This window comes from Protomyctophum parallelum (genome assembly GCF_964188405.1).
Source record: "Protomyctophum parallelum genome assembly, chromosome: 1".
Classification (NCBI taxonomy): domain Eukaryota; kingdom Metazoa; phylum Chordata; class Actinopteri; order Myctophiformes; family Myctophidae; genus Protomyctophum; species Protomyctophum parallelum.
Genome location: NC_139697.1, coordinates 44,106,620 through 44,178,708, shown reverse-complemented (window position 1 = coordinate 44,178,708; position 72,089 = coordinate 44,106,620). Strand labels below are relative to the sequence as shown.

The following is a 72,089-nucleotide window of genomic DNA, read 5'->3' as shown; positions in this document are numbered from 1 at the left end:
TTCTTCATATATTTTTTTTCTGCTCTCGTTGCAAAAGATAAGTCCAGTGGAACACTTCTTTTTAGTAATGTATGGCTTCCGTAGTGTCGCGGTCTATGCTGTCGCCTCTCAATTTTTTTTGGCTGGGGAAGTTAGTTCGAATCACGCGCGCGGCAGACAAAAATTATTATATTTAAAAAAATTGCCGTATGGAATTAATACATTATTTGATAGGCAGGCAGGCTGTCTGTCTGTCTGTCTGTCTGCCTGTCTGTCTGTCTGTCTGTCTGTCTGTCTGTCTGTCTGTCTGTCTGTCTGTCTGTCTGTCTGTCTGTCTGTCTGTCTGTCTGTCTGTCTGTCTGTCTGTCTGTCTGTCTGGCAGGCAGGCAGGCAGGCAGGCAGGCTGTCTGTCTGTCTTATTAATTATTTGATAGGCAGGCAGGCAGGCTGGCTGGCTGGCTGGCTGGCTGGCTGGCTGGCTGGCTGGCTGGCTGGCTGGCTGTCTGTCTGTCTGTCTGTCTGTCTGTCTAAAATATAATAATTTTTGTCTGCCGCGTGATTCGAACTAACTTCCCCAGCCAAAAAAAATTCAGAGGCAACAGCATAGACCGCAACACTACGGAAGCCATAGGTTACTAAAAAGAAGTGTTCCACTGGACTTATCTTGCCTAAATATTGTAAACCACATTTGTTACATGTGATTAAGTAAATGCAGTTGCTGGTTCTGGTTGTTATTCGTTGTTTAATCTCTAACACGCGTTTTGTAGTTCTATTTTTGACTAATTGTTTGGGTTTGAAGTATTCTGGTCCCTCGCTTGCTGGTGTGTTGATTTCTTTTAGCTTGCTGTGTACTAGATAATCTTTAAGGTTTTTGTTTTTTCTGTATGCCGATATAATTTTATAATCTTTTAGAAGATCATCCGTTCGGTTCTCAAAATTCCTTTTTATTCTGTTGTTGGCTAGTGTGCTCTGTGTTGAATAACTGGTTATCAGGGCCAATTTAGGGCCTGGATCTCGCACTCTTATTTCTAAGAAGGTACTTTGAGCTTTCCGGAGGAATGTCCTAGTGTATCCCCTTAGTCTGAGTGCCTTAAATAGTGTTTTACAAGCTATTTTGAAATCACTACTTTGCGTGCAAATCCTATGGAATCTTAGTAGTTGTGATTTGACTATCCCTGTGTAAGAGTGTGTCGGGTGGAATGACGTTTTGTGTAATAGGGCGTGGGTGTCTGTTTCTTTAAAGAATACTTTTAAGTCTAGTTTCCCATTTGTGTTAAAGTTTGGGCCCTTGAAGATTGTTACATCAAGAAAGTCAATCCTTTCAGTGTGTGTCACAAATTTTATCGTTATGGATCTATGATGGCTATTAAGAACATCAATAAATTCCTGGAATTCTTCCTTGCTATGTTCCCATATTCCAAAAATATCATCCAGAAACCTATAATAATGTGTTGGTTGAAGTCTGCATTTTTCTAGTGCTGTCTGCTCCCATAATGCTCATGTAAATGTTTGCATAAGATGGTGCAAATCGCTTTCCCATGGCCGTCCCTTTGATTTGTAAATAAAATTTGTTGTTAAAGGAAAAATCATTCTGGGTTAGATTTAAGTCTAGTAATTTGAGTAATTCCTCCTCTGGTCGATTTGTGTCCGGGTACTTATTAAATACTTCTTTAACTGCTAGTAGGCCTGCTTCTGTCTCAATGTTTGTGTAGAGGCTGTCTATATCTATCGAAAACAACAAGGCCTCCTTTCCTACTATAATAGCTTTAATTTTGTCCACAAAATCGTAAGTGTCTTTTATAAAACTGACCGGCCGACCCATCGCACCGGCCGGCCGACGTGAAATACGTCGGCCGCTAAAATTGCATTCGGAACCGACCGGCCGACCTATAAAAGCCCGGCCGACGGTGCGTAACGACAGACCGTCGGTCGCAAGAAATGGATTCAGCCCTCCCTCAGGCTAGGAGCTCCAAGAAGCTCCAGTGCGTATAATGGTAGTATGAGGATGCTGCCAGGAGTCCTATAGCAGCATCCTCATTATACGCCACCTTGAGTTTGCTCATGCTCTCTTTCTTATACCGACACCACAAGTCAACGTGGCTCTGATTGGGCTGAAACCTTACTCATATAGATGAATGACGACACCACCTGGTCACATAAAGTCAGAGATCCAGAATTCCCGCTTCCGAATTAACTTGCAGTATACGGTCACAAGAAACGGTGAGCTGGTGAGCGAGTCAGGACGCGACGTGTCAGACGGACGGCCATGCAAGTATAACGGGCGGTCTGTTTAAGCAGCTAAACTCTCTCCTGCTGCCTTAGTTACCGTGTGGGGGTCCCCAGGGGTCTCTGTACTGTACTGTACTGTACTGTACTGTACTGTACTGTACTGTACTGTACTGTACTGTACTGTACTGTACTGTACTGTACTGTACTGTACTGTCACATCCGAAAATCATCATATATACAGTTAATATGTGTGTGTGTGTGTGTGTGTGTGTGTGTGTGTGTGTGTGTGTGTGTGTGTGTGTGTGTGTGTGTGTGTGTGTGTGTGTGTGTGTGTGTGTGTGTTAGGCTGCGCAACAGTAATACTTTGTTGTGAAAACCAACCAAACTCTATTTTCGTGCTCGGACAGACCCAGCCAGCCACCCAGCCACCCACGGACACACAAAGTGGTTGCACCACTTAAAAACTGTTCAGTTAAAAACAAACATAAGAAAAATCTGCCAAGTAAAAGAAAGCCAACAACACACAACTGTGTGAAAACGACCCTCCTGCTCTTATGTCTGCCGCCTGCCGCACCTCTCGGCGTCAGCGAGTAAAAACAGAGCCATTAACACTTACATTAAATGCATCTCGTGTGAATCCAATAACATGTTTCGCCTCAATCAGTGAAGTGGCACTTCATGCAGACGCCGCACGGCTGTGCCTTCACAATTTGGCCACCACTCCTGAAAGGGGTTTCTATACGGCACCAAATGCCCAATCTAAATGTCGTCTTGGCTTGAGTTAGCATGCAGTCGCGTATCCTAATTATAACATAAGAGTAGGCCGGGGTACATTTCTGGCCTGGATTCAAAGCCCTGCATCTCTGCAGTTCCACACCACAAATGTTTTTACGACAGCCTGTAAAAAGAGAAGCGAGCAAAGAGAGAGACGGAGGCTGGTGCTTCTCAAAGTTGGGTGCAAGAACCCTTCGGGTTCGCTGAGGGGTCTCTAACTCTGAGAGTGTATACGAATGGAACCAAATGGACCCTTGCCGGTCAATTTGGTTCCATTTGTACACTCAGAGTTATGGGGGGGGGGGGGGGGGGGGCAGTTGAAATGTAAACGTTTGAGAACCACAACTACTGTAGGATGTGTCCGGCCTGAAGGCACCGTTATACATGTCACACTTTTGATGATTTAGATGTCAGTGACAGTATTACGTTACTGTCGCGCACTGGGACTCTGCGGGAGCTGCAGAGTCCCCGCCGTCCATTGGCTTAACAGTGTCCTTTAATGATTTACGATCGGAGAGAGTCCGTCGAGTCCCTGGAGCCCCCCCCCCCACCCCCCCCCCCCCCACCACCCTCTCCGGAGCAGAGTGGCCGGTTTTTATGGCAGGGCTGGGAATCAATTATGCTAACGGTGGCTAATGAATGCACTTGAGGGAGCCGCGCTCCGCCGCTCGAGGGCCGTTTCTGCCATTTGCATATTGATGGCATAAGGACAGTGTCCCCCCCCCCCCCCCCCCCCGCTTTCATCCCCGTATAAACCGTGATGGAGTAGGCTGGGGGAAATGGACCCCGTTGCAGTTCTGATGTAGCCCCGAGTTCTGCTATAGGCCGAATCATCATGGCGTTTACCACCACGGCCAAAAAATGTATTTCTGGGTAGATAGACAGCAGCGTCACATAATATGTGATGCTGCATGTCTATCTACCCGGAAATACATTTTCATTCATTAACATATATGTGGCATGAAAACATATTGTGTTATCATGCCACATATATGTTAATGAATTGAGTACAATTGGAATCAAGTCCCCAGGACGTTTTGTGTTATCCTCTTAGCTTTCATTTCTTATACTGCATGTATCACATGCTGATAACCAATAAAGTATTCAATCAATCAATTAATTATACTTTTTTTGGAAAAACAGGACACTATTATAAATCTAATAATTATATAACATGACCAATCTACAAGCTCACAACAGGTCAGTGACACATTGTGAGCTATGTCCGCTCTGCTATGCTGACCGGACATAGCTGAACTAATGTGGTATGCTTTTGGAAACTTGGCTTCTGTTCATAAATGATCAATGGTTATTTTTACAACCCATAAAGTTTATGTCCGTCGTCTTCTCCTGACTGAGAGAGGTAATTGCAACAATGTTCAAACTACATTAAAGATGGCAGTTCATTATGCCATTGACAGCCACTATAGGTGTTCAGGGTCTAGATGTAATATATAGTATAGGGAGACCACCTCAATCCACTGCACATGCTATATTGTATTTACATACTGCACTATACAGATACATTAAAGATGCAGTGCCCCCCCCCCCCCCATTTTTATGTATTAATGAATTAATAAACAACAAAAATGTATTATACTACTTTTTTTTAAAGTGTGCAGAAAGTGTTAAAATGATGTTTTATGTGGCCACACCCACCAGTTCATTACGGGGTTTTCACCTTGGCACCGCCCACCTGAACTTTAGCCTCGCCCACAGCTGTTGTTAATGAGGGAGGGGTTAGGGTTAATGAGGGAGGGTTAGGGTTATGATGTCACAATATGTGGTGTATTTCGATTGGGCCTTTTGACCCAAAGGCTTTCAGCTTTCAGGAAGAAACAAACAAAAATACACCGGGAAGACATTTGAATATTATAACCACATGTGGGGGTCTATAGAGTAATGTTAACTCCATAATTATAGACACATACAAAATACATCTTTAAAACTCAATCGAATTAGCCCCAAATCATAGCTTTACATGTTGTGTCGTCCGTCCAATGTGCAACACACACACACACACACACACACACACACACACACACACACACACACACACACACACACACACACACACACACACACACACACACACATTTGAATTATTTTATTTGGATCTGCACAAGAGGCGTAATACAATAGACCCAAACACTGATCAGAATTAGGTTATACATTATATGGTCCAACCAGATATAGCTGCTGCACATGCTTAACACACAGAGGGAAAAGAAGAGAAAAAAAATAATATATATAGCACATTGTTTACATACTATTACTTGACACTACTAGACAGGATTTTTTTTTGTTTTTTGTTTTTTTTAAGCCACCTAGGGGTAAATGAAACAACGCCTTCTCCAGACAGACAGACTGCCCATAGTAGCTGAGACAGAACAGTATTTAGCCAGCTTTTTTGCATTTGTTTTTAACAATCCACCCAATTGCAGACCCCTGAGCACAAGTTTATGGACATGGCCCAGACTTCCAAATACAAGGACAATAAGTTGACAGTTATATCCCAAGGCCATAATACGTTCCACCAGAAGCTGATATTTCATAAGTTTGGATGTAAAGCAAGTGTCCATATACAAATCAAATGGGCAGCCTATTTCAAATATAGTGACGTTTTTTCTAATTTCATTGATGAACACAATATCTGGGGTATTTGGAATATTTTGTAGTGAATTGGCATGCGTGTCATTGTGATCAAACCAGTCTATTTTTACAGTGCTGTGTTTATACATTCTTGTTGTCCTGTCCTGTACTCCTCTGATCTTGTCTGAGACCAGGTCCACCAGACGGTCATGTCTGGCAATGTAGCCTACAGTCCTTTATAGGGTTAGGGTTATGATGTCACAATATGTGGTGTATTTCGATTGGGCCTTTTGACCCAAAGGCTTTCAGCTTTCAGGAAGAAACAAACAAAAATACACCGGGAAGACATTTGAATATTATAACCACATGTGGGGGTCTATAGAGTAATGTTAACTCCATAATTATAGACACATACAAAATACATCTTTAAAACGCAATCGAATTAGCCCCAAATCATAGCTTTACATGTTGTGTCCGTCCAATGTGCAACACACACACACACACACACACACACACACACACACACACACACACACACACACACACACACACACACACACACACACACACTTTGAATTAGAGGTTCTATTATGGTTGAGATATGATGCATACTGATCCCATTCCAGCTCTGCCAAGTGGTCCGTGGCAGTCTCATAAGCTTATGCTTAACCCATTCTGAACGGGCACCCATTTTGGTGTTAGCATCATGTTATGCTTTATCTATTGAAAAATAGCAGATCTACAAGCTCATATCGCGCCACCGAGTGGCGCGATACGAGCTTGTAGGTCTGCTATTTTTGAAAAATCGAAGAGCGACTGACATTTTTAGAATCTGATCTCAGGTCAGAATGGGTTAATCAGACCAGTGTGTGTCCAGTGGAAACCTCGTATGAATCTGATCTCAGGTCAGAATGGGTTAATTCATACGTGGCTATACGGACAAAATAGATCTACAAAGAGATCTTCGCAGCGCTTACACGGGCATATACGGCAAAGTATAAATCAGCTATTCAAGGAGAGGAAGGGCCAGGATTGCTATCACCGCCAAGGTTAACGCACATTAAGTCAGCTGTTTGGCATCTCCACTCACTCTCTCTCCATTCCGAAAGGCATTCATGTAAATAACGTCATCGCCGCTGGGAGATTGCGTTATGCCCCATGCGTCTCAGTGAAGTAGATATGGCTATGAATATGAAATGTGTTATGAATGCGTTAGAAAGACTGGGGTATTATTGCCTATCGCTCCCTACAAGCTACGACGTAATGATACTGCAAGACATGTTGCGTTAACCACTAAACCCTGCACAATTTGTTGACCGGTGGTCTATACCTCCTTTTTTTTCCCTCTACACCAAATGTGTTATTTGTTTTAGGAGATTCTGAAAATGTGGGGATGTGGTTAAAGCTATATTCAGTGATTTCACTTAATTCAAATATCACTTCTTTTTTTGTTTTGTTGTGATAATCCTCCCTACTATAGAGTGTGCTGGCCATATAAGGAGTTCCTCCCTGTCCCCAGTTAACCCCTGGGGGTCAAAAAACCTTAGGTTTCGTTTTTGACTCTCTATCCTGATTGGACGAAAGGCTGGGTCCCACAGCCAAAATCGAAACCTAAGGTTTTTTGAGTGAAATCACTGAATATACCTTTAACTAACTTCATGATATTATCCAACATAAATATAAAAATAAAAACACAGTCTACATTTTCCAAAAGGAAATGCATGTAATTAATTCAGTCTTATACCAGAAGCAGGGATAAAACATTGTAATGTGTACGGTAATTTAACTTTAGACGGTTAATCTCATTGAGACCCGAGGGATCATTCTCAAGAGAGACCTGGTCACACAGCAGCAATGATCACACAACGATTAAAGACAAACAATCATTCAGAGACAAGACAAAAACTGTTTCAATCCCCACCAGCCATAAAAACTAATGACCAGAGAGAGGATATCAAAAGCAGAGGTATATGGATCCCCAAACAACCCTGCACATAAACACATTTTCTCCAGTTTGTGTCATGGTCTGTCTCCCTACAGACCATGTTTTCCTTGTCAGCCACTCCCACTCTCCATTCCCTCTCTCAGTCATTGTCACACACCTGTTTCCACCCCCTCTTCAGCCCTACAGTGCCATGCCCATTCCACACCTGTGAACACTCCTGCAATTACCCTGCTCCCTATAAGACTGGACTCATTCCACAAACACACTGTCAGATCATACTTCCTTGTCCCCGAGCTGTCCTGAGTTCCAAGTGTCTTTGTATTCCTGAGAGGTTCTGCTTATTTGGACGTTTTCCGAATTGTTCTTCGAAAGGTTTGCTTTTCTGTTCCCTGTGTTGTGCCCCTTTAGGAAGAGTTTTTGCTTTTTGGATTGTCCTGACTTTTGTTTGTAAGCTGAACTGCCTTCTGCTTAATAAATCATTTATTTTGAACATTCCTGCTCTTGTCCTGCATTTGGGTCCTACCCTCCCTGCCTATCGTAACAGTTTGTTAATGCTGCAATCCATAACTTTTTAGTTAATAAAATGTAGTATTAACCTGCTTGTATGGTAATACAATATAAGTAACACAACTATGGTGGTTTTATTTGGTTTACACAAATTTAGACAGTCTTGCCTAAACATGCATCATGGCATGGTTACATTTTACATTTATTTTCTCCAGGGGCTATTGGTGCTGATTTTCACATTAATATGTGCTTTAAAATGTAACAAAAAACAAATCCACCATATTGGATACCTTACTGAAAATGAATAGAATCCAATGAAAATCAAAACATGGTATGCTTTGGAAACGCGATCGAGGGGCGCTCACACACACATTGCTCAGCCAATCAAATCATTGCTATGGCGTACACGCACATTGCTCAGCCAATCAAATCATCGCTATGGGGTACACACATTGCTCAGCCAATCAAATCATTTCTATGGGGTACACATGGCTCAGCCAATCAAATCAGCGCTATGGGGTACACACAAAGCTGGGCATAGGAGGGGCTAGCTCACCTAAAAGAAAACCTGCATGAAACCTATTCTGGGCATGTCATAATATTCTGCAAACATAGGCACAGTCTACGAAAATAGCCGATTTACATGCAACACATTGTGAGGGGCACTCTTATCATCATACATCATCATACATACATCATCTAATTCTCCAATCACAATTTGCGTCCTCACTTTTGTCTTCAATGTTTGTGTTAACGCAATGTTTGTTTACACAAACACTCAAAGCGTGGCCATTCATTATCAATGGCATTCAATGTTTGTTAACACAATGTTTGTGTTTACACAAACACTCAAAGCGTGGCCATTCATTATCAATGGCATTCAATGTTTGTGTTAACACAATGTTTGTGTGTGCACAAACCCTCAAAAGATGGACATAGGAGGGGCTAGCCCCTCAAAAAGAGAAGGCCAAGTACAGGTCCCTGGATGACTCTGCAGTCAACGAAGACTCTAGGGTTCAACTGTATTTCAGTGATACTCTCCAAAGGCTCAAATGTTGTTTTTTTAGAAGTGTGGAAATGTGACATCGAGGCTATACCACTACCTGGGGAAGATAAAGTTCCAACACAAGTGACAAACTCTGGAGAAACGTCCGTGAGTGGCGCTATCACTCACCGGGAACAGACAGAGGCAGACAGGCGGTGTTCCCAGACTCTCACTGGTGACATTTCCTTCCCCAATGCCTCTGGGGAAAAGGAGCAGAGATAGAAAGAAAGAGAGAGAGAGTTTGGAGGGGACATACTAATGAAGCCAGACAACAAGAACCTTAACCTGAGCTCCACGGCCCCCCGGAGACACAGAGAGGTTTGTCTTTGGGTCAATAACCCATTCTGGGCGAGAACCCATTTTGGTGTCAGCATCATGTTATGCTTTAGCTATTTAAAAATAGCAGATCTACAAGCTCATATCGCGCCACCGAGTGGCGCGATACGAGCTTGTAGGTCTGCTATTTTTGAAAAAATCGAAGAACGACTGACATTTCCAGAATCTGATCTCAGGTCAGAATGGGTTCATCAGACCAGTGTGTGTCCGGCGGAAACCTCGTATGAATCTGATCTCAGGTCAGAATGGGATAAAATCACCGGACCGTGGCCAACTGTGATTCGGCCGGCCCTTCATACGCCTGTTTCACTGCAGAGGGGACTTTTGTTCAAGGTTGCTGCAAATTAAAGAGGAGCGTCGCTGCCTTTTTCATCAATTGAAACCCGAGCAAAAAGGAGGGTTTGTGAGTCCTTGTTAAGATGCAATGTTAAACCAACGTATACACCTCATCAGAGATAATTACCGTGGAATGGAAGGGAAAGGTTACGGGCATGCTCTTTTTCTGACAAGCACTGCAATTATAAATCGCAATCTGAATACCTTACCTTTACGCACCAACGTGCAGATCCAAGGGCCTGGTGGGCGGCTCGATCACATTAGACATAATGCAGTGATATAAAAAAAGACAGGATGAAAGGTACAATATTATTAAAAGTAGAAAATGGACAAACAAATTATTAAATAAGAAGAGAAGCCCTGAATGGAAATCGCCGGAAATTGGTCTGCAAGAATATAAGTGAAGTTTGCATAAACCTTGCATGGTATATGGAAAGTGTTTTCCTTAAGTAGAATTATCAATATTGCAATATAGAAAGTCTGTAAAAAGCCCCAAATTCAAAATGTACTTGAGTAAAAGTACAAAAGTATTGATTGGCTATTTTCAAATGACTGAAATATATATGGGGCTGAAGTGGTTAATGTTAGCAACTAACTAGTAACAAAAGTTTTCAAATATAAATGTAGTGGAATACAAATGTATTAATTATTTGGATCCGATATGTAGCGGAGTAGAAGTAAAAGTAGAAATTGCAACTACAAATACCTCAAAATTGTACTTAAGTAGGCCTACAGTACTTGAGTAAATGTACTTAGTTACCACCGATGGGTAGTATAATACACTTGAGGTTGCAAGGAGCAATGCACCCATTTTCAACGTCATCATATAATTGGTCCTCACTAATGCTCATTATAACTTAAGATACGTTTGTGTCTGTCAGTCAGTCTTACCGAGAATGCTGCTGTTGGTTATGTTTATGGAGGTGTGTGTGTGTTCTGTCCGAAAAGCCGAAGTTGTGGCTGACAATCGGGCGTAGTTCTAGTGGTGTGTCCCGCTACCATTGGCGGTGCTCGGCCACTCGCCTCACCGAGAATGTTCAATCGGCAGCGATGGGAGTCGATGAGGAGAGACCTCTCTGATTGACAATGACACGTAGAAAAGAGGACACACGCAGACGACTCATATACCCCTGTAGTAGACACAACACAACAAACGAATCGTTTATTTCGGTGCTTTACAGTAACATATGGTAAAATACTTCATTGGTATTTAGATAATCAGAGTTGGCACCGAAAAGCTGAAGCTGAGGCTTATTATACCGTATTTTAGTTATGACAAAGACAAGCGAACTGATCAGTCAGCCTATAGGGCCTTAAAGCTGGATTGCCGTGATGTTTGTACTTTTTCTGTTCTGTGAGTTAACGTTACTCTGATAGACCCCCAGGTGTGGTTATAAATTCAAATATGTCTTCCCTGTGTATTTTTGGTTTCTTCCTGAAAGCGGAAAGCCTTTGAATCAAAAGGCCCAATCGAAATACACCACTTTAGTGACATCATAACCCTAACCCCTCCCCCAGTATCATACAGGCTTACGTTCAGGGCGGTGCTCAGGTGGAAACCAGGTATATTTAATAAACTGGTGGGTGTGGCCACATCAAAATGTAATTTTAACACTTTGTGTACACTTTTTTGAAAAATATCTTCCTCCTAGTATAATCATAGTGCCTGATGATCATGTTTTAGGTGGTTCATCTTTAGAGCTGCACTGATTATGTAACCTTCTATACTTTGAACCTGGTTTACTGCAAAGTGCTGAAATATTTACCATTGAGTTAATAGAGCCTTTCTTGACTTTCTTTCTTGATTCGTGCCAGATCCTGTGTCTAGGTGAGACATGACCTTCTGGGTGCAAGGGGCGTCATTCTAGGGTTTAGCCTATAGGAGGGCCTCCAGATCCCTAAATCCGCCATTGACTTAAGTAAACGTATCAATCTGCAATGTAGAAAATACTGTTACAAGTCCCATATTCAAAGAGTGTATTTGAGTAAAAATACAAAAGTATTGGCACATCAAAATGTATACGGGTTGACGTGGTTAAGAGAGCGTTCGTCTCTGCCCTTGCGACTCACAGCAGAGCTGAACGTCCAGACGGTGGGGTTAGCCAAAATCAGCATGATGAGATATCGACTGCCGACTTGTAATTTAAAATGTTATGCACCAAGTGGCAGACAAGATATCACACTGCTCATAATCCCCCGGACCCCTACGTGCAGACTGTACACGAGTGCACGCACGCACGCAAACACACACACAACTCCCACAGACCTGCTCCTTGTGGTTATTGATAAGGGATTAAGTGGGCTTCGTGCATCTGCGTGTGCGGCTGTCGACGCAGCCCCTTTCCAACGGGGACGCACACCTGAGGGGTGGGGGGGGGGGGGTGACGACGTGGAAGGGCCGAGGGGACTGGGGGAGGCCACCACACACATGCGCTCACACGGTGCGGTTGGCCCCACTATAAGGCCCCCTGAGTCTGACATATGCCACTCCCAATCTGTTTGCTTCCGACGCCACGCATGCCGCTGTGGCACGGAGAGACGCAGAGGCGCAGAGAGAAAGGGAGAGAGAGAGTCAAAGGAGAGGGGGAGAGTGCAGAGTTTAGCTTGGTTTGGTTGCTGTACCCTCCTTGCTAATTGGTATTTTCATAACAATACCATCTGTGCTTTAAAGGAATCAGACACAGCCCAGACTCCAAATAAATAAATAAATACATAAATAAGAAGTGCGGCTCCATTATACATTTAATACCAGCCAAGGCAAACAAGTCATCAGCCTCAGGCTTCTTTCAACAAGAGCATACTTCCTATTGGACACCCACTGCCGTACACAGGCATCTGCTATAGGCTTCTCCTCATAGCCTACTGTTTGGGGATGTTGGAAGCAGTGATGGAATAAGTACTCATATGTTTTACTTACGTCAGGGGCGGTCTTTTACTATAGGCAAGGTTAGGCGACTGTTTCTCATGGGCCTTTTAATAAATGCCCCTTTGCACGTGCAAAGGGGGCAAGGGGCCTCATTCTAGGGTTTGCCTAGGGCCAGATCCCTAAAGGGGCCTCATTCTAGGGTTTGCCTATAAGGACCAGATCCCTAAAGGGGCCTCATTCTAGGGTTTGCCTATAAGGGCCAGATCCCTAAAGGGGCCTCATTCTAGGGTTTGCCTATAAGGGCCAGATCCCTAAAGGGGCCTCATTCTAGGGTTTGCCTATAAGGGCCAGATCCCTAAAGGGGCCTCATTCTAGTGTTTGCCTATAAGGGCCAGATCCCTAAAGGGGCCTCATTCTAGGGTTTGCCTATAAGGACCAGATCCCTAAAGGGGCCTCATTCTAGGGTTTGCCTATAAGGGCCAGATCCCTAAAGGGGCCTCATTCTAGTGTTTGCCTATAAGGGCCAGATCCCTAAAGGGGCCTCATTCTAGGGTTTGCCTATAAGGACCAGATCCCTAAAGGGGCCTCATTCTAGGGTTTGCCTATAAGGGCCAGATCCCTAAAGGGGCCTCATTCTAGGGTTTGCCTATAAAAGGGCCAGATCCCTAAAGGGGCCTCATTCTAGGGTTTGCCTATAAGGGCCAGATCCCTAAAGGGGCCTCATTCTAGGGTTTGCCTAGGGCCAGATCCCTAAAGGGGCCTCATTCTAGGGTTTGCCTATAAGGGCCAGATCCCTAAAGGGGCCTCATTCTAGGGTTTGCCTATAAGGGCCAGATCCCTAAATCTGCCATTAACTCAAGTAAACGTATCAATCCTGCAATGTAGAATATACTGTTACAGTATTCAAAAAGAGTACTAGTAGTAAAAAATACAAAAGTATTGGAACATCAAAATGTACTTGTACCAAATGTATAGCAGATCTACAAGTTCACAATGTGACACATTGTACATTTGTGAGCTTGTAGATTTGCTATGTTCAAATGGCTGAAATGTATACAGAGCTGAAGTGGTTAATGTATGTTTTGTAATAATGATCAAAATCTCCACTACAAATAATTGCAGTCCCTGCCCTCATTATGTGATGTCCTCCTATTGTACTTGAACATCATATAGCCTATCCCTTTAAGTATAGGCCTATACATTGAGTACATACTTACTTTCCACCACTGGTTGGAATCCACACTTGGGTTATTGCCAGTGTGTGCTGAAGTAAGTAAACAGATGCATTGTTTTGAACTCCAGATGACTGCAAGGAAAACAATACCAGACTTCTGTCTCACTTTTCTCCCTGCCCTCTCTTCTATAAATAGCCTAGCTTTGCATTGTTTTTGAGAGCCACACGGAGAGAGATGCACGCATTTGGAAAAGTGCTAGAAGTGTGTGTGTGTGTGTGTGTGTGTGTGTGTGTGTGTGTGTGTGTGTGTGTGTGTGTGTGTGTGTGTGTGTGTGTGTGTGTGTGTGTGTGTGTGTGTGTGTGTGCGTGAGCGTGCGCGTGCGTTAAAAACGTTTTAATATAGTAGATGCCATTTCTTGTGTTCTGGGAGTTTGATACCAGCTCCCACGCCGACCAAACATAGCTGACAGCACTTGGGCGCCATCGTGTGGCTGAACAATGCAATCACAGTAAGAAGGCTTGTCATGAAAGTGTATAATGCGTATAATAATAAATAATACAAGTACGATATATAATATAAGAGAATGACAGCTTGGCACATGCTACAGTAACTTTTATTTTTGTAGAGGAGGCAAACTAATATTGTTTATATGCCTTTGGCCTGTTTATCTTGATCTTTTTTAGTATAACAGTATTAGTTTACTATAACAATATTAGATTAATACCTTGATCTTTATATTTTTTAGTATAATAGTATTAGTTTACTATAATTAGATTAATACACGATAATCAACACTAACAATCAATGTTCAATCAATTATTCAATCAAAGCAAACGGCACAAACAATATTAGTTTTCCTCTTATACAAAAATGTAAGTTACAAGTTACTGTCACATTTTGTCATTCTCCTGTACTTGCATCTCGGAGGACAGGCAAGACGGGCATACTGGGCAGTGTCGGTAGGCCAATCATGAGGGAGGATATGAAGAATATTGATGAACCACATTGACCATATTTGCTGCTATTCCACATGACATCAATAGCGTAATAATGTTAACTAAAGTAGAGCCTAAACTGTCTTATCTCTCAGTAAGTGATGACCAACAGGACATGTTCGAACAGACACAGGCAACCCCCTCAGCTAGCATATGGAATATATATCTGTTGATCTAGCTTGCTGATAGTAAGCAAATGGCCCGTGTCCCACTGTCTTCCTCACTCTGCCCAAGATATAGTAGGCCAGTGGCGTGCACAGATAGACACTAGGGGGTGCTAGAGCACCCCCTGCCCTTTTGGCAATGTGCTCTTAAAAAGATTTTTTTTTCTTAATTTGTAGTGTGTGGACCATGGTGACATTGATCAAATCTTCGATTTAAAAAAAATAGCAGACCCACAAGCTCGTAGATCTGCTATTTTTCAATAGCTAAAGCACCAAAATGGGTTCCCGCCCCAAAATGCGCTGCACAAGGTGCCCTTTTTTCACTTGAGCACCTGGACCTCTATTAAATGTCTGTGCACACCACTGTAGTAGGCTATTGCATTTACATTCTAAGCTCCCCAATTTAGGACAAAAGAGGTTTGAGGCCGTCGTGAGCATGATCTTGGAGGGCTACATACTGGCTATATAGGCCTAATTCACAGCATCGTAGGCTGATAATCGACGCAACTACTATACTATACATAACATTTCTCAACAATAAACACGTCAGCGGTCTCAATCATCAACTCTAAGCCACAAAGGCAGGCTTAACGACCTCATTAATCCATGGCTTCGTGCGTGCGTGCACACACACACACACACACACACACACACACACACACACACACACACACACACACACACAGAGCAAGGTTATATGGGAAACATTTAACACAACACAATGAATCCATATGTATAGCTGTGGAGGAGGAGGAGAGGAGGACGCGTGATTATGAGGACATATAGACCACACGGACCCTCTCGGGGATTCCATACATGTCGAACGCACCGCACGAACGCACACACACACACACACACACACACACACACGTGCGCGCGCACACACTGTGCGATGCAATGAGTGTGTTTTACATCGCCAATCTGTTACAGGAGGATCTCCCCTGCTTCAATCCCATGGATGATTAAGCGCGATAATTAAGGTTTTTGGACATTCTCCACAGAGGAGCAGACGTGGCAGCTGGTGACATTCATGCATTCCCAAACACAGAGGAGGGAATTACAACGAAGCCCCCCTCTATATAGCTATAACTATAGCCCCCCCCCCCCCCCCTCCCCCCTCCCATTCATTTCGGTGATCACAAAGTCTGCTCTTGGCAACAGTTCAAAAAAACATTCAAGCTGTTGGGCCCGGGGGGGGGGGGGGAAAGGTTGCGTTCTGTTGCGTTCTTTTGTTGCCATGTATAGGCAGTGAGCTATTTGGGGAATTACTGTGAACACAGGAAGCAGATGTTTGGATTATTATCTTTTTTTTTTAAAGAGGAAAGCTATTCTCATGAGGTTTATAATTAAACTTATATGAAATTGTAATTTTTAGCTAGATGGTAGCCTTTCCTTGGTTGACCTGACACAATTATATCCTATAATCTATTCTATAGTGTACTGTAGCCTGTCTGTATAGTTAACATATACAGCTTTTTACAAAGAGTCACAATTTGAAGTTTAGGTGCATGTTTATTTTTGGTCGGGAATCATATTGTTAAGCATACTGACTTCATGCATTGGTGATCATAAACCCTGTGTTTCATAAAATGTGTTCACTTACACGTTTCGTGTCATACAGTGTTGCAATGCAATAAAGTTGTGAGCAATTGTCGGCTATAGCAAGTATGAAATATCTAAATCTGCTATATAGGCTATAGTAAGTTAGTAACTATAAAGTGTTCAATTTAGTGGAGTAAAAGTAGCTTAGTCTATATCATAAACGACGTATCAACAAATGGAAATAGACAAGTAAAGTGAAAGTAACTCGAAATTGTATAACAGTAGCCTACTTGAATAAATGCACTTTGTTACTCTCCAGAAACGGACTGTTTCAGCACCATGGACAGTGGCACGGTCGCTGTCCATGGTTCTGAAACAGTCAGTGACACTCCTATCTGATTGCAACATTAAACAACGTTAAACTCACCTTGCCACTCGATTTGCCACTCACTTTATGCATGCGCATACACTCTATTGTCTGTTTATTTATCTTAGTCCTGATTATTATAGCTACGTATTATTACAATGTTTACATTAATGTAATTCTGCATTATTCAGCAACACTCCTTTTCTCCTCGCATGACCATGACCATGAAATGGAGAGCAAAATACAGCACGATATAGTTTCACTTGCGGCTATGCACACACCACGCATATGGACTTGTTGGTGTAGGCTGCTGCGCAGCAGCATGGCATTTGGCCTGGGTCCTTCTTGGTAGGTACAATACAAATGAAACTATTTGAATAAAGGTTGTACACATCAGTGAAATTAACCTCTAGGAAAATCCCTAATTGAGAGAGTGTAGGCCTAGCAAGCGCACCACAGATCATAGGCTGCATAACAGGGCTTGGGCACTACCCTAACTGCAACATTCCCTTTTTTCCTGTAAATGATGGAGTAGGCTAGCTGTCTTTAGAAAGGAGGCCAAATGGATGCAGATTGTAGAAGCCATGAAATGGTTATGTTGGTTATTATTGATATGTTGGTCATGGTCAATGAAATGAATGGGCTGTCACTGGTGTCTAAGTGGATGATTGAGTGACGGGCATAGGGGCGGACCTGGTTATCTTTAACATCACCCGTTCACCTGCTGAGCACACAGTGAGAGAGAGGGGGTGTGTGGGAACAAGCCGTACTTTAGTTGACGGCTTTACACCGCTTTAACATATACAGCTTTTTACAAATTAAGAGTCACAATGTTGGTGCATGTTTATCTTTGGTTGGGAATCATATTGTTCAGCATACTGGCTTCATGCATTGGTGAGTCTTGAATCTAATGCCTTTTTGGGCCCATACTACCTCGCACTGAGCAAAGTGTGACACAGAGTCTATATTTTCTCATACTCATACACACTCCATTATGTCTGTACAACACATGAAGTATTGCGTTGGTTCAAAGCCCATTGTTCCAGATGGGAGCTGGTATCACACAAGTGTCCACTTACACTATCAAAGAGTCCTTGAGCAAGGCACGTGGGAGAACCAAACTGCACCAGGTCCAGCTTGTGTTCCAGTTTCAAAGTGGACAACAATGTCCTTCTGTGCCATGCAATGTAGTTATAGGAAAACACACCAACTTAATGTAACTTTCCTCTTCTTCCCCGGATTTGAACCCGATGACCTGTGCAAAGTGCTGACATTTTTACAGATTTGTAATGGAGCCTTCTTGGTTGCTCGGGAGTAGGCTAAACTTGAATCTTGAGCACCAGGTCAAAAGGTTGTATAAGTTATATTGTTAGGTGTGTGTGTGTGTGTGTGTGTGTGTGTGTGTGTGTGTGTGTGTGTGTGTGTGTGTGTGTGTGTGTGTGTGTGTGTGTGTGTGTGTGTGTGTATTCTCAATGCCAATCTGTGGTGACTGCGTGTGATTGGCCTAACGTTTAGGAGGAGCCAGGCTGCTGATTGGCTCCTGTGATGGCCTCAGCTATATAAAGCTGTGTGTGGAAGCAGCATTCTGATGTATTCTTCCTGGTGTGTGTCAAGGAAGCTTAGAGAAGGAAAAGACGCCAACGTCATGGTGTCACGTGACTGGACGACCACGCCCCCATGTGCCAAAACTCACACTGGAAGTTCGATGAATACATTGCAGTGGATGGGAGCCCGCTGGACATCTTGTAAACAAACATTATTTATGAACGATAATCGGTCCAGGAATATAATAGAAGACATATCACAGATTGTTTTCCGACTGGGTGTTTTTCGACTTGCTAACTGTTTAATTTTATTCAGGAATTTAAAGAGCACAGGGTACTCTGGGCTGAATGGGCTTAACCTGACTCCGCCAGCTGGTGGCAGTATTGGGTTCACAATCCTGCCTTCAAAAGCCCATATAGGCCTATATTGTTTTTAATTCATCAACATTACAAACTAAATAACGCTTTAAAAATGTTGAGAATAAAGGATTTTGCAATATTACAAGTCAGTGGTGTTTGATGAAATACATTTTTTCACTAAAGTAAAAGTTGCCTAGCAGTATCACAATGTAATATGCTCTACAAGTGGTTAAGTTTCAGAATAAATATGCAAATGAACAGTAGCCTAAGGACCAACCCGCCTAGTATAATACAACAGTAGTTTTAAGTAGTACAATGTAATAGTAGTCTAGTAATAACTAATAATTGTAGTGAAAGTATCATATTTGCATGTGAAATGTAGATGTAATATTAAACGAAGTGTCATGTGCAGGTGGGGCGAAATACTTTCGGGGCGGAGACGTAAGTCCCGACCTATTATCTTCCGTTGTGGCGTTCTTAATGAGTAGGTCGTGGCGTAAATATGAATTCGTCCCAACGGTTTAATAATTCGCCCCAACGTCGCGGCTATAAAATAATTCGCCACGACTTAATAATAATTTGTCGCAGCGTTAAGAATCCGTTGTGGCGTGAGGACTCGTCGCGGCATAGAACGGGACTCGTCGCGGCTATATCTACCCGTTTGCGACGTAATAGGTTGACTTTGGTATATTTGCGGTGGTATTGCCTTTTTCCGCGCATCGTGCCCGGGGCCCGGCACGTGCGCCTCGCCGGTCCGATTCCATGGAGCTCTCCGCCGTCTCCAGGCGAGCCTGCGTTCCGCACGTGTGTGTGTGTGTGTGTGTGTGTGTGTGTGTGTGTGTGTGTGTGTGTGTGTGTGTGTGTGTGTGTGTGTGTGTGTGTGTGTGCGCGCGCGCGCAACGCCGTTTCTATATGTCAGAAAGGCCGCAAGGCGTTTATAAGAGAGAGAGAGAGAGAGAGAGAGAGAGATTGAGGGGGGGGGGGGGGGGGGTGAGTGACCGGCTGCCGCCACCGCGCAATCAATCAATCAATCACTCACTCACTCCACACCGATCAGCAACCCCTCTCACTTCCCCCCTCTCTCTCTCTCTACCCCTGTATCTCTCTCTCTCTCTCTCTCTCTCTCTCTCGTTATGTTTAATAGTTAATAGTGCGCATTGTATTATATATTATATATATAGTAGGCTAGTATATGTTTTTCGTTAATAATAATACATGCTAATTATTATTGAACCATTTCAAATATTTATATTTCACTATAGAATGTATGCTCCATTTTACCGATCTAGTCTGTCTGTCTGTCTGTCTGTCGGCATCTGATCTACAAGCTCACGCATCGCAGCGGACAGCGGTTGATTATCGCTGGGCCGCAGCGGGTCTATATCCCCCCCCCTCCTGCAGAAGTCATAGCTTGCCATAATTCTAATGATCATTTGCCGTCTGATTGATATGCAACGAACGTAGGCTATTGGTTTTATAAACGGCAGATCGGAGAGCGCCGTGCGCCCCGTGCGCCTTGTGGATCAGAGCGCACGGGGTTAATGATAATACTATATTATATAGGCCTAATAGGTATATGACAGACAGACAGCCAGCCAGTCTGTCTGTCAGTTAGCCAGTCAGCTATATATAGCCTCCAAGTGTTGCGTCCACATGCAGCGCGTTGTGAGCTTGCAGATCGTCGGTGCCCCACTATAGAGAGATGGTAGGGTAGTGCCCAAGCCTATTCCTATATGATCTGTGGCTATATTAAAGGCCTTTTATATGTGATCTCACATAATGTGCGAGTCAGAGCTAACGTTACTCAATGATCATTTGCCGTCTGATTGATATCACACACACACACACACACACACACACACACACACACACACACACACACACGAGATTCTGACAGAATGCGGCAGCGCATGCTTAAAATAAACAGATCTACAAGCTTATAGTGTACCATAGCGTACATACCAGCGTACTTACCGTTCAATAATAATTAGCATGTATTATTATTAACGAAAAACATAAATACTAGCCTACTATTTTATTGGTCTAGTTCAGTTGATTGAAACAAAAGTAATGGAATTCAATTGCCTACATTCAGTATAGGCCTGGTTTTGATATAATGATGCAGGGAGATTTTCTGAGCCAGTCCGTGCCATGTCATTTACTGCATGAATAACGTGACACATTTATTTAGCATATTCATTATCATCATCCTGGCTTGGTTAGGGACGCACAGGATCGAGGGGTGCCCAGCACCATGCATCCATGGCTTAATGAGGCTCACCATATCCAATCTATACATTCACGTGTCGCGTCCTCAGCGTGTTGTTGTGAGCTTCTGCTATTTTCGGAGCTGCCAGATTAATATTTAAATCTTTAGTTGGAAGAATGCAATAGCATATCATAAGTGTTGACCATAATGGGACGGTTGGAACCAAATGAACCCCCGACGGCCGGCGCTATTCAGCTATAAGGCCTATAAACGATATGGCCATAAAAATATGGTTATGTGGTGGTCCGGGGGTCCCCGGACCCGTTTGGGCGGCCCGTCAGGTGGTTTTCGAGCTTGTGGATCTGTAAAGTAAAGTTAGTAACTAATCAGAAGCAAACGTTAAACGTTTGACAAGCAATATGCAATATGCAAACGTTTAAGGCTTATAGCCTATTTAATCTGATTGGTATAGCTCTGCATGGTTGCTGCTTCTGATTAGTTACTAACTTTACTAGACCAATTTAAAATAGTATTAGATGTTTTTCGTTAATAATAACTTATTATTTATTTCAAATCAAAATACAATGTAATGCACCACTGTCACGAAGTTCGCACGCACGCATGCGACACACACACACACACACACACACACACACACACACACACACACACACACACACACACACACACACACACACACAGACGGACCCCCGTGGACTACCGTGATCCCCAAGGGTCCACGGGGACCCCCCCCAGGGGTCCACAGACGCGGGTCGGGCCATCCCGTATGTAGGAAGGCCGCCCGGGGAACTGGTGATCTGCTATTTTCGGTGGGCAAAAGAGGTGACAGCTCTGGAACGCAGGGTCGCCTGGGGACGGCGAAGGGCTCCACGGAACCGGACCGGCAAGGTGCACGCGGTGGTGCCAGCCCCGGGCACGATGCGCGCGGAAAAAGGCCTGCTGGAACCCCAGAGAACCACTCCACGGGGAAAAGGCACCCTTTCAATAGCGCGACGAGTCCTATACGTCGAAGTATTATAAAATACGTCAGGTATTATAAAATCCGTCGTGGCGGTTTGATCATTTGAATACGTATTTTATAATACGTCGGGACGGCCCCGACGAAATTAAACCGCGGGGCGAATTATACGTTGACGTATTATAAAATACGTCGGGTATTATAAAATCCGTCGTGGCGGTTTGATCATTTGAATACGTATTTTATAATACGTCGGGACGGCCCCGACGAAATTAAACCGCGGGGCGAATTATTATTTAAGCCCCGACGTATTATTCAATAAGTCACGACGCAAAATGCTTCAGTCACAACCTAGGTCGTCCGCCGTGAATGGATTTCGCTGTCTCTCGTGATATTTGCTATGATCACCACTGGAATGTAAGTGAAGTCAAACCTACAGTAATATTGTACAATGGTTGGATGGAAGTAGTGGAGTCATGTTGTCATGTGATGGTAGTTTGTTGGGTATTTCAGTGTAGTCGTGTCTATAGTAGCAGGATGCTGTGATTTTTGAAACACCAAATTGTTTTTGTTTTGAACACATAGAAGCTGACATAATAATAGAAAACTCCTCTGGATGGGACAATATTGTTGTATTTGTAGACCAGCAGCACGATTTAAAAGTAAACAGTGCAGACTATACAACCAAGCATTATGATTGACGGTTTGTCCATTTTAATAAACTAATTACTGAATATACCTTTAACATCAATCCAGATTGCGTGTGTGGACATAGCACTTGCATTTGTGTGTTTACCCTGCATTTAATATGCTCAATAATAATAATAACAACAACAACAACAACAATAACAATAATAAACTTTATTTTTAAGCGGTTTTCAAAACAGGCATGCACAGTGCTTCATAAAATCAAGATAAAAATACAGTAGTTAAGGTAGCAATAGTTACAGCTACAAACAGTACAAATCAAAGGGAAATAAACGTAATTAAAAATATATATACAACCACATAAAAGGGAATGCTAGGGATCTCTGTCGGGTCTCTGCTCTACATGTAAAGGGTCTTGACACAACTTGTTGTGATTTGACAGTAAGTAAACATACATGCACAGTACAGTATCACAGTACAGTATCAAATAAACATTATGAAATGTTTTGAGAAGTGATTTAAAAGATGCAGAGACGTTATTCTGAGTCTTGTGCACGCCCAAAGCGCACCATAACCGCGTGTGCGCCGACATTTTTTAAATTAATTAATTAATTTGATTGCCCTCAAAATAGAAGTTAGAGAAGAGAAGTTTAACACACTTTTATTTTGTATTAATCCAATCAAATCTTCTATTAACGTCTGAGTGTGCTGTCATGCCCATGTCAGCACAGCTTGAGAGCTTATTTCAACCAATTGCCTGTAATATAATATTAATAATATATTAAATATTAAATATTTCACTACACTTTGTTTTTCTTGGCTTGTCTTGGCACGGTGCCAGAGATCTTAGTGCGGCACCGGGGCAAAAAAGGTGCAGGAAATCCTCTTTTAGTTTAGAAAGCTGATAAAGGTTCATAATACAACAAAAACACTATTATATTTATAATGAATGGTATTGTGTATATTGTAGCTTCACTCTATAGGGATCAGATCACTACATCTCAGAGGCATTTATTTGAAAACTTAATAAACTATAGTTACTCTTCTGTGTAGATTTCGATTATTATTAGGTGTTATGATATATGCTGTGTACTGATACTTGGTACTTGTACGTGAATATGCAATGTACTTATATGTATGGTGCACTGCCTGAACTGTAACATACTTTAGGGCTGTGTTAGGGGCACACTGAAGGCCGCGTGCTGCAGGCAGTGATTGTGATGTCTAGTCAGTGACGTCAGTAGGACATGAAGAATCCAAGCTATATATGATCCTGTAAGTGTAATAAACCTTGTGAATGAATTGATGTGACCAAGTCTCCGTGTCATGTTAATCGTTCTCCCGGAGCAGGCCTGCCCGTATGTCCGACTGTCCGAACCATGGAAATGTCAAGGGTCGTCACACACCAGAACCAGACGAGGGTCCGAGTACTTAGAACAAAATCATATCAATTTAGGAAACAAACATTAAACACTAGGGATGTCTCAATCACGTTTTTTTTTTTTTTACAAATAATTTGAAATCATTTTTCCAATCAAACTAAAACAATACATTAATACATTTTAAAATTGAAAACAAAGGCTACCGTATAAAATGCCAGGGACGTTATCCCGTCTTTAATCCAACTATGCATTGTTAGCCAGGGCCGTAAAGACGTCTTTTATCACTTTTAATAAAACAATCAACGATTTTCATGTCTTTAGGGGTGAAAATACACCCGCACACTATTTCGGTACCTCCGGACGTTCTTCAAAGGTCCGGGGGACCGAAAGGTTGCCTTAAAAAAGAATGTACCGAGCAGATATACAGTGTGCGGGTGTATCATTCCTTTCATTGATGTCCACTGGCCTACGCACCTGTACATTCGCCTGATTTCTAGGTGTGTGAAAGCTTTTTCCTACATGTCTTTAGGGGTGAAACCATCAAGGCTCTTGTGACTTGAGGAACAAAATCTGTCATGGGTTCCAAATGGGGGAGTTGAATGTCAGCATTGGACACCTTTACAAACATCTTGGTGGAGAAATGTCTTGGTAAGAATGTGATCCCGGCAGATTGCCTGACTATCGCCTGGGTTCAGAATATGGATATCAACAGAATATAATGAAACACAAATATATTGAGGGTTCTTTACAGTAATTACTATCATGGTCTTGTGGACCAGCATCCTTCACCATGTGAGCTCATTTAAAAGTGAAACCCCCAAAACCATTACTGTAACTACTGTTATTTTTCAATGGACAGACTGTCCGACCTAATAAAGAGCAACATTTGTCTGGCAGCAACAAGTGTCTGACAGTGTGCAGGACCTTTTCTTTGTTTTTCAAAGATGCCCTTTTTAGATTATCTGTTGATAACATTCAAAGCGAGTGTGAGCGAGTGTGAGCACACCAAGTTCACTTTCACAAAATAAGCAAAACGATCAATCTACAAGCTCAAAACGAGGCACATTGTGACACGTTCTGAGCTTGTAGATCGGCCTTTTTGTACGATGAAGCATAGGGCATCAATTCAGGATAAAAATAAGAAATATATGGAGATACGTCCCGGGTTTCTGCAGAGGGCAACAACGATGCAGGTGATCAATACCTCCGCATCCATTATCACTGCGGAGTTTCATCTTACAGACTCATTTCTGATTATTCCTGACATTTGAATGAAGTGGATCAACTGCAGCAGATTCAGGAACTGATGATCCTGTGAGCGAAACATGAGTTAAAGGCAATCAGAAGCTTTGTAGGTTCCTCAGGCCCAGACAGAGTTGGGCAAGACAGCTTTTTCTGTCAATGGCCCAACTTCGTGCAATGAACTCTAAAACTCTTTAAAGCTGAGCTCCCTGCCAGTCAGTTCAAAGGAATGCTCCAGAACATTTTTCACCGTGATTGCTCCTGCTTCAATTGATTTATTTTACTGATGGTTGTTCTGTATAAAGTTCCTTTGTAATGTATCCTGATTCATAATGTTGTGTTTGATGTATTGCTTTTTGACTGTATTTTGTGTATTGTAAACTCGGCTACGTTGAAAATGAGGGCTTATTTCGGAGTATAAATAAAGGTGATGATGATGATGATGATTGTAGAATGTTTGTAATACTTTAACAGTTAACAGATGAATATGTTGCTGTATTCACCTCTCGATGGTTGCCAGTCTTCTCACTCACTGAGTTCACCTCCCATTCCAGCTTCATAAATCAAAAAGATACCTCTGCATTACTCAACAACTTGACCTCAAAATGTGAATGAATAACTATACAATATGACAGTATAAACAATATGATATACTGTACCATTTTCATAGTCTTCATCAGGACCATTCGGTTCTTCATAGTCACTGGTGTCTCCTAGAGGTCGACGCATGAATGTAGTTTATATTTTAAACATTGTTTCAGTTGTGTTAATTGTGCCGATAATGACTAAGAACAGCAAACACAACTCAAGTGGTGGACTTTGATTTTAATTTAAAGGTATATTCAGTGATTTCACTTAATTCAAATATCACTTATTTTTTGCTTTGTTGTGATAATCCTCCCTACTATAGAGTGTGCTGGCCATATAAGGAGTTCCTCCCTGTCCCCAGTTAACCCCTGGGGGTCAAAAAACCTTAGGTTTCGTTTTTGACTCTCTATCCTGATTGGACGAAAGGCTGGGTCCCACAGCCAAAAACGAAACCTAAGGTTTTTTGAGTGAAATCACTGAATATACCTTTAAGTGAATTTTACTTTAATAGCTGAAAGTATAAGTTCATTAGACACAGTCAGAAGTGTCCATAACCAACATGATTGGTTCGTATTGTATAGCATATTATTTTAAGTCAGTCGCACATGGCTATAAGATCATCAGACTGTACATGTTTTTTTCTCTACTCTTATACTCTGTCTGGCTGCACCTCCTGTGTTTAACGCTACTACCTGGAGGGAGGTACAAGCCATCGGCAGCTCCACTTTGATTGGTCCCGTGGTCTGCTGCCGAGTCCTGATTGGTTGCCGGATACGGGATGGGTCTGTAATTAAAAAATATATATACAATATTTAGTAGAAATGAAGTATAAAACAAGATGTATAATCTACTGCTGCCATGCTGGTGAATAGACAGAGATTGAAATTGTACTTACACGATATAATCTGGATCTGTAAAAATAATAATAATACAAAAACAAATATAAATATTTGTAAATATTTGTACCAGATAATAGCAGAGAGGCCTATCTTTTAGGCAGTTTCTCCTGAATTCATGAGAGAGCCTATGTGAGTGAGGTGGTGTACGAACTATAAATGGGCTTACTGGAGTGTGAATAGTGACTTTAATTAGTCATACTAAACTAAATGTGATTTATTAAGATGGAATAGGAGTTGAACTCATTGAATGACAAGACTCTGGCAACCATCACAGGTGAAAACATCGACATATTCACCAAACTGTTAATCACATTCTGCTAATTGCCTTTGGATTCATAATTAAAGTTTCTAAAATAACAAAACTGCCCCAAATTGGGCCACGCCTCCTAAACCTACTGAGAAGACACGAAAACATTAATATTCCAAAACCAATAAAATGAAATAAAATCTGATTGAGTTGATGTTTAAAAAGTATATACTGTACCATTTTCATAGTCCGAGTGCTGGATTACGCCATAGACACTTGTGTCGGCTAAAAGGTAAAGAAATGTGGTTGTTATTTCATTAATTTCTGCTAATTAAAGTCATACTGTGAGACATTATATTTGTATTGTGTTTTAGCGTCACCCCTTGTAGCTCCATTGTCATTACAGTGTGTGTCTATGGATAAATTAATGCGGTGAAGTCTTACGGCCCAAGAAAGAATATGGTATTTTGGAAAGCAACAGGTCGTCAGAAACACTATTTAATCCTTTCAGGGCGGGAACCCCTTTTTGTGTTTTAAGCAATATGTTATACTTTAGCTATTGAAAAATAGCAGATCTACAAGCTCGTATAGCGTATATTTTTGAAAAATCGTGAAAATGGGTCGCAAATCTTTGAATATATATTCTTTCAGCGCAAACGATTTTAACTCAAATCTCCCTGGAACAAGATATTTTCAGATGGGGGTCGGTTTCAATTACATATCATTTTGGGGGTCCTGGACATGGAAATGTTTGAGCACCACTGACCTAGAAACATGGGGTTTTCAGAAAATCATGATTTGTTAACATAATTTGTTAACATAAATGTGTTAATAACTGTAAAATACATAAATACATTTCCAGTGCTATTACAGACCTATACGTCATTATGGTGTGAGTGCCAATGGGAACATGGGGAACACATGGGGAAAAATATAAAGAAAACATATAGTTTTTACAGAAGATTTATGCAGAATGACTATTGTGGAAAAATGTGTTCCAAATGATCCAATGTATTATTTAGTCAAAAGCTTTTAATACTTTTAATTGGATGCCTATTTATAAAACCCATAGACACACATAAACACACAAAAGTAGCAGATCTACAAGCTCACAACGTGTTGAAATGAGACGGGTTGTGAGTTTGTAAATCGGCTGTTTTCGCTATACTTTTATGTGGCAATGTTGTGCGAAGACGAAGGGCATTCATTTCGTTTATAAAAATCACTCCCGGCGTCTAACTCATGTTGATTAGGTGATGTAATGGTGATGTAAAACACAAACATTAAATGCCATTAACAATGAGACAATAAATGATGTAATGAGGGCTAATATGACGTAATGAGGGCCAATATGACGTACATTTTCCATTCATCGTCAATGGCGTTTACAAAAAAAACATTTAACTAAAAACAAACATTAACCTCAAAAATACAAAGTTGAAAAATGGAGATACAAGGTTTCCGCCTGACAACAACCATATAGAAATAACACTGACCGTGTTGCAGTGGGAGGTAGACGTCATCAGGAGCTCCACTCTGATTGGTCCCGTGGTCTGCTGCCGAGTCCTGATTGGTTGCCGGATACGGGATGGGTCTGTAATTAAAAATATATATACAATATTTAGTAGAAATGAAGTATAAAACAAGATGTATAATATACATGCTGGTGAATAGACAGAGATTGAAATTGTACTTACACGATATAATCTGGATCTGTAAAAATAATAATAATACAAAATCAAATATAAATATTTGTAAATATTTGTACCAGATAATAGCAGAGAGGCCTATCTTTTAGGCAGTTTCTCCTGAATTCATGAGAGAGCCTGTGAGTGAGGTGGTGTACGAACTATAAATGGGCTTACTGGAGTGTGAATAGTGACTTTAATTAGTCATACTAAACTAAATGTGATTTATTAACATGGAATAGGAATTTAACTCATTGAATGACAAGACTCTGGCAACCGTCACAGGTGAAAACATCGACATATTCACCAAACTGTTAATCACATTCTGCTAATTGCCTTTGGATTCATAATTAAAGTTTCTAAAATAACAAAACTGCCCCAAATTGGGCCACGCCTCCTAAACCTACTGAGAAGACACGAAAACATTAATATTCCAAAACCAATAAAATGAAATAAAATCTGATTAAAATCATTGGAGTTGATGTTTAAAAAGTATATACTGTACCATTTTCATAGTCCGAGTGCTGGATTACGCCATAGACACTTGTGTCGGCTAAAAGGTAAAGAAATGTGGTTGTTATTTCATTAATTTCTGCTAATTAAAGTCATACTGTGTGACATTATATTTGTATTGTGTTTTAGCGTCACCCCTTGTAGCTCCATTGTCATTACAGTGTGTGTCTATGGATAAATGAATGCGGTAAAGTCTTACGGCCCAAGAAAGATTATGGTATTTTGGAAAGCAACACGTCGTCAGAAACACTATTTAATCCTTTCAGGGCGGGAACCCCTTTTTGTGTTTTAAGCAATATGTTATACTTTAGCTATTGCAAAATAGCAGATCTACAAGCTCGTATAGCGTATATTTTTGAAAAATTGTGAAAATGGGTCGCAAATCTTTGAATATATATTCTTTCAGCGCAAACGTTTTGAACTCAAATCTCCCTGATACAAGATATTTTCAGATGGGGGTCGGTTTCAATTACATATCATTTTGGGGGTCCTGGACTTGGAAATGTTTGAGCACCACTGACCTAGAAACATGGGGTTTTCAGAAAATCATGATTTGCTAACATAATTTGTTAACATAAATGTGTTAATAACTGTAAAATACATAAATACATTTCCAGTGCTATTACAGACCTATACGTCATTATGGTGTGAGTGCCAAGGGCTGAACACACATGGGGAAAAATATAAAGAAAACATATAGTTTTTACAGAAGATTTATGCAGAATGACTATTGTGGAAAAATGTGTTCCAAATGATCCAATGTATTATTTTATTTTGTCAAAAGCTTTTAATACTTTTAATTGGATGCCTATTTATAAAACCCATAGACACACATAAACACACAAAAGTAGCAGATCTACAAGCTCACAACGTGTTGAAATGAGACGGGTTGTGAGTTTGTAAATCGGCTGTTTTCGCTATACTTTTATGTGGCAATGTTGTACGAAGACGAAGGGCATTAATTTCATTTATAAAAATCACTCCCGGCGTCTTAACTCATGTTGATTAGGTGATGTAATGGTGATGTAAAACAAACGGTGCAAACACAAACATTAAATGCCATTAACAATAATGAGACAATAAATGATGTAATGAGGGCTGATATGACGTAATGAGGGACAATATGACGTACATTTTCCATTCATTGTCAATGGCGTTTACAAAAAAAAAACATTGAACTAAAAACAAACATTAACCTCAAAAATACAAAGTTGAAAAATGGAGATACAAGGTTTCCGCCTGACAACAACCATATACAAATAACACTGACCGTGTTGCAGTGGGAGGTAGACGTCATCAGGAGCTCCACTTTGATTGGTCCTCTGGTTTGAAGCGGAGCCCTGATTGGTTCCCTGAGACTGAGCATGTCTGTTAAAAAAAATAAATATATATATATATATATAAATGACATTTAGAAGAAATGAAGCCGGGAAAAAGAAAAAGAAAAGTGAATCTATACTGCTGTTAAACTTCTGTTGATGAATGGACAGAGATGAAATACGCTTACCTGCAGGCACAGCAGCATGGATCTGTAAATTAAAACCAAGTTGCACCATCAACTTACTAAATATAATATACTCATAATGTTGTACGCGGAGTAGCTCAATTATTGTAAATCTAGATGGATCTAATGTAATAGTTCTCACCTTTAGATGATGTTCTGTATCGACACAGCAGGATCAGCAGGATGGTCAGTAGAAGAATCATGGCAGGAACAACTCCCACAATCAACCACACTGTGGAACTCTGTTCCTCAGGTGATGCTGCAGTTACTGAAGGTGGAGGAGATCCACTCACTGAAGGTGGAGGGGATCCACTCACTGAAGGTGGAGGAGATACACTCACTGAAGGTTTAGATGGTTCATCAGTCACTGGAGGTTGACACACTATGATGACAAAGAAAATAGCACTTTAAATAAATAGGTTAGAATTAGAACAACTCATTTTAGCATCATTTAGTCTATAGAAATTCTGCGAGACATTGTAATTCAACTACTGTTATATACAGCTAACAAACATGCTTTTTTTTTTAAGTAAATTTTATTCAAAGAGTTAGATCATGTGCAGTTTTCACAGAAAGAGAATACGACTCTTCGTTTTTTTTACATTTTCTCCCACAACTCCTTTCCCAGTCCTCCCCACCCACCCACCATCTTTCCCCACGAGGCCAGACATACAAACAACATACAAACACAGGTATAAAAAAAAAACAATAATTTGAGTACAAAGCAATACACACAACATACAGTATATACAGGTATAAAACCAATAGGTAGATAAGATACTAAGAGACAAAGAAAGGGATCACATGGTTATGGTTATTAAACAACTTCAATGGGGGGTAAGATTAACAATAATACAAACAGGTAAATACAAATAAAACAAAGTAATATTAAATAAAAATAATTATATATATATATATATATATGTATATAAAAAAATAAAAATAAAATAAAATAAAAATAAAATAAACTAGAAAAAGTGCCCTTCTGGGCACAGGTCTCCACCAGGATAGGAATGTAGGACATTGCAGCTTGCCTTCATCTGGTGGTTGGATAAAAGGGCAACAAAAGTAAATTATCCACAGATCCGTGCAGTTAGAGGTAAAAACACTTTTCGGCCAGTTATAGCGCCACCTTGAGGCTGAGTTGAAATTGTTCATGTGGCATTTCCTCCTCTGCCTAGTGGGAATGTGCGTGCACAATTTCACGGAAATCACGCGATGTGTTCATGATTTGCAGCATTTTGTTTGAAACTGAGCACTCCTGTGAACTTTGGAAGCCAATCTTAACCAATCAGGATGGAGTCTGAGAAATCTGAAAGACCGGTTTCGTTGAATGGCTCTAGAGAGACTGTGTACCAATTTGCGCAATGTTTAGACAAAATCTGTAGGTGTAGGGGAGACGGGGGTAATGTGAGACACTAATGTAATTGCTCCCCTGTAGGCGAGCTAAAATGATATATCAGTCAAATTTACATATTTCCCATTCATTTGGGATGTTTCCTAAAAATGGAAATGATTAGAATGAATCCAAGACAAAGGGCAGTGAACATATGATTGTTTTAAAAAAAGTGGTCAGGTGTCTCACTTTACCCCAGGGCTGGGGTAAAGTGAGACAGACCATCAAAATCAATGGGGTAAAGTGAACCACTTATTCTTTTCACTTTAAAACTACCATAAAAACACTTGTTTTAACAGTTAGAACACTGACAGCTAGCTTGACAACCACACATTCCAAAACTAATGTCAGACTAGTAACAGAATCATGGGAATTGGTCATTAACCACATTTTCTTTCTAAACACTTGAAAGTAAGTCTGAACAGAATCAAAGACAACATTCTGTAATTCAAAATGTTTTAATTAACATTCAAATGATTAGAACACAACACACACGCACACAATTCACATCTCTACAAAAAGCAACACTTGCTAAAAGAGATAAACGTTTCTCTCGGTCGAAGTTTCCCCCCATTTAACCCATTAAGACCGGGAATGTATCTGTGTCACTTTAGCATAGTTGACAGCAATTGGGTTCAGAACACTTGACCCTTAGAGCAGGCTAGTAGGGGCTCAGCACCATCAGAACCAGCTAGAACAGCTACAGCTACAACTAGGTCTACTCTACATTCCAGCCAAGGTTACAGTTTGTAAATACATCAACGATGTGATTATAATCCATTTCTAATGGATGAAGCCTTGGCCTGGAAGAGAGGTTATCAGGTGGTCTCCAAACGTCTTAGAGTGTTTCAACCCTCAACAACTACACTCTCCAGTTGGCGGGTCAGCAGTGATTTGGCCAAGTCACTGCCCCTCTCCTCCATGCACCCAGCTATAGACAAATCTGTGGAGGGGCGCCCCGGGCACAGCCATCACCGAGGTGAAACCAGCTATAGCATTGGCCACACCCGGCCAACAGGGAACGCAGTGACCTGCTGGCCAGGTGCAGCAAACCAGTGCTGACCACACCCCAGCGACCAGCTCGCCCAGGGAACCCCCCGAAGATCCGCCCACTGTCCTTTCTGTCATGCCTGAACCAACAGGAGGCTCCCTCGGCCTTGTGTGTTCTTGGGGGACTGCAGGCACTGAGGTCTCTAGGACTATGGTTTGCCTCATGCCTAGGGTTCTCCTACATCTCACCAGACTGTTCGTCTGTGCGGTGTGCATGTGTCCATCCTTGTCCAGTGTCCACACTTAGCCTTACTCTGGTGTATTTGAGTCAAAGAAGCCTTCTCTGAGTCGGTGTCACTGGCATTGTTGTTGTCGTTGAATCTGTCCTATCGAGTCTCCCTTCCTCCCCTCCTCTCGGGAGACTCTGGGGGTATTGCTTATTTGTACGTTCTGTAGCTTGCTTGGTGCCCTCTTGCGAGTGCTGCGACAGGGGTTGCTGGCCCCTGTTACCCCGCCAGTCTTTCCTGGAGGTCAGCTGTCTCTCCAGCGTCACTGACCTTCCTCGGTTGCCATCCAGACTTTCCTGGAAGTCACTGGTTTCTAAAGGTGAGGATTTGCTCTCTCTGTGTGGTTCCTCCACGCTGTTTAGGTTGTGGCAGCTTCTTCGCCACATCACATTTCAGAACATGTGCCACATCGTTTTCCTTTATAGCAAATGTGGGTCTCTCCCATGCTTTCGTGTTTCCCAGGATTCTTCTGATAATTTGTGCAATTGTGCATATATTTCTGGTGAATTATCTTCTTTTCTGCCTTGCTCTCAGCGGCTGCCTTCTCCATCTCTACAAGGGCGGTTCCACCCCAGGTTGTCTTTCTGGTGTATCTTGGCATTTTCTACAATGTTTATGACATAGAAAATAAAACATATGCAATGTAATATTAGATAAAAATATGTTTAAGACTGAACTTAACTTGTGCCTCATGGTGGGGTAATGTGAGACAGTGTCTCGCTTTACCCCAGAGCATTTGTCTCACTTTACCCCACACCCACATTTTGGTAAACAGGACCTCTTTTAGCAATTCAGGCTAATCTTCAGCTAGCAGCAATCTCATGTATGTATATGATGGTAGTTCATCAACGTGTATGATTTAAGTTTTTCTACCTGAATTAATTTGCTATGACACAACAGCTGATTATGTTGACGACAAGAAAATTAACTTTTACATGCAAAAAACATATTTTTGTGAAAAAAACATGCTTACCACAGCACAATAAGGTCCTCTCCTCCATGGCAGGTAGGAAATGGGAGGGGCTTCAACATATAATGGTCACATGACACAAATGTCTTGTGGTCATGTGATACAGGGGGTGTCTCACATTACCCAGTGTCTCACATTACCCCCGTCTCCACTACTGTGCACAAAGCGGCCTCCTGGTGGCGCTATAACAGGCCGTTGTGGAATTTTTGGGGCAGAGGTTCATCGTGTCTGTGCAAAATTTGGCATCGACCGGGTTAACGGTGCGGGAGATTAGCTGCTCACGGACACACGGACGGACGGACGGACGGACACACACACACGGACGGACGGAGTGCAAAACATACTCTCCCCCCATGCCTTCGGCCTGGTGGAGACAAAAACTATATACATATAAAGAGATAACAAACATGCTTAATGTGTGTGTGTGTGTGTGTGTGTGTGTGTGTGTGTGTGTGTGTGTGTGTGTGTGTGTGTGTGTGTGTGTGTGTGTGTGTGTGTGCGTGTGTCCGTGCGTGCGTGCGTGCGTGCGTGCGTTCGGTGCGTGCGTCCAATCTCTGTTTGGGGCAGAGATTTTGCCTCCAGGGAGTGTGTGTGCACAGCCAACAGGACGGACTGACAGACGGGGACGTAAACGTAATCCCAGCCACGCCTTTGACCTGGTGGAGACAACAATTGTTACCAGTATACTCGCATGCCACTGCCATCCAGCTCTCTGCTGACCATGCTCCAGGATGTCTACACCTGTAGAATCCCTCATCAGACTTAGACACAGCAGGTATGATCATCTCCTCGCTGGGTTTATTTTGGACCAGTACTTCATTTCTATAGAATTCCACGTTGAAGAGAGACGACACAGACGAGACTCTTTTGTTTTTGCATCGTAGAGTGACAGAATGTCCCTCAGTCACAGGGTGTACAGGACTGACCAGGATGACAGAACCAGCTGTAAGACAAGGTGCAAGAAAAACATACATACTTTTAATGTATTTGTGTCCTCCTCCATGTATCAAAAAAATAATAGTAGTCCTGTATCCTACAGATAGGATAATGATGATAATAATAAAGTTGAAACAACTTCTTAAATCTGACATTTAGCATGGAGACACAACCTTGTTAAATGTGATGCAGACTGTCAAAACATCCAAATTAAAAGGTTGTTTAACTTTCAACCTATAGTATAATTAATCAAAACCACATGCACTTAATTTCCCACGACAGATTACAGGATTACCTTTACATTTCTGACGTACACTGTTACAGAAAAGATAAGATTTTGACCATTCCACCAGTCACCTCCTCAGTCAAATCAGTAATGTATGCTAAATTGCTAATGCTACTGACGAGTAGATCTGTTCTGTTAGGTAGTGAAGGAAGTAGGCTTGGCTGGACTCACCGCGTCCTGTGATGTTGACAGCATTGCTGTACTCTCCCAGTCCAGACTCACACCAGTACACTACAGTGTTGAGTTTCACCTTGTCGACATCCCATGTGTATTTGGTCCTTGGTCCTCTTTCAGGTGAAGACAGTCCACCAGGGTAACTATTAACTTTCCATGTAGTATTTTGTCCCTCACAGCTCAGTGAAAAAGACTTGGGGAAGAAGTGTTGAGTTCTGTTAGGACTCACTGTGAGAGAAGCTGAAGAATAACGATCTGAAACACAAAGGGTAAAATATTATAAACAGAGGACGTGAGACAGATCGATAGAGCATACAAAATGATAGAATGAATCAGTCAGTCTCAGTCACTGGGTCTATTCTGTAAATTGTTTTGGAAACAACCTAGAATAATTATGAATGATGAATAATGAGTCCCACTCACCACCAGACCACACAAAGCGAGGCTCACTGTACTCAGTGTAATAAGGTGGGTCTCCTCTCCCAGCTCTACACACATATCCTCCTGTGCCTGTAGGACCATGAATGATGTAGGAACCTTCTACAGTCCCATGGAGGCTACCAGGTAAGAGCTCATAAGTGTAGGAGTTTGGTGGTGTAGGAACAGCTCTGTACCAGTAGAACCTCCAGTCTGCAGATGATTCTTTAACTTCACAGCTCAGAGTCACTGAGGCTCCAGGGCTCAACCATGGAGGAGACACACTCAGGACAGGCTTGGGTTTGTCTGTTGGAAAGAACATTTCTATAGATTAAAAACAGTGTTTGTTATTTAACATAATTACATGGTATACATTCCACCAAGGGGAGCTCCACAGACTTTGGTAATTAGCAGAAGTTCATTCAAAAGCTAACTAGATAAAGTGCCAATCGGCACAGGTCTCCACCAGGATTCTTCCTCAGCCTAGTGGGAATATGCGTGCACAGTTTCATCGCAATCGGACGCTGCGTTGACTCGTGAGGAGTTGTGGCCATTTGCTACTCCTGAAAACTGTAGGAGCCAATCGTGGCCAATCAGGATGGAATATGAGAAATCAAACAAACCTGTGTTGATCACATGACTATGGAGATCATGTGTACCGATTTGCGTGAAATTTGGATAAAATCTGAAGGAGTAATAATAGAAAATGTGTTTTACATATGTGGGCCTCCTGGTGGCGCTATAAAGAGCAGATGTGAAAAATTCCAGACAAAGGTTTTTCCTTGGCCTCTAGGGAGTTGGCATACAAAGTGATCCACAGATTCGTGCAGTTAGAGGTAAAAACACTTTTCGGCCAGTTATAGCGCCACCTTGAGGCTGAGTTGAAATTGTTCATGTGGCATTTCGTCCTCGGCCTAGTGGGAATGTGGGTGCACAATTTCAAGGAAATCATGCGATGTGTTCATGATTTGCAGCATTTTGTTTGAAACTGAGCACTCCTGTGAACTTTGGAAGCCAATCTTAACCAATCAGGATGGAGTCTGAGAAATCTGAAAGAGCCGTTTCGTTGAATGGCTCTAGAGAGACTGTGTACCAATTTGCGTGATGTTTGGACAAAATCTGTAGGTGTACTGTGCAAAAACTTGTTTTGCACAAAGCGGCCTCCTGGTGGCGCTATAACAGGCCGTTCTGGAAAGTTTGGGGCAGAGGTTCATCGTTGGCATCCAGGGAGTGTGTGTGCAAAATTTGGCATCGACCGGGTTAACGGTGGCCGAGATTAGCTGCTAACGGACGGACGGACACACGGACGGACGGACGGACGGAGTGCAAAACATACTCTCCCCACATGCCTTCGGCCTGGTGGAGACAATAATGTTTATATCTGGCACTTTGATAATCAAATATAACCATACGCCTTTTTACTCAACTAAGATGACGAGAAAGTTGCATTTGATAAACAATCTGCAATATCCCCTGCAATATCCCCATGTCCGTTATTGCCATACATTTTTATTTGAGGTTGCTATAATTTCTTAGTGTTTTTAATCAATCTGCTAGCCTGCTAAACCATCCCCGTTATGTGAATGCACATTATCATGCGTCGTCTGCAAAAAGGTCTAGCTGAGATACATGATAATGTGAATTCATGTGATCGGGACAGTTTACCAGTCTATCAATATTGTTAGATAGCCCATTACATATTAATCTATATGGAGTAAAAATGTAGTCAACTCAAAGTGGAAGTAGGTCATCTAAGTTTGTGAAAACATTGGGTCGTCTACGTACCAGACTTGGGGTCACACGAGTCGCTGTGTTCGTTGCAGTTGCAGGGCTCACAGGAGCTGAAGGGTCCCAGCGCGGGTGTGGCTCGCCGGTATCCCAGGGTGCATTGCTCACAGTGCTGTCCAACGTATCCCTGGGGGCAGGTACACTGCTCCACCCAGCGGGCTGGGGTCCCGCCCGCGCCCTGGCGCGCAGAGATCAGGGTCACGTCGTCCAGGTAACCGGCACCTGGGTGACAAAAAAAATTAAACATTCCATTTTAGTTTCTACATCTACAACCCCCAAACCACCATTAACCGCTTGGAATGTTCAAACCTATCTCAAACATTGTGTCATTATCATTATTAGAACAAATAACTTTGCTTAAATAACGGTGAAACATGGCCTTCTCTTGTGGTAATAATCCAAAGTCACATGATAAATTAGTGAGTTGTTTTGCCAAAAATGGTTGGCGCTTGAAGGGGAGCACGCCAGCACGTCTTTACCACACAGCTAAAACAAAAAACACTATTTGGACAAAACCCCTAACTGGGCATGGTTTCATTAAGTTCTATTGGGCCCAAAAGAACCACAACACTCTTTATAGACAACTGACACCATGGTGTCTGAGATCTTCTACTTGGTATAATTGTTGGTATTATTTTGAGGGGATACTTTACTTTTCTCGCTGTAAGTTCCTCTGATCTTGATGGAGGTCAGGTTGTGGAGCAGCTTCTGGAAGTCAGAGTGACTGATGGTTGGTCTCCAGGGGTAGTCAGTACTGTCATGAAGCCTGCAGGGGGCGCACACAAACCACAAAAACTTAACACAGTTAAGACATATGTCTGCATGTTCTCACTGAACCCACCTGAAGACGCATGTCTGCATGTTCTCACTGCCCACCTGAAGACGTATGTCTGCATGTTCTCACTGAACCCACCTGAAGACGTATGTCTGCATGTTCTCACTACCCACCTGAAGACGTATGTCTGCATGTTCTCACTGAACCCACCTGAAGACGTATGTCTGCATGTTCTCACTGCCCAACTGAAGACGTATGTCTGCATGTTCTCACTGAACCCACCTGAAGACGTATGTCTGCATGTTCTCACTGAACCCACCTGAAGACGTATGTCTGCATGTTCTCACTGCCCACCTGAAGACGTATGTCTGCATATTCTCACTGAACCCACCTGAAGACGTATGTCTGCATGTTCTCACTGCCCAACTGAAGACGTATGTCTGCATGTTCTCACTGCCCACCTGAAGACGTATGTCTGCATGTTCTCACTGAACCCACCTGAAGACGTATGTCTGCATGTTCTCACTGCCCACCTGAAGACGTATGTCTGCATGTTCTCACTGAACCCACCTGAAGACGTATGTCTGCATGTTCTCACTGCCCACCTGAAGACGTATGTCTGCATGTTCTCACTGAACCCACCTGAAGACGTATGTCTGCATGTTCTCACTGAACCCACCTGAAGACGTATGTCTGCATGTTCTCACTGAACCCACCTGAAGACGTATGTCTGCATGTTCTCACTGCCCACCTGAAGACGTATGTCTGCATGTTCTCACTGAACCCACCTGAAGACGTATGTCTGCATGTTCTCGCTGGGGTAGGCGTTGCCCTGTGCGATGAGAGGCACTGCCACTCTGTGATTGGCTCCCTCCAGGATCAGGTCCTTGGCCGACAGGCGCGTGTCTCGACGGTCCACACGGAAGCTCAGCGTCAGGTTCTGACCGTAGCTCAGCAACTGGTCGCCGAGGAACTTCTCTGTATCCACGAGAAGAGATGAGAGGGTTCAGGTTATTCACATGTCAGAGAAAATCACGATTACCGATTAATTGTCACATTTTTGGCATTGAACATTGGCACTTTGATATGAAATTTCAGATTGCCTTTAAGGCTTCTTAATCAAAATGTGCACAGGGCAGATATGACAAGTAATTTATACTTGTATACAAAGAAATTATTTAATACTTTTATACTCATAGTCATAATACTAGCACAAATAGGTCATCTACAAGCTTGTAGATCTGCAATTTCTGCTTGTTTAAACGATTATGACAATTATGCAATAATTGAGACAGATCTAATCTGGGTTGGGATCCTTTAGAATTTTAACGATTGCAAATGGATTCTTACAGGTCTGTAACTCAGAGTTATGATGGTCCAAATTACAACGTTTGAGAACCACCAGGCGTTCTGGAAACGGTTCCAAATGTGACGGAACCGATTCCTCAATGTCGGATCCAGTTCCGGATCCCAACCCTACACTCATCTGCAGAACCATCTGACTGATCCGACTATAAAAATAACGTGCATATCACACAGGACCCGAGGGTGTGCAGTGCCTGGTGTGAAGGCTGTCGAATAATCAGTTGAACCGTCCGGCCAAAACTGCTGACCACACACCATAACCATAAATGGTATGGTGTGTGTGTTGCTCTGTGTGGGAGTGAGTGTGTGTGTGTGTGTACCTGGAGCTATGAAGTACATAGGGAAGTAGTCGTCAGAGATGAGGGAGATCTCCTGACCACTGGGAGAATACTGGACCGGAACACTGGAACCATCGCGCTGCTGACCACTCCACTGTTCATCATCTGCACACAATTCAAAGGGCTTTATTGGCATGAGAAAACATACGTTTACATTGCCAAAGCAGAAAGAACAATACAACAATACAGCAATACAATCAAAACAAAAATTATGTACTTTGTCAGAATCTTCAATAGATCAACTTCTATGTACCAAGATCACTCGATGCAGGTATAGTGCAGGAATATACACAATGATTAGTACACACACACAGTTATGTTCAGTGTTAATATACCTCTGTAAGGGTCAGACAGACAGACAGTTTAAACTGTATCACTGGATGAAACTAGTCAATTACGGGTTAATGTATGGGGAATGTAATGTATATCCCCAGTAACGCACCAAACCCACAGGACGCGCCGCCGGCGGTAAGCGCACCGACGTTAACGTTGAGTGTTTGATGTTGATGCTAATGAATGTAGCTGTTCTCACTGGCACACGTTAAGATGAGTTTTGTGAGGGAACAAAAGCATATATACTGTATATTTTGGACAGGAATTGGACGAGAACAGTCGCACACAAAAACCACACATCTGTGGACACTTTTTTGGTGTGTCTGTCAACTTTGTTTGTTTTTTTCAACCAAGGTTCATGTTTTAGGTTGTTATTAGAGACGGTAAACAAATGATGTTATTATGCAAAATATGTATTTTCTTTACAAAATGTTATGGCAATGTCTTTATTATTATTTACTTTGGTCCTACTAGACCCCAGGAAATTACATCTGGCCACAAAAGATCACAGGATGAATGTGAAGGCGTGTGAAGCTGTGGGTTTACTGGCAGAACGCCATTGTGGGTCGTGCTCTCCATGGCCACTAGAGAGCACACTGACGGGGGATGTCTATAAATTACCCAAAAAAAAGTGTACAGGTGTTATAAAAGGTTAACGTTAACGTTACCTGCATTAAAGTGTGTGGTGATGGTGTGTATGCTGTATCCCTCTGCGCTGTCACACACCGACGAGTGTTGGAAACAGAAACATGGAGTACACCCCTGAGGGTTCAGGGGGTCTAGGTTGAAGAAACCCAGCTTACACCTGGAAAACAACACAACATGATCAACACCTGGAAATGACAAACGCACAACAAAATACACACCTGGAAACAACACACGACGAATACAAATGGAATAACTTTGCTACTCACATCATAGGGCTTTAAGTGTTTAAGGCAGAAAACAGTGTAATATGAGTGTTGGGTATTTAAGACAAAAAAAAGGAATAAGCATGAATTAATACAAATATGTTTTATAAATCTTCGAGGAAAAATCTTAAAATGCCTGGGCTATGTCATGACCAAATTATTGACACCAGGTCGAATGTGGTCAAATATCTTTCTGTCATAAATAACAAAAATAAAGACGAATGAATAGTACAAGAGCCTGTGACTAAATAACTACATTAGCGGTAGATCCATTGGAACACAGGTTCTCTTTTCAATTTCCTGAACAGTAACAATGTCGTCACTGTCAGGTGTATATTCTATATATTCTTTAATGAAAGTATTGAAGTTGTTCATGCTGACTCCATGCCCATGATGGCGTGTCTGATGTCCCATGAGGTTTCTCTGTCTGTCTGTCTGTCTGTCTGTCTGTGCATGCGCGCACATGCATGGTTCCAGGGTTAATTAAAGTGTGCTGACAGAATCAGATGCTATAGACATAATAACAGCTGGTACTGACAGACAGAGACATGCAATTGCATGTGATCCAGGCCCCTGTTGAGTGTGTGTGTGTGTGTGTGTGTGTGTGTGTGTGTGTGTGTGTGTGTGTGTGTGTGTGTGTGTGTGTGTGTTGAGGTCCCTGTAGAGTGCCTGTGCGTGCTCAAGTTAACAGTTACAACTGAGAATCCCAGACTTCCCTTTCCTGGCCACATTAGCCAACCCATTAAGACCTGAGACCAGATTCTACAAATGTCTTCAGTTTTCTGAAAACCTTTTCTATATGTTTGGGGTGCTCAAACTTTTCATGTCAAGTACTCCCAAAATTGTATTGTAATGCATTAGGCCCCTGACCCATATCTGAAAATATGTTGTTCCAGGGAACCCCCAGAAGCAAAGATTTAAGTTCAAAACGTTCACTGTGAAAGAATACATTTTCAAAGACATCGGTCTGAATTTAAAGATGAATGTCAACGTTTGGGAAAGTGAGGACATTTTGAGTGTGTCTGTGTACTGAGTCTATACTGACAGTGAAGTATAACGTATAACTGTCGTCACTGCTCTGAGTTACACAATTTACACTAATAGCAATGAATGAGAGAGTGAGCGTGTGTGCACGTGTGTGTGTGTGTGGGGGGTAGAGAGAAAATAGAAGAGGAGGAAAGAGGAGAGAAGAAAATAGAGGTGGTGAGCGTCACTGACAGGAAGAGAAAGACAGCTGATCAAGACGGACACAAATAGACAGAGGGAGATAGACAGGGGAATTCTAGTGTGTGTGTGTGTGTGTGTGTGTGTGTGTGTGTGTGTGTGTGTGTGTTTACCGACAGTGAAATATGAGGCTGGCTCCACTGCTGTGAGCTACACAATTAACACTAAACAGCAATTAATTTAACAGGTCCATCCAGCAGATGGGGAGTTCCTGTTGTAATATTATGAATATTGTCAGCATTGTCAACACTTCTTGTTGTTCAGCGGATATCCATTCACTTTGATGAGATTTGTCACACAGGGAGTCAAACTGGAGCCTACTGTTTGATGGAATTCGTTGAAGCCAATGAGAGCAGAGTGGACAAGATTATGAAGAGACTATACTGTTAAATAAATCGGTTGGGGAAACTAAAAGAAGACAGGACAGAGGTCACACGTCGTTTTAGTGTGGCTCTATGTTACATGTGATGACATAGAACATGGTAAATATCTACGTCTATGTCAGGTCTTCTGGTTGATGTGCGATCCATTTTATTTATAAAAATGACCATATATTTTATTTGTACATATCTTACAAAAGGAGAAAACACAAAACGCTTGAGAGCTTATTTCCATCATGATCCTTGGAGTGTAAAATGTGTGTAAACTGAACACCATGTGCTTGCCATGTATAGACAAGTAAAATACAACAGTACAACATGGGCACTGTAAAAGGAACCCGTTACAACTCAACTAATAGGTGGTTATAATTAGGTTCAGCTGCTATTCAGACGGCTCTTTATGGAGGACATAACAAGTTAACAAACAACATTTGAGGTTGAAACATGTTATTAAGTCCATTTTGGATAAGAAATAAAACTCCTACAGAGTGCATATACAGTATATCCTGCCTTCTGATGTTATCTTTTTATTCTTTCCTATCATGCGGCTGTTGGAACAGCTTGGATTTGTGTGCATTCCACTAATCTGTGTCATGGAGAAGTTCAGGGTTCTGCTGGTGCATTGGTTGTGTCGAGTGAAATGCTGTGTTCACAGTGGCAGTTAAAAAGCTCCAGGCTACCATTAATTTTCAATGGAAGCCAGCGACATGAACATACAAAGCTACAGGCTACCATTCCTTGTCAATGAAAGCCAGCGACATGAAGTTCCAACGCTACAGGCTACCATTTATTTGCAATACGCATTCTACACACCACTGGGTTCGGCTGACAGTTCTGAGTTCTGTTCTGCTTACAGCCAGGAGTAGGTACGTGTGTGTGTGTGTGTGTGTGTGTGTGTGTGTGTGTGTGTGTGTGTGTGTGTGTGTGTGTGTGTGTGTGTGTGTGTGTGTGTGTGTGTGTGTGTGTGTGTGTGTGTGCGTGCATGCGTGCGTGCGTGCGTGCGTAGGTGCGTGCATGTACCCGTCACAGCTGAAACCTTCTACGTTTTCTTTACATTGACATCTTCCAGTCTGAACGTCACACTCCTGAGTACTGCCTGATGGATTGCATGAACATGCCCTGTAAAGAGAGGAGAGACACAGACAGAGAGAGGGAGAGACACAGAGAGAGAGAGGGAGAGACACAGACAGAGAGAGGGAGAGACACAGAGAGAGAGAGGGAGAGACACAGAGAGAGGGAGAGACACAGAGAGAGAGAGAGAGGGAGAGACACAGAGAGAGAGAGAGAGGGAGAGAGATCAAAGAGTGAGATTAGGTGCAAACCATACAGTAAATTCTTGTGTTAACATTGAGAGTGTACAAATGATCCATCTGAACACTCTCTCAGTTAGAGATTGATCAAAAACAATTACCTGCAGCCAGCCTCAGTCAGAGTGTGAAATCCTGGCTGACAGCGGTCACATTTATCTCCTGTCACTCCTGGTTTGCAGCTACACCTCCCAGTGCTGTCACACTGTGTACTCTGAGACCCTGAGAGGAAGAGAGGAGAGGTTACCACCACAGATACATAGTAGATACATCTTTTATTGTCGTTTACCGTTGCATGCATACTAAACTGGGTGGTAAACATGGTGCAATCTGCAATGCATATCAAAGTGGGGGTCCTTACCGACAGGGTTGCATCCACATGGCAGACATCGTCCCCCTGTCTGCTCTCGACCCTCCGGGTAGTAGTTGTCGAGGCAGCGCTCACAGTTTGGTCCGTCGGTGTTGTCGGCACAGTTCCGGCAGTGACCTCCGTGATTTGTGGCGCGGTACAGCTCTGCGTCGAAGTAACACTCCAAACTCTTCCCGTTACAATTGCAGGCTGTACACACACACACACACACACACACACACACACACACACACACACACACACACACACACACACACACACACACACACACGTTAATAGTTTGTTATGAATATCAACTTGTTTAAATATTATTGTTTGGGTATATTTCATAATCAGAAATTCCTCAGTGGTTAACAGCACTGTTTAGTGTGTGGAACAGACTAACACTAACACGATAACTTTCACATAACATGTACCACAAAACGGAAGTGCAACTAATCGATCATGGAAAAAAAGTATTTATTATTATTTAAACAAAGGACTTTAAAAACGTAAAATTGTGAAATTACGAAGATTTTAAGTAGAAGAAGTTAAAACAGCTGATCTGTAAGCTCAAAATCCATCGCATCAAGTGAGCTTGAAGAACAGCTATTTTCACACGACACTGTTGTACAATTAAGTATACAATAGGGGCTTAAGTGGTCAAATACATTCTCCTTCTGATGTCGGAAAATGTTCTAGAGATTAATGGTTAAAAGAATGGCTAGAACAATAGCTAAAAAAAGTGCCCTTCCGGGCACAGGTCTCCACCAGGTTATCCACAGATCCGTGCAGTTAGAGGTAAAAACACTTTTCGGCCAGTTATAGCGCCACCTTGAGGCTGAGTTGAAATTGTTCATGTGGCATTTCGTCCTCGGCCTAGTGGGAATGTGGGTGCACAATTTCACGGAAATCACGCGATGTGTTCATGATTTGCAGCATTTTGTTTGAAACTGAGCACTCCTGTGAACTTTGGAAGCCAATCTTAACCAATCAGGATGGAGTCTGATAAATCTGAAAGACCCGTTTCGTTGAATGGCTCTAGAGAGACTGTGTACCAATTTGCGTGATGTTTGGACAAAATCTGTAGGTGTACTGTGCAAAAACGTGTTTTGCACAAAGCGGCCTCCTGGTGGCGCTATAACAGGCCGTTCTGGAAAGTTTGGGGCAGAGGTTCATGGTTGGCATCCAGGGAGTGTGTGTGCAAAATATGGCATTGAAAAACTTGTTTTGCACAAAGCGGCCTCCTGGTGGCGCTATAACAGGCCGTTCTGGAAAGTTTGGGGCAGAGGTTCATGGTTGGCATCCAGGGAGTGTGTGTGCAAAATATGGCATCGACCGGGTTAACGGTGGCCGAGATTAGCTGTTCACGGACACACACACGGACACACGGACGGACGGAGTGCAAAACATACTCTCCCCACATGCCTTCGGCCTGGTGGAGACAATAAGGACTAGTTGTGATACTCTGTAGCAGTTATGTGTAACCTGTAAGTTAATTAGTTTGTTCATTTCAAGTCCTCCAAAGAGCTGACTGAATAGATGACTATTCGTTCTAACCAGTTCCTTTTATAGAACCCTTGTTGAACTTCTTTGCTATTTTACTTGTCTAGCATGTTGAAACTGTAGGAATGCATTTATTACTGATTTAAAATGTCTGCATGTCTCTGCTACTCCCCACATAGGATTCAGTTTACACAGACGTGCGCACGCACGCACGCACGCACGCACGCACGCACGCACGCACGCATATATATATATATATATATATATATATATATATATATACGCACGCACACACACACACACACACACACACACACACACACACACACACACACATATTATTTCTAGGGCCATGTCATGTGGGCCTTTCTACTGGTAGATCACAATCTACCTTTTGGGCACCCCTGCTTCTACACAAACACATGGAACCAAATGATACAAACAATAAACATTACATTAACATACTGTAATTATATGAAATTAATATTCACCTTGACTGTGTCCATGTGACAGGAAGTTACTCAGCACTGGAAAACATTTGATGAAACAATATTATCCATTTTGTTGTATTAATATCAATGGCTAATGATGCTCGAACAACATAGACAGGATCGAAAAAATACATGTTAACGACATTCAGAAGATTTAGAACACTTTCCTGTGGGTCTTTATGTATATAATATGTGGTTTTAGATATTTTAGATTTTAGCAGTGAGCCCAGTGTCTCTGCTGTCATGGACATGCACAATTGAGACCAAGGAAGCTGAACGCGGAAGTGTTGGCTGCATATAGCCCATTGGGCATGTTTATTTCCTTCCAGGAAGCAACATGGAGTCCACCGTACGGTCTTCGCTTCTTGTCCTCATTAAATAGTCCTTGGACTATACTTTACATGTTGTCTCAGCAAGACAGCCCTTCCCCTATCCGCAAGGAGCAGTGCACCAAAGCATTATGGGAATTGTAGTCCAGGAAGTTAGTGAGCCCAGTGCCCTGCTAAAATCTAAAATGTCTAAAACCACATATTACACACATAAAGACCCGGAGTAAAGTGTTCTAAATCTTAGAAACTTCATTAACATATAGCAAAAAGGGTGAAGTGTCCCTTTAAAGCAAAACTGTGGTTTGTGGCTCGATCAGTGTTACTCCAGCTTTAATAAAGCAAATAACAAAACACTGCCCCTCACCTATAGGAGGGCACTATGAGTCACCAGAAGGAGGATGGGTGTTTTCCATGAATATATCACAGTTAAAATGGAGTTTGAAATTACAGTGCATGGGATTGTATAGGAAGGGGGTGTGTCTGATTAAATGCATATAGAAAATATCTTAATACTGCTCCCAAAGGCCTGAGAAGACGATAAAATGATCACATGTTTTATATTTTCAAATATCCCTTTGAAGAGTAGTGTATTATTTGGCCTATTGAAATGATAAATGTACAGCAAGGTGAAAACATCCAACATAAAACAACTACATTGATAAAATTGACATGATTTCAGTGCATTTTTAACTCTGTACAGACACTTATAGGCCTATTCATATTAGTTTCATATCGTAGTTCAACAGAGCTACTAGTAATAAGAGTAATAGTATACTCACAGAGAACACAGAGAAAGATGTGACCCATGATCCTCTCCTGTGATGAATGACTCTCAATAACCTATACTTCCTGTTCACTCTGAACTAATAGACTGACACCACGCTAGACAGGAACGCCCATAAACGTCACATCCGGTTTTAGCCCATGCAGGGTAAGAATTTTCTATGGCTGCCAATGCAACTTATTCCAATCCTTAATCACATACGGACAAACATCTATGCCGATAATATCTAACTTGTGGAGGTAACGTGCCTTGTCCACGAGCAACAGATCTTTCAACGTATGGCATTGCAAATACGTTTTGATAATCGCTACTCTGCGCAATATTGTTTTGGAAATGCCGCAAATTGCATTGCAGTGAACGAGAGCAAATCACAACTTCCCCTGGGGGTGGTGACTCTGCCCTGAATATGCGTTGTGGTGTCGGTCTATACTGCTCTGAGAGAGAGACAGAGAGAGAGAGAGAGAGAGAGACAGACAGACAGACAGACAGACAGACAGACAGACAGACAGACAGACAGACAGACAGAGGGGGGGGGGGGTGTAATGGTGTATGAAAGATGTCACTACATGGTCATTTACAGATGAAAACTAGAGAAAGTGCCCTTCTGGGCACAGGTCTCCACCAGGAGGATAGGAGAGTGTGTGATGTTTGGCAAGTTTAGGAGTAATATGTTTTTTTGGATTTGTGTGTGTGTGTGTGCGTGTGTGTGTGTGTGTGTGTGTGTGTGTGTGTGTGTGTGTGTGTGTGTGTGTGTGTGTGTGTGTGTGTGTGTGTGTGTGTGTGTGTGTGTGTGTGTGTCAAGTGGCATTTCTTCCTCAGCCTAGTGGGAATAGGCATGCACAGTTTCACCACAATCGGACGCTGCGTTGAGGAGTTGAGCTGATTTATACAAAACAGGCTACTCCTGAAAACTTTAGAAGACAATCGTAGCCAATCAGGATGGATAATTATGAGAAATCAAACAAATCACATGATCACATGACTATGGAGAGCATGTGTACCGATTTGCGTGAAATTTGGAGATATTAGATATTAGAAAATGTCTTTTACATATAGCGGCCTCCTGGTGGCGCTATAAAGAGCAGATGTGAAAAATTCCAAGCAAAGGTTTTTCCTTGGCCTCTAGGGAGTGTGCATGCATACAAGGTTTTACACAGATCGGTGCAGTTATAGGTAAAACACAAATCGGCCAGTTATAGCGCCACCATGAGGCTGAGTTGAAAATATGCAAGTGGCATTTCTTCCTCGGCCTAGTGGTATTGTGCGTGCAAAAATCCACGGAAATCACACGATGTGTTCATGATTTGCAGCATTGTGTTTGAAATGGAGCACTCCTGCGAACTTCGGAAGCCACACACACACACACACACACACACACACACACACACACACACACACACACACACACACACACACACACACACACACACACACACACACACACACACACACACACACACACACACACACACACACACACACCACAAGGCCAGGCCAGGGCAAACAAAGAATAATGTTGTGGATTGATTAGACAGCGTTAATAAATAAGGCTATACCATTGTAATTGTAATGGAAGACAGCAGAATGTGTGCAGATTCAGAAGCATTGATGCAGGACAGCAATTTTCTATTTTAGTTTTAGTCATAGTCTCTTCAATAGTTTATTTAGTTTTAGTCACATATTAGTCACCTGGAATGCTTTATTGTTATTGTCTAGTTTTATCATGACAAAATATCATGAGATTTTAGTCGACTAAATCTACACCACACGCTGCTTGTTGTGACGTGTCACAATGATTTGGTTGCTCGGTCACAGTCTTCTCCTCATCTAGGCTGCAGTTGTTGTTACAAAAGGGAAGAAAAAATATGTATAAGGAAGTTGTTGGGGAAATACATAAATTAGAATATGTGTAATGGTAGTGTGACAGAAAAAAGGCAAACATGCATCAATATTGCAATCTATAGGATAAATAAAGCTATATGCACCATTTAAAAGATGTGGCCTCCAATATCCTCTTTTAGCAGGCACTGATCAGAGCTCCTTTTCTGGCAGAACTGAGCACGCTTTAATGAAAACAATTGAAGAGACTATGACTAAAACTAAACTCAAAATTTGCTGCGAAAAAACAACACTGCCCTGCACCACATCCTCTTCTTCTTCTTTTCTTCTCCTTTAATTTTCATCAGAAGAAGAGCTCTTACATGTTTTGTCTTCCTGCGAACCCAGCCTGAGAGGAAGTGTGGTCGGATGATGTGCTTCCTGTCGTGGTTTGATCGTCTCTGCTCAGACTGCTGGCCTTATTGGTGTCACTGCGTTGTCACCGCCACTGTTCAGCAAACATCACAAATATAAATATGATATAGCAAATATTACAATATAGCAAAATATTACAATGTAATATCGGTGCATGATCGCAATCGGTGCATGCTCACTGATTGCATTGTAATATTAAGCTATGGTCATACTATTAGTGCATAGTAAAACAGTTTAAAGTCAAACCTATACAGTGATATTGTGTCAGTGGATAGAAGTGTAGGGCTATATAGAGGTTATGCGAGTGACATCATCATCATACCCGGAAGTTATGCGGGAACACAGAAAAGTCCTATATGATTACATTGAACAATGTTAAACAACATTAAAGATCACTTTTCCACTCGATTTCCCATTAACTTTATTTTTTTAAATAATTTTTATCCCACGATTTTGTAACCCATTTTTCACCCCTGTGTCTATTTAATGTGATCCTGGGCTCTGCACACCCTCCGCCAACCTGGGGAGAACAACGGACTTGAACTCATGCTTCCTTCATGCATGAGTGTCCAAGTTGCTCCTTTACACCTGACAGGGGGGAGTTTCCCTGGTTGGACGTAGCGCGTGGAAGGAACACGTTATTCCAACCAGTTCCTTTCTCCTCCAGCTGGTCAGGAAAAGGCAGTTTAGAGACCAGCATTACTGCGTGTTCTTTGTGAGGGTACGCACCCTATAGGGGACACGGGGAGAACATGCAAACTCCACGCAGAAAAGGCCGCACTGATGACACGGAGGAGAGGACACGCCGCCAGCACCCACAGCGTCCCGAGTGGGAATCGAACCCAGGACCTTCTAGCTGTGAGGTGACAGCACTACCGACTGTGCCACCATGACCCGTTTCCCATTCACTTCATGCATGTGCATACCCTGTTATCAGGAACTATCACACTATCACACGGAACTATGTTTTTGGTGTCCATATCAGTACGCCCAAAAAATGTGATAGAGGGGTCAAAGTTGAACGAAAGTTGCGCTAAGATTTTAGAAATTGGTCAACAATATACAAATGACATTAGTTTTGTGGATTAGCAGAACCAGAGCAGAACTCCCACCACGGGACTGGGGCAATCAATTAATACATGTTGCAACCACTATATTAATGGCAAGTATTTGATACAGCTTAACCCTGTAACACCCGGATACATTTCTACTTGCCAAAAAGAGATTTCAACCTTACTACTACTTTTTACTACTAGGACTTGTCAGAGGAAATGATGTAAATTTTAAATTCTATGCACATTTATAATAATTATTAAATGAATAATAATAAATGAATAATTTACATTTGGGGGATATTTTTCACAAAAATAAATAAAACATGTTATAGACATAATGATATATATTATATACATATATATATATATATATATATATATATTGACGCCTTTGCTATATTGACGCTATATTGACGCCCCTGATGACAAAAGTCGTTGTCGGTGTATCTCACAACGGGTAAGGGCTAGTAGGTTAAAAAGTCCAAAGATTTTTAATTTGTATGAATTTGAGCCTCTGTGGGGGGTATTTATATGCAAATATCATGACCAATGGCATTGCAATGAACATCAATGATGATGTTTAGGTGAAAAAAGAACATAAAAAATAATTATGAATGAATGAATGAATTAAAATATGTAGTATTATTGCAACGCTGGGTGTTACACAAATCTGAACTATCCCTTTAAGTTTAAGTCATACTGTGGGGTGGCACTTTCTTCCCAACCTGTGCAAATTTTACATGAGAGCAAAATGGCCGCTGTCAGTGTTGCAGAGGCTACAACACCGCCTTCACACACACACGCACACGCGCACACACACACACACACACACACACACACACACACACACACACACACACACACACACACACACACACACACACACACACACACACACACACACACACACACACACACACACAAGTTTTATGATAATTCTTTTGACATCAATTTTGTTCATGAATCCATTAAATTATACATTCTAACATGCATGGAAAAAGTGTCAAACGGCTGTTCACTTCCTCTTATTATAGACACAGTGAAAGAGGCTATAGCTGATGATGTCATCGTCTAGACTTCCATTATAAAAGGTCCAACTAAATATTTCATAAAGTACAAAAATGTGAACATAAATGTGTATCATTCTGTGTTAGTAAAAGGTAAAAAAGGTAATTGAAAAACAAATGTGATGGACAATATGAGTCACCAGAACAAAGGACGGGTGTTTTCAATGGTATGGGTTAACTGCGACCTAAGGTCGCAACCCATTTGGGGCGGGAACCCCTTTTGGTGTTTTAAAGCATTATGTTATACTTTAGCAATTGAAAAACAGCTGATCTACAAGCTCATAGCGCGGCACCGAGTGCCGAGCTGGTCTGCTATTTATTTTTTTCGTGAAAATGTGCCTCTAATCTTTGAATATATATATATTAGTACAGAGTGAACATTTTAACTCAAATCTTTGCTTCTAGAGGTTGCTGGAACAACATATTTCCAGATGGGGGGGCGGAGGCATATATTTCATATCGTTTTTGGGGTCCTTGACATGAAATATTGAGCACCACTGATACAGAAACATAAGGTTTTTCAGAAAATTGTCAGGATTTTGAAGACATTTAAAAAATGTTGACGTCAGGCCTAAATGGGTTAACTATGGAATCGTGCATTTCCTGTCCGTCACTCAAAATCCCCATACATGGGAATGGTGACATCACGTGACATCATGAGTGATGAAGATCCCTGATGTCATAGTAAATGCCAACCTGTCACGCAATAAAGCCGATATATGGAGATCCTTTATGTGACGTCCTCAATATTTACGTTCTCAAAAGGCCCGAAAATTAAGGCCCGGACCTACCTGGGCCCTCATCAAACCCTGTACACTCAGGGTACTGCCCCGCTGTCACCCTTAAATCTCCATATATGGAGCTGAACTGTTCTGACATTCCATGTTCATCAGACCTCATCAAACCCTGTACCCTGTACAGAATTCAATCCATAGAAATGGTAAATGGTGCATTTATATAGTGCCTTGGATAAAGGCACTATATAAATGCACCATTTACCATTTCAACATTTTTTGAGATTGTGCATTACATTCACCCATTCACACACACACATTCATACACCAATGGCGGCGGAAACCAGATGTACCAAGAACATCACAGAATTGGTGGAGCTATGAGTTGGTAATATTGCCAGTCAACCTCCAAAAGACTCATTGGGGAGCAATTGTCGTAGATTTCTCTAAAAAGACAGTGGAGGGTGATAGCATAATCTTAGATGTTGTTCTAATGGATTCAGTCCATAGCTATGAACAAGACCTGGTTAATGTATTTGGTCCACTGCAAAAATACTTAGCCTTACAGTACTTTGCAATTCATGGTAGAGGTATGGCTATCACATTTAGATATGAGTGTTATGACAGTTGCCCTCATTTCATAACACAAACTGATACCAGTAGCTGTGGTCTCTACACTTGTTTGTTTTCCAAAGCTGTTCTGTTTGACGTGAGTCTCAACACTTACCAAACAGAGACTGAAAAGCGAGATTGTGTATTGTATGAGCTGACAGGAAAAAATGTATTGCTCTGAGTACATAGTTTAAGTACTGCACTGCACTAAAAGGCTCTGTTTTATCTATGTTGTAGGAGAACTTCGCCGCCAATGGAGGATGCGAGGGACGCCAAATGACACGTCCCCACGTGATTTAATCCAATAGTGCTTACTGTGATCATCTAAAAACAAACGTTTGAAATGTTTGGACTGAGCTGGTTTTGCTTTAAAAGTACATCTAACTTTTGATCAATTTATGTGTGTGTGTGTGTGTGTGTGTGTGTGTGTGTGTGTGTGTGTGTGTGTGTGTGTGTGTGTGTGTGTGTGTGTGTGTGTGTGTGTACAATGTTTGCACTTTATGTTTGCAGTGATGCTTTGCACTATAGGCTACCTTTTTATACATTTGAGTGATGTGTGCACTTAGGTACATTGCATGTTGTACCATATTATACATTTGAGTGATGTTTGCATTGAGGTACATTGCATGTTGTACCTAAGCTTTTGAGTAACGTTTGCACTTGTTACATTGCACGTCTTACCTTTTTATACATTTGAGTAATGTATGCACTTATAGGTACGTTGCACTTATAGTACCATTTTGTACTTTTGAGTGATGTTTGCACTGATTGACTTTGTAGTTTTTGCATGTTTTGCATGTGTTTGAATAATGTTTGCTGTATTAACACAGATGCGCACACACATGCAGTAAATTGATCAAATCTGTAACTACTAACTATTAAAGTAGCTTCTCAGTCCACATTAAGACAAATTGTGATGTTTAAAAACAAATATTGTAGGGATTTGGAAACTTTTAAATGAGCGTTTTATTTCTGATTGTGATGATCATTATTTTGCAGAGTGATTTCTTCTTCTTCTGTGTAACAGTGAATGAGAAATGATTAATGATTAATTAAAAGGTATTTCTTTTCTAACTTTCAAAGCCTTGTCTGTATTATTTTATTCTTTTATAAATGTAATGCTATGGAGAGGGCCACTATATATATATAACGATCGATCGTTGTCACCTAATCTATACCTGGGCACCGCCCAGCCAGAAAGAGGGTTTGGAGGAATGTATAAACACAGCACTGTAAAAATAAACTATTACTGTTAATGGCCCATCTACATAGTGAATGACATTACCATTGTCATTGATGCAGACATTAGAGTTCAAACACCAGTAATTACCAAAATAATTAGTATTACTTTGCAATGCATGTTATAGGCCAGTGATTTCATGTCAATGCCCCAAGGCACAGCACTTTTTTGAGCATTGACCCCAGTAGAAGGTCTGCTGCTGTGAATTTTACACCTCTCCCGCTTAGCGGAGAGTGGGGTGTGGTAGAGGACATCTCCCCGAACGCGTGGGTATGTCCAGATAGTTGCCTCGCGGAGCCGTCTTTTGTCCAGTGTCCATTCTGGGTCCGGAAACGGTACTTTTTTGAGCATTGACCCCAGTAGAAGGTCTGCTGCTGTGAATTTTACACCTCTCCCGCTTAGCGGAGAGTGGGGTGTGGTAGAGCAGTGTTTCCCAACCTGTTTTGTCCCAGGGAACACTTTTCATAGCCTAAAAGTCTCGGGGAACACCTAGGGGGGGGGGGGGGGGGTGTATATATATATATATATATATATATATACACACACACACATACATATATATACATATATATATATATTAAATATACATATATATTAAAAATATACACACATGACAGCACTCATCAAATAACTTAAAAGAGAAAGAAAAGGACAGAGACAGTGCCTCAGTTTAAAAAAATTGCTCATATACAATGTGAAATTCCATCGACAAGCTCACAACGCGTTGAGTCCGCAACGCGTTGTGAGCTTGTAGATCAGCCATTTTCAGCATGCAAGCATAACACGTGTATGACGAAGTAGGGCTGGGGCGGTATGGGATTTTGATTACCGCGGTTATTGCCGCCCCCCCCCCCCCCTCCAAAAAAAAAAAAAAAAAGTTTTTTTTTTTTTTTTTTTTTTTTTGGGGGGGGGGAATAATAAGAGGGCTAATTAAAGTTACAGGTATGGTGTGTGCGATATTAATTGTGAGATTACCATAATGACGGTAATCATTAAAGGACCACTTTTGAACCTATCTTCATATAATAGGTCCTCACTAATAGTCATGATAAAATGGCACGTTTCTTTCTACTCGGTCTGTGTCACATAGGAGGCCTAATCTAATTGAATACCCCTGCCATAAAGCATTACACTTGTTTACAAGAGGGTCCACCATTTTCAATTCATCATATCATTTTGTACACTATGCACTTCTATAAAGCCAAAAACAGGAAATCATCATAAAGGAGGTAAAAAGGGGGAAAACGTATACAGTGAGGGGGGAAAGGGGTGGGTGGAGTCAAGGGATTTACATCTTAATGACAGTTGGTAGGGCGTTCCACATTTTTGTGGCATAGGAGTGAAATGAATTTAGGTGGACCCTCTTGTAAACAAGTGTCCACTCACAGTTAACAGTCTTTGTATTGAGTTGTGCTTGAAATGTAGTGTAATTCTGCAAACTGTTAATAAATATTTTAATCAATCAATCAATCAATCAATCAATCCTTGTTTGTGCCGAATCTGGGTTGCACATGGTTTTTTTAACTCCCTCTGGTGTTGTTGTGTTGCTGGCATGATTAGACTGACTGAGCGTCACTGTTTATTATGATACACTTTTCATTTCATAAAAAAAAAAAAAAAAAACATGAACCCGATACCGCGGTATGCGTCACATACCGGCGGTATGGCGGTATTGCGGTTATTGCACCCAGCCCTACGACGAAGAATAAATCGGGCATCACTGCGCTTCTGTGGTCACTGTGGAGGGAGGGAGATATATGTTGTTGGCCGAACGAGGCGATCATGTTTGGACATCTATGGACAGCTATTTTGGACATCTATTTTTCGTGGCACATTATGTTTAATCACAACAACGTCACGTTTACTTTACGTGTTTGGGTCGGGTCGGGACATGTAGCCTAGGACTGTATGTGTCTGCTGTCAACGTGCATATGCGCTCTGCGCGCTCCAGTCTTTCTAGAGGGAGCGAAATGTAGCGTCTTGTGCATTAACATTTCAATGGCCGAGGGTCGTTAGAGTCTATTGTTCCGTGTTGTTGTTATCGACGACGCAACAATAAGAATCCTGCAGCTCAGTAGCTATAATATTGCTTTTGGGGGAGAGTTAGTGTGCCGCCTGATTTGACAGAAAGTAACACTATAACTTAATTTCGGTCAAATTACACGGAGCACTTGGACACATCAAACGGAGCACCAAAGCTCCGCGACACACAGGTTGGGAAACACTGTGGTAGAGGACATCTCCCCGAACGCGTGGGTAGGCCTATGTCCAGATAGCTGCCTCGCGGAGCCGTCTTTTGTCCAGTGTCCACTTTATAAAGTCCATGCACTCCAGTGAATAGCATTTATCCATTTAGACAGAGCTGCCATGTCTCACCCTTTGAGTGTGACAGTCACGCAATTTAACCCTTTACCACGCACCACGCCACACATGCCATTTCACACGCATTATAATGATAAATAACAATTTTCTCTGCGGCTCCGCCGCGTAATAACGCACGAACAAACGGTAAAATAGCCGATCTGCATGCAGCGCTGATATATGCAGGAGGGACCAAATCGTCAGCAGGCTGTGACTGTGTGACGCATGGAAATGAGCCATGCGGAGTTTAACATCGCTTCGAAATATTTTTCATGGAAGACAATATAGCCCCCACAAGTTACAACAAGTGAGTAAGTGACCTGTGTCTATCTCTCCTTAACTGGTGTGTGGCGTCTCTTGCGTGATATGAGGAAGTGGAACGGTGCCATAGCCCATGCACATTATAGGGACAAAGTCGTGTGTGGCTGTGAATACACTGTCAGGCGTGAAAGCGTCAGTTGGACGTCGCGTCAGGTCTCACTTTAAATCCTTCCGGGGCTTTGGGCGGTTCCTAGAGGAGACGCACACGGAAGCCTATTTAAACGCCTGTAGTCCTCTATTTCTTAGTGGGCGTGAGAGGGACAATTGAGTGACAAGATGTTGACAGACAAAGGCGCATTCTAGTGTAGGCTATATGGTGCTGCCTTGCTACTTGGCTATGGAGTCAGTCGACAGTCGACTGGTTAACGTACGTGCCTTTGGAACGGGCAACCCCGGTTCGCCTCCCAGCCGAGGAGTTTTAAAACTAGTTTTGTTTTCGCCGACGACTTGCGCGACGGCCAACTTACATCTGACGCTCTCCTCTTGTCAAGCTTGTGTCACCCGGCGGTGAGAAGGAGATTTTTGATTGATTGATTTAAATATTTATTAACAGTTTGCAGAATTACAATACATTTCAAGCACAAACTCAATACAAAGACTGTTAACTGTGAGTGGACGACCCAATTAAGCATTACACTTGTTTACAACAGGGTCCACATTGTTCAATTCATCAAAACATTAAAGACGTACAAATAGACACTTCTATATAGTTAAAGAACAGAACAGGAATTCATCATAAAACAGTGTTCCCTAACCGAGAATCGAACCCGGGCTGCGGCAGTTAGAGCGCCGCACCCTAACCACTAGACCACCACAGAGATGGATAATGATGATGAGAAGGGCAGCACATGGTGAAGAGAACGGGCTATTTTATAAAGTAAAGTTATTTTCAATGTCATGGATCAGGGTTACAGTAAATGACAATGTAATTCAGCCAGGGGTGCCATGGACGAAAAGATTACAGGGGTGATCTGAATCAAACATGAGAACCAATGCTTTACTTTATTTCTTCAGACGATTTTTCAATGTTTTGTTAATAATTTGGACAGAATGTTACTTCGAGCTGCCCACTGCCCAGATGTCTTCCTGTATCCCTTGACATGGCTTCACAATTCCCTCCCAGGGGGCGTTTGGCAGCGTGAAAGAAGACAACTACAAGTATAACTCCTCCCAGTGGATGGGCTGCAGGCTGCATCTGTTCCATTGGCTAGTAGTATCACTGCCGGGTGACGCGCTTCATTTTCACGCTTGTGCGCGGCTTCCATTTGAGTCTGTCCGTCGCGTCCATTTGAGTCTGTCCGTCGCGTCCGTCGGGCGCGGAGGTGGAGCTTATTTTCCATCCACCAGCTGTCTAAAAACCCCACGAAGAAGAAAACTTCAGCTTCAACTTCATGCCTCCTGACGCTTAGATGTGCTCACAGGGACTGTGTGTGTGTGTGTGTGTGTGTGTGTGTGTGTGTGTGTGTGTGTGTGTGTGTGTGTGTGTGTGTGTGTGTGTGTGTGTGTGTGTGAAGTGAAGTGAAGGGGGAGGGGCCGCATCGCGACTTGTTTCTGTTCATAGAGAGAGAGAGAGCCCACAGATGTGTTTGAAGTTGCAGTCTACTGTTTTCCTCCTCCGTCTGAAACCAAAACAATCTCCGAAACCCTCGTGACGATGCATCCGTTTAACGAGGCTATAGAAGTCCTATAGTTTAATGCAGTTTAACGTGACACTGCCGATATAAAGCTTTTACGAACTGTAGACCTAAACAGGCACTCAGTGCTGCACCACCGTCTCCAACTGCAACACTGTGTGTGTGTGTGTGTGTGTGTGTGTGTGTTTTGTTTTGGGGGCGGGGCTCTAGCCTCCAGCATGACATGTGCGCATCCCCCATCCCTCTCTCACTGAGTCTCACTCAATTGAATTCAAATGAGCATTAATTATTGGCATGATTGCCAATAATTTTATGACAAATTCCTGTTCTTTTACTATATAGAAGTGTCTATTTATACGTCTCTAAATGTTTTGATGAATTGAACAAGGTGAACCCTCTTGTAAACATGTGTAATGCTTAATTGGGTCGTCTCACAGTTAACATTCTTTGTATTGAGTTTGTGCTTGAACTGTAATTCTGCAAACTGTTAATAAATATTTCAATCAATCAAAGCAGTGTCAAAATATAAAAACTGTTGTGTGTGTATTCCCCAAATGTGGGAATCTCGATTGCATAATTTCTGGTAGTGGGGGACTGCGTTCGCGCTCTCCCCTGATTCAACTGTGGTAAATAAAACACCCAATAGCATTGTTTGTCATGATGACACTATGAACTCTATTTACATTGAGTTAGGAGTGGGCGAACGGAGACTCGAGGGGGAGGGCCCGGCAAGCGGAGACTGAGCGGAGACTGAGCGGAGACAGGGGCTTTAGAATGGGACTCGATGGGGCCGAGCGGAGACTGAGCGGAGACAGGCTTCAGAATGGGACTCGATGGGGCCGAGCGGAGACTGAGCGGAGACAGGCTTCAGAATGGGACTCGATGGGGCCGAGCGGAGACTGAGCGGAGACAGGCTTCAGAATGGGACTCGATGGGGCAGAGCGGAGACTGAGCGGAGACAGGGGGCTTCAGAATGGGACTCTATGGGGCCGAGCGGAGACTGAGCGGAGACAGGGGGCTTCAGAATGGGACTCTATGGGGCCGAGCGGAGACTGAGCGGAGACAGGGGGCTTCAGAATGGGACTCTATGGGGCAGAGCGGAGACTGAGCGGAGACAGGGGCTTTAGAATGCATTGGGAGATGTTTAGGGCCGTTTAGCTAAACAATACGCGACGGCCGCGTGGGAGACCGGGGTTCGATTCCCCGACGGGAAGGATGCACTTTATTGTCATGTACTCAGACCTAAAACTGAAGATTATTTTATCGTTATTTTGTCCACAATCCCATGCTTTATTGATCTACCATTAGGAGATATAACAGGCAAACATTGATCTAAAACAACAATTCTTCTACGTTCTCTAAATGTTGTATAAACTTCTTGTAAATTAAGTAATGCAGATGTTTAACAATTTAATTCTTGAGAGCATACAATGAAACCAACCCGTGAGGAAAGGGTGCATTAGGTTTCATTTTATACTAAACAATAATTTGATTTCAGGATTTTAAGTTGCACAGGGCAGATATAACCATATATACGAAGAAAAAAAGACTGGATTTGTCCTGTGTATGTGCAGTGATGAAAAGTAGAGTTGTATTGGCCGGGAATCGAACCCAGGTATCCCGTGTGGCAGGCAAGAATTGTACCACTGAACCACCAATGCATACATGGTTTCAAAACATTACACTGATGTCTAATGTGTTTCTCACATTCCAATGGCGGAATACAGGATAGGATATTCTTATTCTTATTCTTATTGTCTCCACCAGGCCGAAGGCATGGGGGGAGAGTATGTTTTGCACTCCGTCCGTCCGTCCGTCCGTGTGTCCGTGAGCAGCTAATCTCGGCCACCGTTAACCCGGTCGATGCCAAATTTTGCACACACACTCCCTGGATGCCAACGATGAACCTCTGCCCCAAACTTTCCAGAACGGCCTGTTATAGCGCCACCAGGAGGCCGCTTTGTGCAAAACAAGTTTGTGCACAGTACACCTACAGATTTTGTCCAAACATCACGCAAATTGGTACACAGTCTCTCTAGAGCCATTCAACGAAACCGGTCTTTCAGATTTCTCACACTCCATCCTGATTGGTTCAGATTGGCTTCCAAAGTTCACAGGAGTGCTCAGTTTCAAACAAAATGCTGAAAATCATGAACACATCGCGTGATTTCCGTGAAATTGTGCACCCACATTCCCACTAGGCCCAGGACGAAATGCCACATGAACAATTTCAACTCAGCCTCAAGGTGGCGCTATAACTGGCCGAAAAGTGCTTTTACCTCTAACTGCACGTATCTGTGGATAACTTTGTATGCCAACTCCCTAGAGGCCAAGGAAAAACCTTTGTCTGGAATTTTTCACATCTGCTCTTTATAGCGCCACCAGGAGGCCGACATATGTAAAACACATTTTCTATTATTACTCCTTCAGATTTTATCCAAATTTCACGCAAATCGGTACACATGATCTCCATAGTCATGTGATCAAGACAGGTTTGTTTGATTTCTCATATTCCATCCTGATTGGCCACGATTGGCTCCTACAGTTTTCAGGAGTAGCCCGCTTTGTACAAATTGCCACAACTCCTCAACGCAGCGTCCGATTGCGATGAAACTGTGCACGCATATTCCCACTAGGCTGAGGAAGAATCCTGGTGGAGACCTGTGCCCAGAAGGGCACTTTTTTTTCATAATGTTGCTGTTGTCTGAGGTGATGTCTGGTTGTTGGCTGATCCAAGATTTGGGTCACACTCACAAGGTGGCGGTAATGCACCAACAACTGGATGCCAACTGCCGTAAAACAAGAAGAAGAAGAAGAAGCCATTTTGACAGAATGGTGTTCACTGTTCATCAAGCATGGTAGGCCAAAATGTTTGTTGCAGCTGATGCTGCCACTGGCTTTTGGTTGTTTTAGCACTTTAGTCTGTGTCAACATTAATCAAATGAGTTGACCACAAATGAAGTGCTCTGCTGCTGTGTCTATAGAGACGTGGAGATACCGGTAAAAAGCATACATGTGTTGTACATTCTACCTGTATCTGTGTATTTAAATGCACTTTTAGTTTTGTAATATCACTGTCTTTTCTTGTAGCTGTGGTGCTGTTGATGTCCCCGGCCTTGCCCTCACATTGATTGTGCTGTAGTATCACTGCAAATCAAAGTTTTTGTTCTTTTAATAATGATTTGAATGCAGTGTTTGCTTATACCAGGGCTGGCAACTAATGTGTTTTTCCGTTTCCTTAACCCATTTAGACCTGAGAACAGATTTTACAAATGTCTTCTAAATCATGACAGATTTCTGAAAAAACTGTTTCTATGTCAGTGGTGCTCAAACTATTTCATGTCAAGGACCCCCAGAATTATCTGTATTTGGCTGTGGACCCCCACCTCAATATATGGTGTTCCAGGGAGGTTGTAGATCTATTTTTCAACAGTTAAAGTTTAAAATAATGGTTAAAGTGGTTAAAAGCTATAAGGCGACACCGATGCGACCCCATGGTCTAAATGGGTTGAGGGGACCAGTCTTTATGTTGTTGTTAAATTGAGTTATCCATTTAGTTTGTATAGGCAGTTACTGTAGACATTTGAGTTGTTTTCTATACTGGCACGTTTTAATTGTTTTCTCTAATCTGTAACAATCTGTTACCTTGTTCACGGCCGGGTCCGCCCTGCTGCACACGACTTTCCTCTGTTGTTGGGACCTTTGGGTGTTTATTGGTGTGTATGTTTACCTCCACTGCCTTGACTATACAATAACTATTGTATTGTTGGATAAACCTGAAGCCAATCCCTAAATAGGCTATTTAAAGTTTAAGTCACGCACTAGAGGGTTTACAGGAGGTATAATACATTGAGTTGTCCCCTTTTCTTTCCCCAATATAATTTCGGTATAATAGTTGGTGTTTTTATATACTGTGTAGCCACATTGAAGTAGTTATATTGTACACACACACACACACACACACACACACACACACACACACACACACACACACACACACACACACACACACACACACACACACACACACACATTACTGCTTGTTTGATATTTTGCTGTGGTTACTTATTTACTTTGTTATCATCAGTATATCTTTTAACTTTTATTTTATTTTTTTACGTGTAGGGCACAGTTTATGGAAACCTCGCTCAATGTCTTCGCTACTCCTGCACAGCAACGACCCACTGCGCAGACAGAGCACCAAGGACCCACTGCGCAGACAGAGCACCAAGGACCCACTGCGCAGACAGAGCACCATGGACCCACTGCGCAGACAGAGCACCAAGGACCCACTGCGCAGACGGAGCACCAAGGACCCACTGCGCAGACGGAGCACCAAGGACCCACTGCGCAGACGGAGCACCAAGGACCCACTGCGCAGACAGAGCACCAAGGACCCACTGCGCAGACAGAGCACCAAGGACCCACTGCGCAGACAGAGCACCATGGACCCACTGCGCAGACAGGATGGACATCACAGTGAGTACCACTCGGCACCCCCTGCTCTCTCTCTAACCGTGCACAAACACCCAGCATCATATTTTATATTCAGTGGTGGAAGAATTAAGTACAAGGATGATTTACTTGACCCATTCAGGACGGGAACCCGCTACGAGCTTGTAGACCTGCTATTTGTTTTGAATGGTGAAAATGTGATGCAAATCTTTGAATATATATATATATATATATATATATATTCTTTCACATTTTTAATTCAAATCTTTGCTTCTGGGGCGGTCCCATATTTTTAGATGGGGGGGGGGGGGGGTGTCCAATTAGTACTTTTACTTTTTACTTTAAGTATATTTTGGTGCCAATACTTTTGTACTTTTACTCGAGTAATTCTTGAATACCAAACCAGACTATGTATACGATTTGGTAATGATACTGTACTTTTACTTAAGTACAAACTGTGAGTACGTCCTTCTTTTCTTGGAAATACATTGAACTGCTATTACAAGATTACAAAAGGCATAATACATAAGCAGTGTAATATTAAAAATAAGAACAGCAGCATGAAATGTGTTATATACAGTAAAAACAAGCATAGAACGGTGTGAAAACAATACTGTCATCTCATTTTAAACGGTAACAAATGAAAACAAGATTAGCTTGCAAGTTTATAAATTGCCCCATGCAATGACATCATGGAGTCCATTATTGAAGTCCATTGTAATTGATTCCAGGTAAATGGAGCGCTAAAACCGAAGGCTGTTTCACGGCTGGCTGGCTGGCTGGCAATTAAAGCAGACGGGGAAACCCTGGGCTGTTCCAATCATTATCAAAAAGGTTTTATATTTATTTGGCTTGCTATACTGTATGGATACTATACTGTAAGAAGCTTGGGGGCTCTATTGGGTCAAACAACAGTAGTGTGTTGCTGCTAGAGGCCCATTGGCTCTGTGTCTCTCCAATTGATGATGTTTGGTTGTAACCCCAATCCTTGTGTTGGGAATTGAAGTCTCCTGTATATATGGCAGCTGCAAATACCAGCAGGGGTGAAGGAATTCACATTATCATGTCTTCTGCAGATGAACTTCCACCAACTTCTTCTAATACCACCACCTTCTAATACCACCTCTTTCTGACACGTCCTAACACCACCTCTTTCCATGTTGGTGGAAGCTGATCTACAGAAGAGTATAGATGTGACCAGATTTGACTGAGGGACTGCCATCGCGCAGCCTCCAACTTTTCACCAGAGGAGAAAAACTGAAATGATTTATGTTGTATCCAAAATGAGATAATACCTTTTTTAAGAGTTTAGGTAGGTGGTTCCACAATTAAATACATTTAAATTTAAGTTTTAACTTTATGTTGAATTATTGAGAGTAATCAAAATCTAAACGCAATATTCTTTGTAAAATGTATAAAGTTGATTATATTGATTTGAAATCAATATAATCAACTTTATACATTTTACAAAGAATATTGCATTATTGGTAGTTGACATTACACATACACCAAACCAATCATGATCTTAATATATTGGTTGTTAACTCACTATCTTTGACTTTAGACAATCAAAGACAGTGGGGTTGTAACCCCAATCCTTGTGTTGGGAATTGAAGTCCCCTGTATATATGGCAGGTGCAAATACCAGCAGGAGTGAATTGAATTCACATTATCATATGTCTTCTGCAGATGAACTTCCACCACCTTCTTCTAATACCACCTAGAAGAAGATCTAGATCAGCTTCCACCAACTTCTTCTGAAAAAAATCCAAAATGAGTTAATAGCATAGGCATGCAGACTCTTCACAAGCATGTCTCAAATAAATGTGCCTGCCTTCTATAAAGGGGGACTTCAATTCCCAATACAAGGATTGGGGTTACAGCCAAACATCATCAAATGGAGTGACACAGAGCCAATGGGCCTCTAACGCCAACACACTACCGTTGTTTGACCTAAAAGAAGCTTCCACTCTGCACAATGGAATACCCATACCGGTAACAAGAAGACTCGCCCCGTTTCTGTTTTCCTCCCAGAATTTTCCCCAATGTGAGGGGTGGGAGAGGCTGGACAGCAGACGGCTGGACTTTGAATTTCTCTAACTATAAACTTTCATGACAGCAGACAGCCTAAGTACAAATATAATTCATGAAAAGCTACTACAGTGAAGTCTGTTCACAGAAGTTGTTGTAGGATATGTGGGGATTATCTGACGAGGTACCATTTGAGTGTGCAAAACCTTACATATACTAAATAATACTAAATTGTTTATAGGGTCAATATAAGTAAAAATAATATAGCCTTTCCACAGGAGTATCTTTTTATATTTTTCCAAAAAGAATACAAACAGCCAATAGCATATTACAAAGTTATCCCCCTCACTGGTGACAATTCCGGGAGGAAAAACGGGCAAGCACCGGGTCGAGTCTTCCGGTATTCCCCATACCAACCCAGACCTGGCCTTTGCCATGTGTCAGCAATGTAAATGCATCAGTACCTCAGTCAAGTGCAGTATCTTGCAATTTATTACAATTTAGGCATTTAGCAGAAGCTCTTAATCCAAAGCGATTTACATTAAGAACGAACGAAAAGCATGGCAATACATCACACACACACAAAGTAGTTGTCATGAAACATGAGTAAGCTAAGAACGTAACAGTATATATCTATATAATGAAACTATACATATATGGGCCATTCTACCGAATTTCTTCAAATTCAGAGTTGGAAATTGTGTGAAATTTGTATCCTATTTTGGAGGAACTTTGCACCATATTTAAGGGACACATATTTAGTAAAGGCACAGTCAATTATCATATCGTATTTTAATAATGTATTGGAATATCTTTTCTCTCCCCAGATTTGTCAAAAGTCTATTATATTTTTTATTCCCCCCTGTAGACCATTTTTAAGAATTTATGGGGTTCCACAATTGAATACATTTAAACTGTAAATGTATGTTGAATTATTGAGAGTAATCAAAATGTTAACGCAATATTCTTTGTAAAATGTATAAAGTTGATTATATTGATTGAAATCAATATAATCAACTTTATACATTTTACTATAAGAATATTGCATTATTGGTAGTTGACATTACACATACAACTAACCAATGGTGATCTTAATATATTGTTTGATAACTCACTAAAACCAGTGTTTCGGTAGTGACTGCACTGTTTCGCTAGTGACCACAGCATTGTCTTTACAATGCGATGCCATAGTCACTTAACTATTTTGCTAAATATTAACTCATAAGATGCTTTACATTTGCTCAAGCTACTACTAAACTACTACTGCCTGATCACTTCGGTGCTAGGTCGTGTGGAAGCCCAACCATCTCCTTTGCCTCCATTCTCACTCTGTCTCTCTCTGCCACATTTTTTACATTTTGTTTTGGTATTTTCAAATTTGGTATTTTCAAATGTCATATTGATTCCTTGTGCAAAAAGCTTAAATTCACTCTGGGTTTCTTCTACAGATTGAAGGCTTGTTTTGCTTGTTCAGCTCGTAAAAAACTGGTCATTGGTCTCTTTCTGTCCCAATTGGATTATGGTGATACCATTTATAGGTTTGCCTGCTCCTCAACCTTGACCAAATTGGATCCCTTGTACCATGCTGCATTGAGATTCATAACAAATGCACCTTTCAGAACACATCACTGCACGTTGTTTGCTGCAGTCGGTTGGTTCTCATTGGCAGCTCGCAGGCTTCAGCATTGGCATATTTTCATTTATAAAGTAATTCTGGGTGACCTGCCGTCTTACATTTCATCCAAATTCGACCTGGTCCAAAACGGCTTAAACCTCAGGTCAAATGCTTGGCTGCGGTGTGTAGTACCAGCATTCAAATCCGAGGGGGGTAAAAAATGTCTGGCCTTCTTTGGCCCTTGGTCGTGGAATGATCTACAGTCCAGACTAAAATTGGCTTTGAAAGTTCCCTTGAGAAGTTTCAAAAGGATCATCTTTGATGTACTATCCAACACTTGCACATGTTTGGATATGTACTAGCCTATGTTCATGCCTATTATATTTATTATATCGGCTCAGATCGTGGGTATTGTGTATATGGTGTATTTTGCCCTGCTACTAAAAGGACAGGTGACTTGTTGTATTTATGCATATATAGGTACTTTAAGGTGTATTATGGATGTTGTATTTATGCATATATAGGTACTTTAAGGATGTATTATGGATGTTGTATTTGCTGGTTCAAAATGTAACATTGACGATGTGGTATTGAAGTGTAATTTTTATTTATTAAAAAAAAAAAATCATGAATTGAACTTTAGGGGTTAGAGGTTGGGACAGCCACCGTCCAATAGGAAGTAACATATAAAGTATGTTTTTTATATATTTAATTTCACATTATCTCAATTAATGTTTTGTGATTAATTAGACCATACTATGACATTACAGTGAAAAGTCTGAACACTAAATTGTTTTTTAATATGCGTTTTTCATTGTGGGACTGCAATTTGAACTAATTCGGTAGAATGGCCCATATACTATACTAATATACTATAAAGTGCTATGACTACATCTATGTAACTGCTATACGGTAAGTCAGTATAAAATGGCTGTTGGGACAGATGTTACCAGGGCGTTGTCTTTGTTTGGTGTCCGTTCTCTCACACAATCACTCAGTATATTGAACCATCTACTGGCCTAACATTTTGGTACTTGTTATGGTCGGGGCTGAGCCTCGGGCTGGCCTGGGTAGGGTAGGGCCGGGCCTTAATTTTCAGGCCCATTGAGAACTCTACATCTACCCCTTCCCTTCCCCATCCCCTCCTCCCTTTTCTCCTCCCTTTTCTCCTCCTCCCCTTGGTTGCGTGGGTTCGTTTCCCATCAGTGCGATTGTTATTAACACTGTACAGACTCACAGTCCAGTAAGGCCTGCCACTAATTCATCATCCGGGGAGACACTCCCCGGAGTTATTTTTTGTCTCCCACTCTGCAGTTCCATGACTGTGGACCAGGCTTCTTCACGGAGCCTTCACTGAGCCTATCAAGAGTGTGACTGTGGACCCGGCCTCCTCACAGAGCATGACCATGGACTGCTACCATATCATAGTACACCACAACACTGTATTTTATCTTAACATTTATACCACTTCATATGATCTGACATCATTGTGGCAACATGTTGAATGTCCTCACTTGTAGCAGGCATTATGTATGTGGGGACATGTGGGTGAATGCCATTGCTCGTAATGGCTTAGGTATGTGACTCTTCCCTTTGCATCAGGTATCATCTGCTTGACTCTTCTCGACACCCACAAGCTCTCTGGCACTGAATCGTCCATAATCATAACGTCTGCTGTTGCCAGGTTCTTCTTAATCCGAGTGCATTTTTGTGGCTCTTGAAGCAGAGACAGGTACTCGCCCATCTCTTCCAATACAAGTCAACAAGATACTGCACTTTTTCACCCTTCAGCATGTATGAGACTTATTTTGTGAACAGCTGAAATGGCAAGACTGAGGTGCTGATATAATTCCATTGCTGACCCACGGCAAAGGCCAGGTATGGGTGTTCCATCGTGCTGGGCTCTTTTGGGTCAAACAGTAGTGTGCTCTGTGTCTCTTCATTTGATGTTTGGCTGTAACCCCAAACCTTGTGTTGGGAATTGAAGTCCCCTGTATACAGTATATGGCAGGTGCAAGTAGACCTCAGCTTCCACCAACTTCTAAAACCACCTTCTTCTAACACCACCTCCTTCTAACACGTCCTTCTAACACCACCTCCTTCCATGTTGGTGGAAGCTGATCTGCAGAAGATATATGATGATGTGAATTCACTCACTCCCACTGGTACCAACCCAGACCTGGCCTTTGCCGTGTGTCAGAAATGGAAATGCATCGGCACCTCAGTCATGCCACTTGAACTGTTCACAAAAAACTAGTACATACACACTGAAGGGTGAAAAACACCACCTCCTTCCATGATGTGGTGGAAGCTGATCTGCAGAAGACATGTGGAATTTAGAAAATCTATGTAAAAATGTTAAAAGAAAGACATGTATGGTTAACATTGAACGTGTCTGTTACATAAGTGTCAAATAAACTTTATCATGAAAACCTTTGTCTCCCACTCTGCAGGTCCATGCACTTCTATTATGTACCCCCAGCTGCCTCAAGTGTGTGACCGTGGACCAGGCCTCTTCATGGAGCCAGCAACAGAGTGCCTGCCTGGAAATGGTCAAGTATCATATGTAAGCTAAGAACCTAATTTCTATGTAATGAAACTATGCATAGATACTATAGTGCTACTGTATGTCTAGAGTCACACAGATGATACCTGAGGAAAGGGGCTGGTCATTTGTGTGCAGGCCAAGACGAGCACACTGGAAAGACCTGTGGACAAGTTATGCCTCATCTGTGAGACGGAAACTAACGTTTAATGTTTTCATGAAAACGTTTATTTATTGGATCAGTGTCTCTCCATTTGATGTTTAGCTGTAACCCTAATCCTTGTGTTGGGAATGATAGTCCCTTGTATAGATAGCACGTGCAGGTAAAAGCGGTAGTGAGTGAATTCACATTTCCGTGTATCTTCTGCAGATCAGCTTCCACCACCACCTCTACCATTTCCTTCTAACACCACCTCCTTCTACCACCACCTCCTAACACCACCTCCTCCTAACACCACCTCCTAACACCACCTCCTTCCATTATTTCTGCAGAAGCTGATCTGCAGAAGACATGTGAAATTTAGAAATTATGTATAAAATTTAAAAGAAAGTCATGTACTGGGTATGGTGTGTCAAAATGTCTCCTCCCCCCTTGTATTGTATGTGTTTTTGTATGGATAGTTTTATCATTTTTAAGAACGTGCTCAGGGACTACAGATGTAAACTATCTTTTGGCTAACTCTGTCCCATTTACATGGATGTGAAAACTGACATGTTGATTAATGAGCATTGTCCCTGTCAAATAAATAAGCATTGTACAGACTCACAGTCCAGTAAGGCCTGCCACTAACTCCTCATCCGGGGAGCCACTCCCCGGTTTTTATTTTTGTCTCACACTCTGCAGTTCCATGGACTTCTACTATGGACCCCCAGCTGCCTATCAAGAGTGTGACTGTGGACCAGGCTTCTTCAGAGAGCCTTCACTGAGCCTATCAAGAGTGACTGTGGACCCGGCCTCCTCACAGAGCATGACCATGGACCATATCATAGTACACCACAACACTATTTTATCTAAACATTATTATACCACTGCATAATGATCTGACATCATTGTGGCAACCTGTTGGTGACTGTCCTCGCTTGTAGCAGGCAAACGTGGGTGACCACGGAAAAGGCCAGGTCTGGGTTGGTATGGGTGTTCCATCGTGCAGAGAAGAAGCTTGGGTGCACTTTTGGGTCAAACGGTATAACCCCAAACCTTGTGTTGGGAATTTAAGTCCCCTGTATATATGGCAGGTGCAAGTAGACCAGCAGATCAGCTTCCAACAACTTCTAATACCCCCTTCTTCTAACACGTCCTTCTAACACGTCCTAACACCACCTCCTAACACCACCTCCTTCCATGTTGGTGGAAGCTGATCTGCAGAAGTGTGTGAATTCACTCACTCCCACTGGTACAAACCCAGACCTGGCCTTTGCTGTGTGTCAGCAATGGAAATGCATCGGTACCTCAGTCATGCCACTTGAACTGTTCACAAAAGACTTGTATACACGCTGAAGGGTGAAAAGTGCAGTATCTCGTTGACTTATTTTGGAAGAGATGGGTGATTAACCCCATGGTCTCTGTCCCTACTACTATATGAAGTTGTAAAACTGTGGAATAATGTTGTGATTCAGTCATGGAATAACGCTATGTCAAGCCTGGATCTGTAACATCTTTTCACTGAGAATCAATTCATATAAATTCCCCTAAACTTTGTAATTCAGTGTGGTCTGTATTCCTGTGTCTTTTTAAGGGTCTTTTACCAAGGTGTTTTATCCATTGCCTGGATTGTGTTCAAAGTGTTTTTCTAGGATTGGCTAAGGTGACTAAAGGATTGTATTTAAAGGGTACCCTTTAAATAAAATCCTTTAGTCAGTCATTTGTGAAAGGAAATGTATATAGTTGTATACTGATTCATTTGGTATAATTCAACCTTCTCTCAAAGGTTTATCCATTGTGCTATCTTAAATTGACAGCTCACTATATTTGAAAAATAGGCCTAAGGTTTTTGAAAATGTTTCTTACTGTCTTAAACTGACAGTCCTATATTTCTATAACTATTAGGATAATTTCTTTGGGGTTTTTCCATTACATTTTTCTGGTGGTCTGGACATATTTTAATTTAAGGTCCTGGTTCAGACTTACATTATTAACTTATACATATACAAAACATTCTCATCATAATGGTAAAA

The 72,089-nt window shown here is 42.0% G+C and overlaps 2 protein-coding genes across 2 annotated transcripts; both read right to left on the bottom strand.

Moving 5' to 3' along the window:
• Nucleotides 1-24,978: 24,978 nt before the first annotated feature.
• Nucleotides 24,979-35,078, bottom strand: LOC310875671 (uncharacterized protein). Its single transcript, XM_083788979.1, has 12 exons — nt 34,978-35,078; nt 30,798-31,037; nt 30,422-30,680; nt 29,144-29,191; nt 28,648-28,663; nt 28,447-28,544; nt 27,188-27,235; nt 26,700-26,715; nt 26,497-26,588; nt 25,876-25,929; nt 25,720-25,770; nt 24,979-25,286 (listed from the first exon to the last, which is right to left on the bottom strand). Exons 7-12 carry the CDS (start codon nt 27,194-27,196, stop codon nt 25,206-25,208), a joined length of 303 nt encoding a protein of 100 aa, XP_083645105.1. The 5' UTR covers nt 27,197-27,235; nt 28,447-28,544; nt 28,648-28,663; nt 29,144-29,191; nt 30,422-30,680; nt 30,798-31,037; nt 34,978-35,078; the 3' UTR covers nt 24,979-25,205.
• LOC310871791 (laminin subunit gamma-1-like) lies at nt 30,769-48,014 on the bottom strand (the record flags this gene model as incomplete). The annotated part of the gene is made up of 11 exons (XM_083783426.1): nt 30,769-30,971; nt 35,692-35,949; nt 37,897-38,121; nt 38,553-38,665; nt 39,463-39,652; nt 40,360-40,482; nt 41,379-41,515; nt 44,246-44,344; nt 44,637-44,754; nt 44,894-45,091; nt 47,987-48,014. 11 exons carry the CDS (start codon nt 48,012-48,014, stop codon nt 30,769-30,771), a joined length of 1,692 nt encoding a protein of 563 aa, XP_083639552.1.
• Between the last annotated feature and the right edge of the window lie 24,075 nt (nt 48,015-72,089).

What these genes read in the sequence shown, in the direction of transcription:
- LOC310875671 (XM_083788979.1), bottom strand. An exon ending in TGGCTTGTACCTCCCTCCAG is followed by an intron (nt 25,930 to 26,496) that starts GTAGTAGCGTTA and finishes GTCGACCTCTAG; the next exon opens with GAGACACCAGTGACTATGAA. An exon ending in TGATGAAGACTATGAAAATG is followed by an intron (nt 25,771 to 25,875) that starts GTACAGTATATC and finishes TGATTTATGAAG; the next exon opens with CTGGAATGGGAGGTGAACTC.